At 39.3% G+C, this 72,089-nt stretch overlaps 2 protein-coding genes across 2 annotated transcripts; one reads left to right on the plus strand and one right to left on the minus strand.

Moving 5' to 3' along the window:
* The first annotated feature begins 737 nt into the window (after positions 1 to 737).
* Positions 738 to 19,107, plus strand: naxe (NAD(P)HX epimerase). Its single transcript, XM_028794130.2, has 7 exons — positions 738 to 824; positions 4,335 to 4,544; positions 10,640 to 10,748; positions 16,161 to 16,271; positions 17,687 to 17,800; positions 18,336 to 18,483; positions 18,800 to 19,107. Exons 2-7 carry the CDS (start codon positions 4,360 to 4,362, stop codon positions 19,000 to 19,002), a joined length of 870 nt encoding a protein of 289 aa, XP_028649963.2. The 5' UTR covers positions 738 to 824; positions 4,335 to 4,359; the 3' UTR covers positions 19,003 to 19,107.
* Positions 19,108 to 26,993: 7,886 nt separating this feature from the next.
* gpatch4 (G patch domain containing 4) lies at positions 26,994 to 52,601 on the minus strand. The gene is made up of 8 exons (XM_028794131.2): positions 52,506 to 52,601; positions 46,528 to 46,618; positions 46,156 to 46,229; positions 41,374 to 41,466; positions 35,989 to 36,096; positions 32,814 to 32,932; positions 31,263 to 31,313; positions 26,994 to 28,249 (listed from the first exon to the last, which is right to left on the minus strand). The coding sequence occupies exons 2-8, from the start codon at positions 46,604 to 46,606 to the stop codon at positions 27,478 to 27,480; spliced, it is 1,296 nt and encodes a 431-aa protein (XP_028649964.2). The 5' UTR covers positions 46,607 to 46,618; positions 52,506 to 52,601; the 3' UTR covers positions 26,994 to 27,477.
* Positions 52,602 to 72,089: the final 19,488 nt, after the last annotated feature.

Here is a 72,089-nt window from a genome sequence, read left to right on the forward strand (position 1 = left end):
ATGTGTGTGGAACTTTCTCCTGCTATTTTTGTGTCTACCAACGTACTAATGACGTGCAAGTTAGGTTGACAGATGGCCTCCACTTGAACTACTAGCAACAAGTTTTGGTAGGTGTGGCTGGTATCCACCTTCTGTCTGCTCCACACCACCCTGAACCTGGTAATATGGGCACAAAATGACAAAACATTCTTAACCGCGATATCCGATTGTTTTAATGGAGTTGGAGGACAGGACACTGGATTAGGCAGCGTTAGCCAGGAGGCCATCACTGCGCTCACTACCGTACGCTTGCGGATATTAACCTGACGTTCACGTCTTCGAGAATGTGGGAGGAAAACCCCGACGAGAAATGGAAAATCAATGCGGACCCTGTGAGAACGCTCAGACTTTCCCTGGTCAGCGACCACGGGTATGACTTGAGCCAAAGGTGACGCATCTTTAGAAAACGTACGGAGGTAATTTATTTAATGATGGTACGTAGCACAAAAACGAGGTAAAGCTCAGTCTGATGAGATCCAAATTCCGTGCTCAACTCTGCTACTAGCACATTAAACTAAGCACCCAGAGCCAGAGTCTTCTTCCCCAATGACTGATAAGCCCAAAACAGACAGCGGGGGTCACTACCGATCCATGAGCGCATAGCTCGCGAGATGATGTTTGGCCCGTTTCCGCTTCTCTGCTGGCTCCACCCCTTTGTTAGGGACGGCCGGAGGCGCACATATTATACGTCACATTATTTGACAGATACGTCCACCAATAGTAATCGCGAACTGACGGCAAGGGAGGCGTTGTGTTGGTGTGGAAGTGACTATAAGATACTTGAGGTAAGTTAAGAAAATTGACAGTTTGTGAAGGAATTTTGTTTGAACGTCGCAGCGCTTGCACATTATTAGGTTTAATATCGCCTTTGCATACTCTATGCCTGTAACACATTCACAGAGCCAACGCCAAGGGTAGAGGAGACCTGTAGTCGCCCCCCCCCCCCATTGCACTGTTTTGACTGGTACAAAAGATCGAATTGAACAAGAATACAGGCGGCTCTATGCAGAAGCGACGCAATAAGCAGGTTACATAAAAACTTGGCATAATGGGACTGGGACAAGTAGGTCACGGCAGTAGCGTACACGAATGTCCTGAATATGTTATGCATACACAAGATTTCCACGCCTTCATTACAGTTGTGCGAAGGTGGGCATCGTAATAATTGAAAGTAAAGTAACTTAAGAAACCAGTCTCGTCTTGCCCAGTCGCTCGCGGCAGCTTGCTAACAGTCCGACCTAGGACTGCAGACAGTCCGGAGTTAAATTTCTTTTTTTTTTTAAATATGTTAAACGACCTGGCAGTCCGTCTCATCAAGTCCCTCCTTTTATTTTCATGATATTGTTCGAATGCCATCTTTCGCTGATACTGTGTCTGCCGAGTCGCCAAGTCTCCAATAACACTGCACACATGCGGTCCATGCAGGTAAGTAGGAAGTGCAGCTTGGGACAGACATCGTAAACGCGGTTAAAGCGCATATTCTGTCCTGTGCACTTTATTGAAATGCACACACTACGCAGTGATCGTCAGTTTGTTTGTATATCGCTTTTCAGAGTGCAGCCCCAGAGCGCTGTAACAAGTTCACAGGTAAAATACAATTTCACACTAAACAGCAAACGCACATAACAATAGTGTTTAAACAAAGTAGCCTCGAACGGATTACAAAAGGACAGTTTATGTCCATTAATGTTGTTATCATATGTCCAGTTGACAGCTGATAGGAGGAAAACAAAGCTCCAGAGAAAATCAACTTGAGAGAGATCAGAGTTGGTTATAACACAAAGTCGGACACAGTCACAGGCCTGGGGTCCTCAGGCAAATGGCCACCCACTCCCTCCTGAGCATCTTTGCAAGGCTGTCTAATAAGATGACAGAATCTTTTCTTTCTTGGATTGCAAGGAGCCCGGTGTCTTTAGGTTGGGCAGGAATACAACTTGGAAGTGGAGCAGTGACACCAAGATAATAAGAAACAAAGTAGAGGATGGGCAGTAATGGCTCATAATTATTGTATTATATTTAGTAAAAGTTGGTAACAAACAGATGCAATAAAGTGAGTGTTCAGCCTGGATTTAAAAGCTGAAACTGAAGGAGCGTCTCTTATAAAAGTAGGCCACTTTTTAGGTGAACTATAGCTTACAAGATCAATCTCCATTATTTTAATAATCCTTAGAATTAGAGTGTCTCAATACCAGAGTTGTTGTTGTCACTGTCAATACCAGTGAAATTTCATGATACAGTGGAACCTCGGGTCACGACCGTAATTCGTTCCAAAACTCTGGTCGCAACACGATTTGGTCGTGACCCAAAGCAATTTCCCCCCATAGGATTGTATGTAAATAAGTACAATTAATCCGTGCCAGACCGTACAAGCTGTAAATATATATATATTTTTAAAGATTTTTAAGCACAAACATAGTTAATTATACCATAGAATGCACTGTGTAATAGTAAACTAAATGTAAAAACATTGAATATCACTGAGAAAACCTTGAACAGAGAAAACTAACATTGTAAGAGTTCACGCTAATAGCCTTACGAACCGCTCACTGTAAATACTCTTTTTTTTAATGAGTTTTAAGCACAGGGAAAAAAAAATGAACATTCGAAAAATCCTTAATTTATACAAAAACTAACCTTGCATGAGTCGAGTTCTGGCATGAAGGAAGTGAGGAGGAACTGGGTGGAGAGGAGATTACAGTTTTGAGGTAAAGTCCCTCTGCGCGATGCACGTCTGACCGAGAACAATGTACTGTACAGGAAGAGACTGAATACGTGTGTAAAACATCGGTGAGTACGAACCGGAAGGGAAACTGGCTTGTTCGGCACCCGAGTGTGTGGTCGTGAACAGATGCAAAAGTTTGGCAAACTTTTTGGTCGTAACCGAGACGTTTGTGACCCGAGGTTCCACTGTACTCAACACCTGTTCAGTACCACATTGTCACTGTACAAGAAGGGTCAGAGCAGACTGTACTTCCAAAGGAGACTCTGGCCTTTTGATGTGTGCAGCAAGCTACTGGAAATGTTCTACCAGCCCATAGTGTCCATTGTGGTGTTCTACCCTGCAGTCTCCTATGGACGTAACTTGAGCTCAAAAGAAGCGGAATGCCTGAACAAACTTATCAGGCCGAACCCTGGACACACTGGAAGCTGTTGTGGAGAAGAGGATGGTGGCTAACATGGATGCCATCATGCTGTCTTAGATCACGTTTAGCCACAGGTATTAGGCAATTCAGTGCTATTTCCCAACATACTCTAATTTCATTTTGAAATTTCTGCACAATATGCATTTATTTATTTATTCATCGATTGATTAATTGGCTGTATTATGTGTCCTGTGAGTCTGTATCCTTGTTTTTTATGTTTCTGCTTCTGTTTGCATCTGAAGATTCCCCGAGATTAGTAATCTTTATCAAATCTAAAAATAAAAATACCGTTCAACAGCCTTTTATTAAAAGTACCTCCGTTGTTCAAGTCAACAATATTGTGCCTTTATCTGTGATAAAATTTAAAATACTAGCAGTGCTACTTATCTTAAGATGGGTTGAAATCTATGTAATTAACATAGACCTCAGTGTTAACATATGCAGTGCACTGTACAATGCAAGTGTCTCTGTTATATGCCCATTGGTATGGGACTCAAAAAAGCAGTGGTAATGTTTATGATGCACCATCTGTTGGAATGACAAATGCAATGCATTTTATTACTAAATATGTTTGTGATGCACCACCTTTTGGAACTGGACGGACATACAGAAAGACACTTGTCCTTTAATTAAGGTGGCTAAATACAAGTAGTAACAGCAGCTTTAAAGTGGTGGTATATGCAGTAAGTAGTTACTCCACTAACATGAAAATGCAGTGCAGGGCTTAATATGCGATAGTGATGGGGATTCCTCCAGTGTGACATATGCTGGGAGAATTCAGTGCAGGCTTTATAAAGAGTGATGTTATCATGGGCTACCAGGTTTATCAGGTCATGTACACATTCTACATTTTATTCTGTGACATTTTCTCTTATTTGAATTTTGTCCTACCAAATATGATTATGAAAATTTTAGTAGCCCATTACTGAATAGTGCGGTGGACTGGCACCCTGCTCGGGATTTGTTCCTGCCTTGTGCCCTGTGTTGGCTGGGATTGGCTCCAGCAGACCCCCGTGACCCTGTGTTGGGACATAGCGAGTTGGACAATGACTGACTGACATTACTGAATAGTTTGCTTGTTTTACTTTGCTTTTATTTTTCTCTATTTTGGGTTTCTCATGTGTGTTTTCCTTTTTTCCCCCCGTCTTTTAGGGTGGTGTCCACAGGAAAGTACTTGATGTTCAAGTTGCGGGTTTTGCTGGGTCTGGGAGCTATAGTAACAACTCATTGCTCACGAGGATTGTGGGCTCACAGCAGTCGATCTGTGTGTCCATTAGTCGGAGAGACAGGGTGGCTTACGTGGGCACGGCCTCAGTCGAACATTCACAGAATGGAAGGTGGGAAGCCCATGAAGTTCCTCAGGTACGACATGAATTCCTGTCGACTGTCCGCACCAACCTGTGCGTTGTAATGCTAAGGAACAAGGAGAAGAAAAACAAATTCAGAGTTGTGGGGAACAAAATGATGAATATTTATTGTTAGCTAATGATTGTCAGTGTTGGTGAATGAGGGGGTGGGTGAGAGGCCTCAGTAAAATAAATTTGCCTTTCCCTTTTTATTCCCCCTTTGTTTGTAGTTTACCTTGGAGGGTGGAATATTGTAGGCTGTTCCTGGGTGGGTTGTGCGAATGCGTGTATGTCTTTCAGATTTGAGAATGAATGAAGTATATTTTTACGTACAGTTGTCATTGTGTGCTGTCACATGGCCCTCGTGTAATTTGCTGTGCGCTCTTAGACAGCCACATGTTTAGGGAGAAGCTAAGTGTGCCCCCTGTGTAAATTTAACACAAATGGAGAGGAGCCTGTCCCCTGGTACTGTACTGATGTCTCGTGGGCACACGGCCTCTGGCTGCGTATGTAGTGCTGATTTGCCAGTTTATTTACATGGGCACCGTGTGACTGTCTGAGGGTGGGAAGCAGTTGATGCTAATGTAAGTAATGCCGTTATGTGCAAACATCACTAGTATGAGTGCATTAAAAGTAATAAACGCATACAGCACACCTCCCTACGTTACGTTCAACTTTTGTAAAATTTCTTCCGAAGTGTCAAGTTGCAGTCTACGTGCTGCGTAATGCAAAGCACTGGATCAAAACGACCAATTCAGCGGGTCGCGTTTGGTTCAGGTGTTGAACATGCCACCACCGGCTTGTATGAGATCTCGGATAGATGTACCAGAAGCTCTCTAAATTCTTCTGTTGGCGTCTTGTGAATTTAATAGATTTCCCTCCATTGCTGCACATTGCCGTCAGTGCAATTCAATTCCAATTTTATCTTAACATTTAAAAAAGGAAGATATAAAAATAATGAAAGTTTGAATGATTACATGTAGCTTATAATTCTGGTTTTATTATAAATTTAGTTTACACCTTAATCCCTTATAATGAGTGGCAACTTCTCTCTATTTTAATAAAAAAATCTTGGGATGAGACGGGACTTTTTGAGGAGACTTTTTGGAAGGAAGTCCCGTGAGACAGAGACTTTTACCTTGAAATTCTTTTAAGTCACGCCATACTTACAACAATTTTCATACAAGACCACAAGACCACGGTCATCAGGTGCATTCATGCACTTCACCTGGATAGCCAGCAATCCATTAAAGGGCTTACTTATGAACACACACACACTTATGAAGATCCAGTTTAGAGTCACCCATTCATCTAAAGATGGCAGCGAGAAATTAAGTCAAACAAATTAAGGTGAAAATTGTGGATCGCTTACACGGCAAATTTGTTAAATGCGTATAAATAGACTATGCTGAAACAGTTGGTGGTGATCGTGCGGAAGATGAAAACATCAACTTACAATATCCCATAGAATATCTACAAGTGTTAACACTGTCCAGTCTTCCACCGGCTGTATTACTATAGAAAGAAGGATGTATTATAATGTTATTGCGTAAAATATGAATGAGTGATGGGCTATGCAATGGAACAAAATTAGTTGTATTAAAAACTGGTTGAACAATTCTGACATGTAAAATTTTAACAGGCGACAAGAAAGGTAATGTAGTACATCTTCCACAGATGACATTAAACAACAAAGGAGATCTTGATATGCCATTCATATTAAAACGTTTACAGTTTCCAATTAGAAAAGCTTTTTCTATGACAATTAATAAATCACAGAGACAAACATTCGAAAAAGTCGTTTTATTTATTCGAGAGAAAGAAACAAAATTCACTCACAGGCAATTATACGTGGCGTTGTCACGATATAAGTCCAAACACAGAATCAAAATTCAATGCGATATTGACGAAAAGTTAATTCCAAATATTATTTTTACTGCAGTTTTAAAGTGAAAATGAAAATAATGCATATGTAACAATTCCCATGAAAATAGCAATCTCTTTAAATTGTATATCTGGTTAACCAAACCCGGGGGTTGGTGAATGAAGCGAGCAGGGGGCGGATCCCCCTGTTTGTTTTACATTATTGTTAAAGGAAAGTTTAAATAAATTGGCATATGTATGCAGTGCTGTCAAAATGAAAATGTTAAGAATACTACAAAAAATTTTACCATTGCTACGTGTATCTGATTTACGGAGTGTTGTGTATCTGATGTTGTTTTTTTGGAAACTCAAAGCAAAATCAAACTACAACAGTCATTTATAGTAGTAAGAAGAATCATGGGAGTTGAAGAGACATTTTGAAAATGGCTGTCACTACTAGTCCTGTTGAACCTCTGTTCTGTAAATTCCACTTGAGTAGTTTGATGTATGTGCAACACGTAATTAAAAGAATGTTCCATAGGTAAGTACGGTTTTGTGGATGTCTGCTAATTATTTGATTGTATGGATATTTACAGCCCAGTAATAGACCCACAAGTTTGGTTGAGCCATGCCAGACGTTCAGCTTCAAATCTCTGTACATTTACAGGACCTCCACCAACCATGTATTTCTTGTATAGTCCATAGTGCTAGGGTGTTGTAGCATGTTAGCAATTATGAACGTAGTGAGAAGTCAAGCAAAATAACACCTTATCCATATTACTAACCGAGAATGGTAAACCGGAAGGCACGGACCCAGGTACACGGCGATGGACGCAGGAGACATAGTGCGCAGGCGCCTACAGCACACTGAAAAGAGGATTCTGCACTGCACCCCAGAGTCAAACGGAAGACACTACGGGGTCCGCAAAGGTCCACAAAGATAGTACGGAAGGCGCGCCTACAACGCGCTTCTGAACTAAACGTCCACACTACACAGCATGGTCCGGGTAATAAGAATAAACGAACTCTCCTTATTAAACGTTCGGCATCCTCACATGTCCAAACCATATGGCATATGTGAATCACATTACAGTGATGCATTATTAACAGTACAACCACAGAAAACGCTCCGTATTAACAGTAAGTGCAATTATCCATATTACTAACGGTAGATAACGGATAACTAATGGAGTCACGGTCACGGCTCCAAAACGATCCAGCTCAACTAATGGAGCTACAAAAACGAGCCCGCATAGATAAAATCATTAAACGTGGGCGCCTACAACGCGCGTCTGAAACCTTCGAAGCAAAACTGTCTCGGCTCCAAAACCAAACAGCTCGACTAATGGAGCTACAAACACGAGCCCGCATGGACAAATACAATGAACATAGACGCCTACAACGCGCATCTGAAACTGCGGAAGCAAAGCAGGCACGGGTTCAAAACGAAACACCACAACTGACGGAGATACACACACGAGCCCGCCTGGATAAAATCAATGAACGCAGGCGCCTACAACACGCTTCTCAAACAACGCAACCAAAGAAGTCACGGCTCCAAAACGAAACATCTCAACTGACAGACATACAGAAACGAGCCCGCCTGAATACAATTAATGAACGCAGGCGCCTACAACGCAACTCTCAAACAGCAGAGGCAATACATAAACAGCAAAGAAAGGAACGACAAACAGCCACTAAACAATTCCGCCAATTAGCTGACAACGCATTCTGTAATGAGTCCACTATTAATGAACATTCATTAGGATTAATGAATATCATTTGCTGTCATTGTCATTCACTTAACTTCCCTGAAGAAACAACTGGCACTACAACTAATGAGTTTACACGTTGTTGTCAAAAGGGTCAGGTTAGACTGCCTCCTTTAGATGACTTTCCTGAATATCTACGGAAGCTTCTAACTAACAATGTACCCAAAAGTAAAATCTTTATGGACTGCATTGGATCCTACAATAGTTCATTTCCTTTTGCATCTACCGGGGTAAATATCAGGCCCGGGGTAAATATCAGGCCACCAGCTGGCAATGGCAGACCCTTCCCGAAAACAAGCAATACACAGAGCTGATAATGAGAAACGTCGCTGAAGTCATAAACGGTCACCCATTAGCTAAGTCTACAAAAGTACTTACAGGATCACATTCTAACAATACTGTTTTGATTCCTACAGTTGACGTTCCAAGTTCTTACCCGGAATTACCTTTTACACTTAAACGACGCCAATATCCCATTAAACCGGCATTTGCTATGACGATCAACAAATCCCAAGGACAAACCATGGACAGAGTTGGCATATACCTCTCTGAGCCTGTACTTGGACATGGACAACTTTATGTAGCCTTCTCAAGAGTTCGGCGTTCATCTGACATTAAAGTTAAAGTTGTAGATACTCCATACCAAGCAAAACTCATTCAAGGACAACACACCATCTTTACTACAAATGTTGTGTATAAAGAAATATTCCAATATATCTTTCTAATGTGCCATGCTATGGGTTCTTTACTTCCTTTGTTCGTCATCTACACCTTTACACTCCAATATATCTCATACATACATCAATGTATTTCAGGTTACCCAACACCAGGGGTTGGCGAGCGAAGCGAGCAGGGGGTGAAGCCCCCTAGTAGTGGCTAACTAAAAAGATTACAGTGTGCAAGCTTTTGAGGCAACTCGGGCCCCTTCTTCAGGCAAAATGTAAGGAATGTCTCAATGGACTTTAACAGGCCCTGTTTTTTGGTCGGTAAGCTTTGACTCCTTAAGAAGATTTTATTTAATGTACATTTGGTTAAAATTCCATGTAAATTAGGTTACAATTGAGTTTAATAACCTTAAACTAGGAGTTCCTCTGAAAGAGATATAGGAATTTTGGGAGGATATTCATTTTGACAGTAATGATTTTCTAGGCCAAGGTAAGATGGGGGAAGGCCCATCTGTTAACATTTTGTTTGGTTTTAATCACAATACTAATACTATGTTTTTAATCATATACAAAAATTATGTTTTTTAACAAGATCTTTATTTTCTCCAAGTAATAAACTGTTCTGATAAAATCAGTAAAAAGTGATCTAGGTTGGCCTGGCATGTGAGAAAGTTCACTGGAAAAAGCACCTTTTATTCAGGTTAATTTCCAATTTGAAGATCATAATAAATTTTAGCAAATTCAATAGAGTGTAAAGGGACATTTCCGTTTCCATCCCTTGAATATTTGTGTTAGTCTAGGTGCCATTTTTGTACATTTCATGGCTTTTGGTGTTTATGATGTTGGGAAGGCCTGCCTTTATATTTGACTGTTTTTATTTTTTAATAGTTCAGTTTTAATGTGCAGGTCCAGTTGAATGTGCCATTCAGGGACAGTTAAGTTCCTGTGTAACCGTCAGTATAGCAGTGTGCAGGTTTTTTTGTTTTTAGGGTTTAGGTGAGCAGTATCAAGACCCGATAGATGGGTCTGGCTTCTCTTAAACACATTTTAGTTATGCAGTGTTCTTTTTATCAGCTTTTTATGCTAAAGATAAGCATTTTAATTTAGCAAAGATAAACATACAGAGAACAATTAGAGTATAGTGATAGAAGCTTGTAAGGAAAACCATCAGCACTTGACTTTGGAACCCATTTTGTCAGCTGTTGTGATGTTTGAACTCTGGGCTTAGTCGTCTTCCTCAAAGTTCTGCGCAGAACTCCAGGAGCAAAACCATCCGTCAGTGTGAAATGGCAGTGTGCGGTTTTTGCTCAAAGAACTGCAGTAAATATAAGTTTGCCAGTTCAGTTCCTGCTGACAATCTTGCAACACTCCGTAGGTAACATGAGCAGTTAAAATTGGTAAGCAGTTGTACTGAACCTGCAAGTCATTTTGTGTACATGCATGAACAACAGAATGCAAAATGTATTGTCAGCAACCAAACATTACATAGTTCAGTTAAAATCTTACCTGTATTTCTGACCAGCAGGCATCTTATTGCCACTCTTGTGAGTTGTGGTTAACGCAGAGAAGGATGAAACTGAAACTGTGCCTATCCTGGGTTGGGGTTTTTTTGGCCAAGGTCCTGTATCATCAATAGGACATTTCAACGTTTAGAATGTCTGGTTTTAAAGAAAGTACTTCCCAGTGTCTGAGAATGATGGGTCAGAAATTGTAAGAAACAGCCATGTGTTTCTTGCAGACCCCTAAAATGGGTTTTATAATGCTGCCCCAGGACCTTGGTGTAGCTTTCTTTATTTACTGTGTTTCTCCAGTCAGGAGGAGGCCCAGAAGATCGATGAGGAGCTCTTCACAGAGTACCGCTTCAGTGTTGACCAGCTGATGGAGTTGGCAGGACTTAGCTGTGCCACTGCCATTGCCAAGGTGAGACTTGTGACCTCATCATTATGATCACCGAGTGTTTTTAATTTATTACATCAAGAAATTAGTCAGGCAGGTTGAGTGTTGCTGCAGCTACTGAGATTGCAGGAAAATCAGAAAAATAATACTATTATCATTAGGTATGTTATTCATATCACTAGAAATGTAACTTTATTCAGAATCCTAAGTAACCCATTCCGTGGGTAGAGGAAAGTTGTTTTTTTTAGCATGATTGTTTTTCTCACTAATACATTTTGGACAAAGAATTTTGAATATGCTGTATAGATGATAGATTGGATAAGGAGAGTAGTAGTCACCTTTTTAAATATTGATTTTACATTGTTATCTCTCTTCCTGACACAAAGAAGTGAATGACTATTTGACATTCTATATTTCTCTTTATATAGAAATATAGATATGTTTTATATTTAATTATACAAATGAAAGATATTCCTAAGCCAATCATACCAGATATAGTGAGTACAGTTACAGTCATGTGAAGATGAAAGTACACCCTCTTTCAATTCTAAGGTTTTATGTATCAGAACATAACAAGAAATCATCTGGTCCTTAGCAGGTTCCAACATTAGGTAAGTAAACCCTCAGATGAACAACAACACATGACATATTACACTTTGGCATTATTTCTCTCTATTATAATAGAAAAGTCTTGGGAAGCGAGACGAGACGTGACTTTCTCAGAGAGACACTTTCACATCCCGCGAGGCGAGACTTTGTGCCAAGAGATTTAACCACGCCCGGGGCCAGAAATAAAAGACAAAAGAGTACATGACAAAGTAGAACGTCATAAAGAATTCAAAAACGTTGGCGCGGTACACATGCAGAACAGGGTATACTGTAGATAGTGGAAGTACGAAAATGTCTCAGAAAGATGATAGTAAAGATTACATTAGCACAGACAAACGGAAATTATTACTCTGTGAAATAACGGAACAGCGAAAAGAGATCAAATATACAGTGCATCCGGAAAGTATTCACAGCGCATCACTTTTTCCACATTTTGTTATGTTACAGCCTTATTCCAAAATGGATTAAATTCATTTTTTTCCTCAGAATTCTACACACAACACCCCATAATGACAACGTGAAAAAAGTTTACTTGAGGTTTTTGCAAATTTATTAAAAATAAAAAAACTGAGAAATCACATGTACATAAGTATTCACAGCCTTTGCTCAATACTTTGTCGATGCACCTTTGGCAGCCTCAATTCTTTTTGAATATGATGCCACAAACTTGGCACACCTATCCTTGGCCAGTTTCGCCCATTCCTCTTTGCAGCACCTCTCAAGCTCCATCAGGTTGGATAGGAAGCGTCAGTGCACAGCCATTATAAGATCTCTCCCGGGATGTTCAATCGGATTCAAGTCTGGGCTCTGGCTGGGCCACTCAAGGACATTCACAGAGTTGTCCTGAAGCCACTCCTTTGATATCTTGGCTGTGTGCTTAGGGTCGTTGTCCTGCTGAAAGATGAACCGTCACCCCAGTCTGAGGTGAAGAGCACTCTGGAGCAGGTTTTTCATCCAGGATGTCTCTGTACATAGCTGCAGTCATCTTTCCATTTATCCCGACTAGTCTCCCAGTTCCTGCCACTGAAAAACATCCCCACAGCATGATGCTGCCACCACCATGCTTCACTATAGGGATGGTGTTGGCCTGGTGATGAGCGGTGCCTGGTTTCCTCCAAACGTGACGCCTGGCATTCACACCAAAGAGTTCAATCTTTGTCTCATCAGACCAGAGAATTTTCTTTCTCATGGCCTGAGAGTCCTTCAGGTGCCTTTTGGCAAACTCCAGGCGGGCTGCCATGTGCCTTTTACTAAGGAGTGGCTTCCATCTGGCCACACTACCAAACCTCAAGTAAACGTTTTTCACATTGTCATTATGGGGTGTTTTGTGTAGAATTCTGAGGAAAAAACTGAATTTAATCCATTTTGGAATAAGGTTGTATGTAACATAACAAAATGTGGAAAAAGTGATGCGCTGTGAATACTTTCCGGATGCACTGTATTGCTTAGATTTAAACTTTAAGTCAGAGATTTGTAGATTGTCTAATTCGTGTTGCCATCGTGGAAAAGTAGTGTTTCTTCCCAAAGAAGAGGTGTATCCGCGAGAATGAAAAGATTTGTTGTTTGTTGAAAGTGAAATCCCGTGAGAGAAAATTTCAAACCCCGCGAGACAAGACTTTATGCAAAGAAATTTGGAAAAGTCCTGCCCACATCTAAAACATTTACAGCCATGCACACGGTTCAATCATTTCTCATTTGTGTGAATGCTATTGTCAGACACAGTTCGTGTTGAGAGAAAGAAACGATATTCACTCACGGGCAGTTATACGTTGCGCTGTCACAATGTAATTCCAAACATGGAATCAAAATTCAATGAGATATTGACGTAAAAGTAAACGTGAAAAGAGATTGAATATAGTCATAGGTGATATGACAGAAGTATGTAGATATTGTTTGTCTTTAAACTTTAAGTTGGAGACTTGTAGATCATTTAATTCGTGTTGCCATCAGGGAAAAGTAGTGTTTCTTTCCAATGAAGAGGGGTATCCGCAAGAATTAAAAGTTTTGTTGTTTGCTAAAAGTGAAATCCACATACGCGAGTGGCAGAGACATGAAGTTGCTGGCGTGTCACGCAGTCGGGGGTTAGTGAGTGAAGTGAGCAGGGGGCAAAGCCCTCTAGTATTTAATAAAAACAAAGCCAGCATGCTGAAGTGGTGTGAATGTATGTATGCATGTAAGTACACTCTTACTGTTTCCATAGGAATTATGAGGGTAAGCAAGTGTGACCACCTCTATAAATGCAGAGGATTTGGCAGTTTGCTGCTGTGGAGCATTCTGGTTTGCTAACACAGTGCCAAGGAGGACAGACATCAGCAGTGATCTTGGACAGAAACAATAGCTTCTCTATCTGTCAGGGAAGGTCGTTTACAAACAATTTAAAGTCCATCATTCTACAGTGAGAAAGACTACTGGTGCATGGTGCTGGAGGGCTGATGATTTGGGCTGGTTCTGCAGCCACAGGACCTGAGCACCTTGCAGTCCTTGAGTCGACCAAGAACTCCTCTGTATGCCAAAGTATTCGAGAGTCAAATGAGAGGCTATCTGTCCGACAGCTAAAGCGTGGCCGAAATTGGGTTGTGCAGCAGGGCAATGATCCAAAGCATACCTGCAAATCTACAACATAATGGCTGAAAAAGAAAAGAATCGAGCTATTGCAATGGCCCAGTCAAAGTCCAGACTGCAATCCGATTGAAATGCTGTGGCAGGACCTTAAGAGAGCGGTGCATAAATGAATGCCAGCAAACCTCAGTGAATTGAAGCAGCGTTGTAAAGAACTGTGGGCCAAAACGAGACAGTGAGAGGCTGATAAAATCATACAGGGACAAGTTGACAGGCTGCTGAAGAAGGTTCAACGAGACATTGAGTCATGGGGTGTTCTTAGTTTTTCACACATGGCGTCTCCATTTTAGCTTCAGTTTTGTTAAATAAATAATGACACGGTAGAATATGTTGTGTGTTATTTTACACCTGAGATTAGATTTAAATAATTTTAGAACCTGGAGAGGAGCGTTTTTTATTTTTTTATGTCCTGATATGTAAAACCATAGAACTGTACGATGGTGTACAGTAATCCCTCCTCCATCGCGGGGGTTGCGTTCCAGAGCCACCCGCGAAATAAGAAAATCCGTGAAGTAGAAACCATATGTTTATATGGTTATTTTTATATTGTCATGCTTGGGTCACAGATTTGCACAGAAACACAGGAGGTTGTAGAGAGACAGGAACGTTATTCAAACACTGCAAACAAACATTTGTCTCTTTTTCAGAAGTTTAAACTGTGCTCCATGACAAGACAGAGATGACAGTTCTGTCTCACAATTAAAAGAATGCAAACATATCTTCCTCTTCCAAGGAAACAGAGAGGAAAGCAAACAAATCAATAGGGCTGTTTGGCTTTTAAGTATGCGAAGCACCGCCGGTACAAAGCTGTTGAAGGCGCAGCTCACACCCCCTCTGTCAGGAGCAGGAAGAGACAGAGAGAGAAACAAAGTCAAAAATCAATACGTGCCCTTTGAGCTTTTAAATATGCGAAGCACCGTGCAGCATGTCGCTTCACGAAGCGGCTGTACACAGAAGGTAGCACCGTGAAGATAATCTTTCAGCATTTTTAGACGAGCGTCCGTATCGTCTAGGTGTGCGAACAGCCCCCCTGCTCACACCCCCCTACGTCAGCGCAAGAGACAGAGAGAGAAAAGTAAGCTGGGTAGCTTCTCAGCCATCTGCCAATAGCGTCCCTTGTATGAAATCAACTGGGCAAACCAACTGAGGAAGCATGTACCAGAAATTAAAAGACCCATTGTCCGCAGAAATCCGCGAACCAGCAAAAAATCCGCGATATATATTTAAATATGCTTACATATAAAATCCACGATAGAGTGAAGCCGCGAAAGGCGAAGTGCAATATAGCGAGGGATCACTGTACTTTCTTTTTCACATGACTGGATGTCAAAAGAGTTGCTATCAACCTCAACTTTAAAAAGGTAACTTTAAAGAAGACAATTTAATTTATGCTCTTCAGGATCTGTGCCTGATAAAATGCTACCATATTATATATAAGGGGAGTCAAAATTATGTTAACATTTGAATGGTAGAAACGATTTATTCACAAAACACACTTCATATGTGCCAGATGATTTACAGGAATATCTCAACCCGTTTGCCATCATGTTCAACACATGTACCATATGTGGCACATAAATCGTATAGAAGTATATACATAGCGGTATCATTAGTGTTAACTTAATTTTGACTCACCCTGAACTATCAGTTTAGAAATATTGTGCTCCCCTAGTGACAAACGTTGTTGCACATTCACTGCAGTTCGGTATTCTTTGGCAGAGCTACAGAACGGAGCACTAAGTAGGTTTGATTTCTTGCTAGAACTGTTAAAGACGAAGGTTCTGTCCGCTTCCTTAGAACAACCAAAAAAAAAATCTTTAGTCCACAGAGCTAAAGGAAGTCTTTTTAAAAAGCTCTGATATCTGATTCGGCTTTTGACTCCTGGTGCTGACTTTCCTTTAGCCCGAGTTTACATGGTGGTGTAACGGGAAACATTTTGGTTTATGGATTCATGTATATTTCTTGAGGAGGGACAAACATAAGGCTCTAGATTATCATAAAGCATGCTGGGCCATGATTTGGTGAAGCATTTTGGCAGAAATGGACCGAATAACATTGTCTATTTTTAACTCCATGCCCCCAGTATCTGGATCTTATTTTTAGAGTGTTAAAATATTCTAAAGTCTGGAAAATACTGTATATAAGGTAAGTTCAGAAGCAGTTGTTAACATTTTTCTCCACTAACATGGTCTATCACCTGTCTTCCAGGCTTATCCAGTCGCTTCCTTCACAAGAAAGAGTCCAGCCATTTTGGTGGTGTGTGGACCAGGAAATAATGGAGGGGATGGATTAGTCTGTGCCAGACATCTCAAATTATTTGTAAGAGCTCCCAATATATCTCAGTCACCACTCTAAAAAACTGTTTTCAGATTTAGTTATTAAACATCAATAAATGTTGTCTTGGTAATTACATTGTGAAGTATACTGGGCTACATGATACTCCACTGAGTTTGATTTTCTAATCTTTACGAATTATCCAATCAAGGTAAAGATGGTCTCCTAAATGGCTGTGATTTTATTGTGCATGAGGACTGGGGTGATGTGCTGAGCTCCCTTTGTGACAATGCGGTCATCAACTACAAAACTGCCCACAGCTTCATTCTGTTTGTTCCTTTTCTGCTCTGTCCGGGTCTATGCCTTCTTGTGAAGGAATTCTCTCATGAATGCACCTATAGTGGTAACATCTATAAACATTTTCTTATCTAGATGTCCTATTCTTCTGATCTACTTATCAGCATTTATTTCCTTTTCTAGGCCGGGTACATTTAATTTAAATCCCTGCTTTGACTTCCTGGATTTAAAGCAAATTGATTTCTTCCTTGTCATTGTGTTAAATGTTTTCAGATTTGCACCATTTGTAGTGTTTGTTATTAACTAGTGCTCTTAAAATTTATTCTCACTATGGAAATGGTTTACAGAGTATTAACCAACATAAGTACAGATTAGGCGAGAGGGATTGACTGGGGGTTTGGGGGATTTTGTGAAAGTTGCCCTGGTTACGTATCCAACAAAAAGAAAGCATAGTGGGGATGAATAGGATTAGCAGTCTAAAATGTATCACAGCCTCTGTCAACACAAATAGGGAAAATACACCGCAAAAGTAAGACTGGACAGATGTGCGTCTCCATTCTGATGATTGGCTGGTGGTGCCTGCCTTCATTGTAAAAATGATTGACAGCGGCCACACCCCTTTCCAGGGCTTCTGGTTATTTTCATGTTTTATGTTGAAGTGAGGAGAGCGATTTTCACAAAGGACAGTACTCTGAACACCTTTGGGCTCCATCGCTGCTCGATTGTCTCTTTAATAACCCTTTGACATTCGTGGATATGTGATATCAGGCTACAGAGTGAGTGCAGGAAAACAGCGAACCCTTTCTGTAGTTGATTCTGCTTCCTGCTTTATGTTCTTTGGATGTGTCTGACAGAGCACCTTCTAAAAATGTGTCGTTTACGATAGTTGGTATGTGGAGTATGGCCTTGGTATGGTTATGTACTTACGTTTAATTTTTAAAGCAAATATTCTTTTCTGTAATGGCTGTACTTGTAAATAATTGTGTTGTAATGATTTGTAACTACATGGGTTTTTAATTTATAGTTAATCCACTTCAGGGTTAGGCTGTGAGACTGAAGTACAGCACTAACTGCAGTGTCCCCTTCATGTCTTTCTAATTTGTGAATTAATGGATTCCATTTGTAGAATATACAATGCATTTCTATCTCATTACTTTTGCCAGGGCTTTGAGCCGACGATTGTGTATCCAAAAAGGCCGAGCAAACCTCTTTTTGAGAACCTGACTACCCAGTGTGAGAAAATGGACATTCGCTTTCTCTCCGAGTTTCCAGCCGAGGTAAGTAATTGCTTATTGTGCTTTTCTATTTTACTTTTCTTAACTATTACTGTTGAACTCTCAAAACCAAAGTGCTAAGATGTGCCAAAGGCCGATGAATTACTTTACAATGCAGTGACCTGCAGGCTGTGTTGTAATTTGTGTCTCTTTGCAATTATTGGTCTCATTGATGTGATTTGCTAAGCGGTAGAGTGTTTAGTTTTTCAGATTTTGGCTTATTTTATACCACTAGAGAATTTTAGCATATTAATGATGATGTTTGGGCGCACCTTGTCCTGTCATTTTAGATACACAATAACAAGAATCACGAAATTGAATGAGAGCTAAATGTGCTTGAAAAGCTGAACTAAATAACAATGGACAGCCATTTTATACCGATTAGCAAGGCAATGCAGCCAAATGCATGACATGATGATTCCAAATGAAGTATTTCAGTGTTTTTAAGCAGGAATGGTGTAGCTACACAAGATATGCCTGAAGGAAACTCCGCACAGACCTCTATTGAGAAAAGTAAATGAAAACACTTCTCTTTCAGCCAGAGGTGATTGATGAGGCGTATAATCTAGTCGTTGACGCCATCTTCGGGTTTAGTTTCAAAGGGGCAATTCGAGAACCCTTCAACAGCATCATCGGTACACTGAAGAAGGTGACGATACCCATTGCCAGCGTTGATATCCCATCAGGTGAGTCCAGCACAGTCTTGTTTTACAGTGGCCATTGGGTAAACAGATCTACAGCTATGTTACTCTGTGTTGTAGCACTTGTGCACAAAGCAGTGGTCCCCTTTCACTTTATTTAAAATTGCAACCATCTTTCTTATGAAATCAATGTGGATTTACAAACTCTCTTATTAAGTTGACAATTGAAAAAAACCTGATATAATCTTTTTTATTTTTAAGTGTGTACTTAGAAACAGGAAGGCGCTTCATAATGCCTGATTATTTTATTATCTTTTTCAAATTTAAAATAAAAGAATATGTTTTCCCCTCTTTCTTCCAGGCTGGGATGTGGAAGTGGGGAGTCCCGATGGTATTCAGCCAGATATGCTAATTTCACTCACAGCACCCAAGAAATCTGCGTTACAGTTTCAAGGACGTTATCACTTTCTTGGGGGGAGATTTGTACCCACCGCACTTGAAAGCAAGTACAAGTTGAACCTCCCAGAATACCCTGGGACAGACTGTGTGATCCAGATAATGTAGGGCCAGATCTCAGGCAACGTCCATTACAGCACACACCTGCTGGTACTACTGGTTTATAAACTTCAGTCTCACATTCACTGAGAATAAAGACATTTGAAAAGGTAACTGCTCTTTGCCAATTCAGATTTTTTTTTTCTTATTCTCCACTAAGGGGTATTCTTGCCCTAAAACATTTGCTTCATCTTGTCTGTATGGTGGCTATCTATGAGAAAAATAACCTAAAACAAAAGAGTTACTCCTAAGAATATCAGTGCACACTGAAAATGCACTTCTCAACTCAAAATGTTTTTTTTAATAAATTGTGAGTAGTATTCAGCCTGTAGTATGCACCTGTCACCATAACATTACGTTACACCGATTATGTCACTGCAGTGTCACCTGGCAAGGTGCAACTTATGATAGGCAGCAAGTGAACAGTCAGTTCTTGAACACAATGTGCTGGAAACAGGAAAACTGAGCCAATGTAAGGAGCTGAGTGACAAGGGCCAAATCTCGATGGCTAGTCAACTGGGACAAAGCATTTCATATCAAACAAGTTTTTGTTCTTTTCTTGGACACTAAAGAGCTTCTACAATGTTGATCATGAGAGAGAAGGTCAGCACACAGTGCATCGCTGCTTGCCACGTGGCCACAGACTGGTGAGAGTGCCCATGGTGACCTCTGTCCATTGCCTTAAACACCTACAATAGGCATGTGATTGTCAGAACTGGACTGTGGAGCAATGGAAGAAGGTGGTCTGGGGCCTCATTTCTAAAGCTTGCTTACATACAAAAAGGAGCTCGCACCGTGTGTATGCAACTTCCCACACAAACAACTGGATTAATAAAAGAAAGCTCGACAGGGGAATGTATATATTTATGGCAGCATTGACCCCTCTGCAACATTTTGGAGAAAGTAGGAAATGAGGACACCCTTGCTGAAGTAGGGAAATGTGGACAAAGCAGCTCAATGACGACTCACACCCATAATTCCTGCCACTTAGTCCAGTGTTCTCAATTTAGTTGAGCAGCCGGCTGTCATCTCGCATGACATTGTAGAACTACAGGCACAGGCGGATCTAATGATCTGCAGAGATGGCAAGGGACGAGCGGGCGGGTGGGCAAATACTTTAGAAGCAGGATTGCAAGTGGCGAGGGGAAAGGTGTGGGGTGGGATATCGCCGATCACTCGCTGCGGAGCGGAGTTCACAAGCAAAGAGTGTGGGGAGGGGAGCTTGCGAGAGGGGGCTGTACATGGTAACAACAGGGGCGTAGCAGCTTAATAAGGCAGCAAGGAGTATGGGGAGGTGGACGGGCGAGAGGGGGACTGATTATAAAAAAAAAAAAGACTTGTGGAACCAGCCTGCCAGATATCAGAAAAAGGGTGTCAGGAAGTGACGTCTCTGTTCTCAGTGTCAGTGCAGTCTGAGTAGCGTACAGCTGCTCTCTTCTTGTTCAGTACATAGCAAACCAATATTATATATATATATATATATATATATCTATATATATATATATATACACACACACACACACACAGTTGTTTAAGCATTAGGTGTGTTCTGTGTGCAAAAATCCTTGCAGCACTCACTGTGGTTCCTGTTAAAGTGATTCCCTCTGCCGTTCTTATATTTGCTCATATTTGGACCTGCGTCCATATTGCAAAAAGTTTGCAGAAACCCTTGCAGCACACACTGTGTCCTAAGCAAAAGTTTTGTCACTGAATTGCTGAGGGTTTTGTTAAAGTGACCCATCTGCCATTCCTTTTATTGTTCATATCTTGCCCTGTGTGTGCATTGAATATCCAACAGGCTCCCACTTTCCCACTCAAAAGTCTTATTCATAGGTAATTTTAATTTTTTCCAAACATTTTACCAACATGAGTAATAAAAGTGTTCACAAAACAACACTGCTCAGTTATTTCAGAAAGAGACGCCACAAACTAATGAGGGTGTGGAGTCAACTCCTGATGTGGCAATTTCAGACAAAGACATTATAGAAGCTGGTCCATCAGGGGAAATCTCTTCAGCACACACTCTGCCAATTGATAAATCTAAGCACCGCTTATCCAGCAAAAACAAACAATGGTTTAAAGATTTTGATTGGCTAATTGTCAAAGAAAATGGTATGTGGTGCTCATTGTGCATGAAATATTCAAACAAACACCCCCCAAGGAGGGAGTTACCTTGGGTAAACGTGCCATGCACAAGAATTCGAAAAGAAAACTTGTTGGACCATGAAAAAAGTAAAACACACATTGAGTCTTCTGGTGACCTTTTAGGAAAGTGTGTACTAGAGCAAACTGGAATCAGTCAAACCCTAACCCTGTCTGTGTTAAATAACTTACAGAGAGATGCCTTTGTGGGAGCTTTAAGATCCAGGTGTTGGCTGGCAAAAAATGAGTTGCCACATACAACGTTGTTTGAAAAGCTGTTGGAACACTGTAAAGAAATGGGTTGTTCCTTTTTAAAACATCTCAATGTTGGTAAAAATGCACATTACACCTCTGAAAGAAGGCTTGAAAAGTGCTAATCTGGTTGGACTAGGGTCAGATGGATCAGCTGTTATGATTGGGATAACAGAAAGGTGTGGTAAAACTGCTTAAAGATAAAACATCTGGACTCTTGGTCAACTGCCACTGTATAAACCGCCGATTGGCCATTGCAAGTGACCAAGCAGCAGCTGCTGTACCTTATTTACCAAAACTGAACGACATCTTAAGGCAGCTGTTCTATTTCTTCCAAAATTTTTCAGTTAGGATGGCTGGTTTAACGGAAATTCAAAATATTCTGAACATTCTCCAGATTGAGCTGAAAATGACCAGTGACACTAGATGGCTGTCTCATGACTTTACAGTACAGTCACTATGACAGTGTATGAGGAGTGTCAAAGCTGAGGCCACTGAACGAAATGACATCACAGCTGAAGGATTAAGCAGATGTATTAAAACGTACAATTTTGTTTCCTCTCTGATGCTGCTTTCAGACGTATTACCTTTGTTGTCCAACTTATCTAAGGCTTGGAAAAGGCAAGATGTCAATGTTACTGAAATTAAGAATTTTTCTCGCCACGCAATTGTCCATCATGTAGTTGAAAGACACTCCTGGGAGACATTTTCAAAGCCTTCATCACTGTCTGGCAGAAGAATGGTCAGCATGAGATCCTGGGGACTTTGATTATGGGAAAGCTGCAGACAACTGGGCTTCTTGGAAGAAAAGAAGAATAAATTGCATATGCAAGTTGGCTTTGAAGAATATTTAATTTTTCATCTCTATGTTTCCCATACTTTTTTTTTCCATTGTTTTCACTTTTCTTCCCGACAGTGACAATACTTGTGCCTCTTGGTTTATGTCATAACAATTGTTATTTAAAATGTTTGTTAGGGTTGCAGGATCCTGAATTGGATACTTCTTAAATTTAATAAAAATATTCTATAATAAAAAAAGTGTCAAACTTTTAAAAAGGAAGTCATATTGAGCATTGGAAAATAATACTAATTAACTAATAAAAAGAGTGCACATTTAAAAATTTTCCACACACCACCCGGCTGGAAAAAATTTCTGGGGAGAACACTGTAGTCATAATGTGCATTGACATGACGAACGTATTACATCACAAATATGAGATGAATATGATGCACAGGCTTTTGAAGAGGGCCAGTGCTGTGTTCACACTGAACTTGTGTTTTTTCTTAAAATTTATATCAGCTACTTGTCACTTCTCAGGAAACTAGCCAACAGGTCAACAGTATCTCATCAAGTCAACGTTGTTGAAAGTAGTCCTTTGCAGGTCAATTAATTATGTCCAGTTTTCATAAGGTAGAGTTGTACATTTCAAAAAAAATAAGTTTTTGCCAAAATAAAATGTCAATTTGCAGCAGTGTCTGGTTCTCCTAACTTAATCTGAGCAACTGATTGCACACATATTGCAATAAGGCATTTAGCAAGAATGAAGCAGCTTTTGGTAACCATAACCTGATACTTCACATTAATGCACAATTCATCTATGATGCCATAATGAGGTGGGGAAATGTGGCTCAGTGGCCTTAGTCAACTCCCCAAGTTATTTAGAAGGAAAGGAACTTTGGAAGATGTGACAGTAGTGTAAGTGGTGACTGGCTGAACCCTCTGTGTTTCTTATGGGCCGTACTAGTCATTATAACGACAAGTACATCAGTACATGTGCCAGGTCATGATAGCTACCTGCTCAGATGACGCTGCCTTACAAACTGCTTGGACCCCCACAGCACAGAGGATAGGTGCTACAGTACTGTGCATGATCTTCGCTTCTCATTTGTGGAGAACTGGCAGATACTCTTGAATGGAGGTAAGGGGGTCTCGCATCATGTGGGAGGCTGCTCTGTCACTCAATGAGGTTCTGCAGCAGCAGGATGACATGAGTATGAGGTTGATGGGCATGATCCATACATATGGATACATCACAGTATTCAAAGCATGCTCAAATGCATATTTACAAAGTGATTGAGACTCAAAAGGTAAAAATTGTGAGGTTTTATAAATTTGATTTTTTTTTTGGTATACACATTGTCCTGTTTTTTGCCGTGCACATATTTTCACACTCAGATCCATGCTAAGTTTTATAAATGTGGCCCCTGGTCAGAGGAATCGTTTCTTTTAGATTATGTGGGTAGTGGGGTACATGAGTGTCATTTACCTAGGGAACAGATGACAGCAGGCTGCACTATGGGAAGAAAGAAAACCTGCAGTTATGGGGTGATGTTCTGTGAGATTTTCTGATGGGAAACCTTCGGTTCTGGATTTCATGGGGATGTTACTTTGAAACATACCTCCTACATAAAGATTGCTGCAGACCACGTACACCCCGTTCATAGCAAAAGTACTCCCTGATTGCAGTTGCCTCTTTGGTAAGATAATGCACCGCACCGCACTGCAAAAATTGTTTTGGAATGGTTTGAGGAAAATGACAAGAGTTCAAAGTGTTAACTTGGCCTCCCAGTTCCTCAGACATTAATCCAATTGTGGGAAATGCTGGGAAAAAAACATCCAATCCATGGAGGCCTCACCTTACAACAGGACTTAAATGATCTTGATGCCAGATACCACAAGACACCTTCAGAGGTCTTATGACTGCCTGCCTTGATCAGCAGAGCTGTTTAGGTGGTACAAGAGGGACCTACACGAAATTAAGGTTTAGTGTTGTGGCTAATTGGTATCATTTTCTACAGCTCCTATATAAAGCCAAATCAATTCAATTCTTAGTTTTTAGGGGTGTAGCATGAAAAGAACCTACTGAGGTCCTCATGCTTGTCTGCGTGCAACAACTTCTCTCCCCGTAGACAGGCTGTGTTGAAATGCAACACACTTACTCTTCAAGGGAATTTAGTTGAGAACAAAAATGGAACAGTTCTGATAGTGTGCGCTGTAAACAGTTCTGAAATTTCAAAATATCCCTTTTGAAAAGCATTATTAAAATTTGCAAACAATCTTTAAATTGAGAAGCATTCTGTGCAATTCAATTATGGATTTGAATCTCAAATTTAAATTTGAGAGAGGTTACCTCATCTTGTATATTTTACTCTTTCACAAAAGAGAAATATATACTTAAAAACACCGAGGCTCTGCAGTGGGGTAGCGAGCTTGCTGAAGGAGCCTGTGCAGCGCCCTGAGGTGGGCCCTCCTGTCTAGCATAACTGTTAGCACTTTATTCGCAGTTAGATCCTAAAGGGGCCGGCTGGGCAATGACGTCCACGTCACTATCAGATCATTCGCTGGTGACAAACAAACCAGCTCTTTAAATGGAGTTTGTAATAATTTTTTTAATTGTTTTATTACAGCCGCTGTAAGTTAGCAAAAATACAATAAATTGTGGGACTGAAATGTGGGTTGTAATAGTACAAAAATATATGTAAAATGTAGACCTGCTTACTTATCCAAGACAACTTTGTGAAGGAAGATGATTAAAATGTAACTTAAGCTAGAAAGTTAAAAACTGTTCCGTGCTATAAAATAAAACAAACTATTTCAGTTTGTACCAAATTAAAACACCACACCAGATGACAGGATACTACTACACAATCGACCTGTTTTACACAAGTTCTGAGAAAATAGACATCATAAAGTGGCGACGCTCACAAATCCTCACAGTAATGCACAGTAAGCCATACTAAGGTACATAATAAAACAGATTACTGATATGTTAAACTGTTAAAGCCTACAAAAATGGAACTTACTGAAAAGTCACAAATCATATTACTTATAATATCACTAGCACCTTAAAATACTTGCTTGCTTGCCTTCTGTTGCGTAAAAGTCTCCACAATGTTTGACACGTCAAGTTGTCTGGCATGCTTGTTTACAACTGAGTACAGCCAAGCAACAGTTAAAACTTGTTGTCATTTCACGTATGTTTTCAGTCCATCCTCTCAACCAATTCAGCAGAAAACACCGGTGAAATGTCGGTGCTATAGCGTTCAACGAGAAGATCAGCAGCAGCGTACAATTCGTCGTCAGCCATCGAGATCAGAGTTGATGGTAACAAGACATTGAACACTGAAGCCACTGCATCAAGACTATGAAATCGCTGTTTTAGTTAAGTTATTAAAAATTAAAATAAAAATCTATACAGCCCCAAGCTCAAACAGATTATGAAACTCATTTTCTTAACGTAAAACCTGAACATTTCAAAATGTAGAACTTCAAATCATGCGTCTAGTCATAAAATCAGACTGCTTACAATAATTTAAAATGTACATAGTGTGATGGGGTAAATAATTAATTGCATTGAGAAATGACACAGTTATCTTTCTAAGAGTGCCTTGACTGTGTTTTAGATATGTACTGTAAATCATTTCTAAAAACAAAAGCTGCCAGCTCAGAGTGCAGTTTAGTCTTTGGGAGATGCTTTAAAGACACCTGAATAATCGCTAGATTTGTAGGCATTCTACACAAGTTGTGTTTTCTCATATACAGAATTGTCAGAAACTTAGCTATCAATTTACTAGTCTTATGAAGGAATTAAAGGAAACACAAGTGAAACCCTGCCATCTGTCCACTCTTCAGAGCGGCCCTGGTCAAGCGATACCAGAGTGTAACAATAAAAGGGAAAACTTGGGAGGCCTGTAAGTGAGGCTTGGCAACCCAGGCAGCAGATGGGACAGACTCCAAGTTCTAAAGAGTGAAAGAAAACCTCCCCTCAGGAGTAGGTGATGGTTAAAAGTGGCCTTCCTCTCAGCATTTCTATTTGGGTGTTTTATCAGATAATCCAACAAAAACACAAAACAGGAGGTGGGATTCCACAAGTTTTTGGTTTGCTGGTTCGGCCCATTCACACAAAACATAATATGAAGGTGATCTAATCCTTGCAGAAGAAAGTTAATTTTATTGCCCTGCTTTACGACATTTTTTCAACAGATATAAAAAAAAAAAAAGGGCCAAAAATCCAATGATCAAAAGAAAAGGTAATATATACAGTAATTAATATGGGAACTTACCTAAACCAAAAAAATCTCCCAGTGTAGGTCTGTTATTCAGTTCTTAATGCTATAACCGTGTCCTGGAATTCAGAATTTAGTAGGAGCCATGATGTGGTAAAGTCAAGCCGTTCAAACCTGTACTTGCAAGACATCAAGGCCTGCAAAATTAACTTACAATTAAAATTAAAACACAAGTATATCATACAAATGGCTCAACTCTGATTTCGTGTGCTTTGCTTTTACAGGCAGCTTAATGTCAGGAATGCTGGCACATAGTATTCCAAAATTTCCTGCATAAACAGCTCTATGAAAGCAAGGAAGACAATGATGGGATAGCATTAGCCCACAGAGTGTAAACTGTTAATAGTCCAAAAAAGAGAGAAAACAAATCAGCATAGAAACACAAGTGACTTTCAACGAGAACTGTATTATCATTTTGTCATAGCAAGGTTGATTTTTTTTTGTAGGTCTAAACTCAAATATACAGTACAAGGTTTTAAAATATGCCATTTAATATGCTGTACTCCTAAAAGATGCAATTCATAGTTGCCTTAAAAATATTGTGCACATCATAGAAGCAGTGCTTGTCCAGAGAAAACAGCTTCACAGGGTCTTTGATGCAGGTCATACTTTCTATGTAATATTTAAAAACATCAACCCTCTTTTCCCTGCTGATTAAGAGCTCTGCAGAATAATTTAGGAGAGATTTCCTCTCAAACTCATTTCTCATGCATTGTGCTTAAATGACAAGGACAACAATAAATAAGTAACTTCTCTTCATATAGAACTCTGGGTGCAGGCCAAGCAGTCTTTCTAGTAATCACTGGCCTTGTCAACCAATGAAGAGATAAGAAAAGGCATCTTGTTTACAAAGACCATCCAATGGCCACGTCTTCTCCATGTTACAAGTGCTCACTGGGCAGGCACCTTGGAGTTTTACGTGGCAGAGGAACACCTTTTAAAGATCAGTCCTTGGGTCTATGAAAACAATTTATGCCATAACATCATTATTCTTCATGTTCAAAAAATAAAAACTTTTGCTTTTTAAAAAGGGTTTTCTTTCAACTTGTATTTCTTATTTTTCTTTTTTTTTGCCTTTTTTGTTTCACTGGCAATATCAGGAATGACTTTTACTAGAAGAACATCACCTAGTTGCTGCTTCTTCTTTTTGGATTTTTTAGAAGCCCAACATTCTTGATTTTCCTGCGCCTCCATCTCAGGGTAGGGAGCACTTTCTGGTTCTTCAAGTGTTACAATGTCATTTCCATTATGGTGCTGCTTTTTCCTTCGCTTTTTTCTATCTGGGTCCTTGGCGGTCAATTGCACAGCTCCTTCAATACTCTGTTCATTGCCTTCAATAACTCCATTTAATCCAACTTCAAAATTTTTGATTTTCTTGGCTTCTTCAAGGTAGTTGGCACTTTCAGACTCTTCCAAAGTTAACATGTCTGTGTCATTTTTCCTTTTCTTATTTCGCTTTCTCTTCTTTTCAAAAAGCTGATCCTGTAGCACCATGTCCGACTGCATGGCTTCCAATTCATGATCTCTGTCTGCACGAGTCTTTACTGGATTAATTTCTTCAAGAGGGCTGACAATGTTTTGTGACTCCTCAAAACTTTCCATATCCCTGTTGAGATTTCTCTTTTTCTTACTTTTCTTTTTTGTTTTCAGTTCTGTTTCTTCTGGAGTACTTTCTCCATTAGTTGCTGATGCAACAAAACTGGGGTTGTTCTTTCCATACTTTGCCAAAAACTCTTTCTCTTGTTCATCTAATCTTGCCAGCTTGGCACCCATATTTAGGCCATGACGTGCTCCCCTTAAAAAAAAAAAAAAAAAAAAAAAAAAAAGTTAGAAGACATGTATCATAAAAAACAAAACAGGAAATGTTCATGCAGCTTAGCTCATTAAAAAAATATTATATATCACCCCCCACACAAAAATGTTCACGTGTTACAAGGAACAGTATAACCTATAATCAGACGAACACTCGGGTCATCAAATACATTTGACCCAAGGCCAGATTCTCACGCTTTGGGCACCCCAAACATACTTAACAGACACACTTCAGTCATTCATTCCTGGACACTCTTACCCAATCCCCCCTGTCACACTCGAGTCAATTTAAACTTTCCAAATTTATATCTACAACATAAAGAATCATCAAGAACATGTTGCAATGAATTTATTCTGCTGTTGGTATCAATCCAAATGACTAAGCTTAATCTTTTGAATTCTTATTTTTATAATGAAAAAAGTTCATTAACTTGTAACTGTTTAAAATGAAAGTAACATTCAGAGATTTGGTTGCAGGTTAAGGGAGTTAGCAGAAGTGTCTGTGAAAATGTCTTAGGATGAAAACGGATACCAAGAGTCATCATTATGACAAAGACTGAACCAAAAAGAATGGCTTTATAATTCTACCATTTTTAAATGATCAGCTGCTCTGCAGTAAAACAGCGACTGGGGACCTTCAGAGAGGAGACAACTTTAATAAATCTAAGATCATAGTATGTAAAAACCTCACCAGCTCATAGCTCAACAACAATGACAAACAAGTGCATCCCTTCAAGCTACACGCATACTGGCTAAGCACAATCAAACCTACAGAGGTATTAAGAGAGTGTGTTAAAGACTTTACTTCAGAGTCCGATAGTGATAAATCAATAGATAATGTCACTAGGTACCACGTCAACTACTGAATGCTGCATTCATATCTTTACAGAGACTGTCCAAAGCCTGGTGACAGATGGCATCTGCCGGGCTGATCCTATATCCTTAGCCATTTAAGAACTGAGAGACAACACAGAAGTTTTTTTGTCAGCTATGCAGATGAAATAAAATGCAGAAGAATGGTAGGCATGTGTGTGTGGGTGGCAGGCTGAGGTACCTGAGCACCTGTCCTTTTTTTCTGCAGTTGTCACTGTCAGACGGTTTATATCCCTTCTGAAGTGAAGCCCAGGTGCTTACTTAACTTAATTTAGCTCACAATGAGAACTCTGAAATTAAAGCAGCATATGTGAATCATTCCATCTTGTTATGACTTCTCTTGTGTCCTGCATACCTGGTTAACATGAATTCATCATGTGGCCCTTTCAAAACCTCTGCACCTAGAGAATGGAGAGTTATACTTTCTAAAAATATATATATTTTTCCCTCTTTTTGTTATATTAAAAAAGGATGGAGGATGGCGTGGGGGCCATAGAACACTTACAGGACAGACAGGCCCGACCTAACCTGTATGCGAGTAGCTAATTGAGAATTCCAGGATGTTTTTCTGTAGGACAACTTATCTCAGTGAGCTCAAGTGTTAGTTTTATTTTGCAAAGTTTCAATAATGCCAAACAGACTGAATTAATGGTAAAATGAACAAATGCAGGTAATCAAAAGACTAACATTGCAAAAAATTTATTACAGTACTGCAAAGAGCTGCAACACAAGTTTAAATTGCTATATCATATATGTTTTTTTACTGATTATTTGTACTTGGTGTTTGGTTATTGCTTCCAGCATCAGCACAATAGTCATGTGTACAGTGTAGTGAAGGGCTGCTGCAGGACAGGTGTGGGAGACAGAGGCACACACCCGCTGAAAGAATCTAAGCCATAAGTGCTGAGGACAGATGTATTCTTTCCATTTCCATGCTGTAAAACAGTATGTCTAAAAATCATCATCAAATTTGCTTTTCAAGTAAGCACGTGTTTAGGAGAAGACCAGTGATAGGGTATGGGTGTATTTTTTCTGGGCCAAATCACAGCCTAATACATATTCTGTACATTTGACTTATGTGAAGGTTTCAAGTAGTAGCAGGGCCTATTAAGGAAAAGTAGAAAATAACGTGTTTCAAGAGATCAAATATAAAGCTTTTGAATATATATCTCATTCATTTTTAGGCATTCTAGAGAATAGCAGCACTGGGCCAGATAGATGGGATTTAAGGAAGGTACTGTAAAAGCTCTCTATCCAAGTACCTGATCTTACAAACATTTCACATTTTTTAAAAGCACATTTCACTTTGTCCAGGAGAAGTGGGCTGCACATATTGAGTACAATACATTCACGGTAAATTACTGTATCACATATGGTTTTATACTGATTATTTGCGCTTAGTGTTCTATTATTGCTTCTATTTTAATTATACCTCTGTTCAGATTTGAATTGTTCCAACTATTTAAAATTTTTATCTGGCCACTTTTAACGTTTACTACTTTATCTGAAGAATTTTGGTACTGGCATGAAAGTTGAGGAGATGTGGTGACACGGTTTAATCTTGTTGCCTCAAAACTCTAGGAACTTGGATTCAATCACAAGGTCAGGCATTGTCCATGTAAATCATCCATGTTCTCCCCACGTCTTTGCAGGTTTTCATCCGACTGCACCAGATTCCTCCAACATCCCAAAGAACACATGTTATTTTAAATGAGAATTAAAGCTTGGACTTTTGGGAGTCTGGTGATCGGAGTGAGAAAGCACACAGTTAGATCGAACCTTGATTCTTATGCTGCTCAGAGAGGCTCAGGCCTCCATAGTCATTTAATAGAAAATGCATATTCAGAAAACAAATTAATAACTATATTGTATCACCAAGAAAATAAAATGCATGACAGGCTTTTTTTTTTTTATATTAAAATATTTACATTTACTATTTAAATTCATTGTGCCAGTTTATCAAGCCTGCAGGTTTTACTCATTCTTCACAACAGGAATTTGTACAAGTTTAAAGAAGGAAACTTAATATCTACACTAACAATACAAGAAGAAAACAAACAATTATACAGTATGACTTGCGTTATTGTAAAAATAGGAAAATCAATGGGAGGTTACAATCTTACTTGTGTGCTGTTCGACCACCACACGCCTTCATGAGCTCGTTATCTGTTAATCTGGAAAATTCAATACAGAAAAATTAAATGTCACATCCAAAAGAAGAATCAAAATAAAATGGCAGGAGTTCTGGTAACACTAAACATTCTTGAGAAAACATGAAACCATCAATAAACTACGGTTGAAGGACGCCACCAAACGTATCAAAATTACAGAGTAGTAGACTTCAAGAAATTTACCAAAAGGAAAAAACACAGCTTCACATTGTTGGCATGTTAGAGCACATTGTAGGGAGTTTTCCAAATTCACTTTATATATTGTAAGCACAGTGATCCTCTTCACCCCATTTGTAAGTTCATCCAGAAGCCAACAGGACAAACTAATGTCCAATATCTCACTCATTACATCACTGATTCAAGCGTTACAAATTTCTCTAAAGGTACGCTTTGAGGCTTGAAAGTAAAACAATTGAACTTTAACTACATTCATTTTTGGAAACTCATTTTCACACGATGCATGTTCAGTGCTTGATTTCTAACTCCTTAGAAAGTCTATACTTCTCCATGTAGTTTGTGGTGAAATGGGCTCAAAACCAAAATGGAATCAATAGTGTGAAAATAACTGAATAGGTCTGAAAAGTCAAGCTGGGCATGGTGTTACTTCAGACAAGTTTAGGAGTTGCAAGTCGTATTAATTGGCGAATCTTTAGAGAGAATTCCGAAATCTCCCTTATCCCATATAAAGCCATTTGGGTTCTGTACTCCAGGCTGTATGTTGTCTCAAAGAGTAGAAATCAGAGTCTGTAGCTACAGGATCCCCAAACTCAGAGGAGCGCCATTTGCCTCAAAATTTAAATTAAGGCTGAAAACTTGTTATTTTAGCTTATTATGCTATTTTTAAAGCTGCTGATGCTTGCTCATAATGTTCTGAAATTGATTTTAAATTACTGAAGTAGTAACAGTAGTAGCTGAATAAAACCAATTAAAATTAACCCCCCCAATCTTTCTCCTATCCATCTGTGGTGGTGCTTGACCTGCCTTAGAATGAATGCACCTTGAAATGCATGATGGGTGCATTTTCAAACATCTACTTAAATAAAAATGTCACTGGTCTATGGAATAATCCTCTTCAGAATGAGAGTGACCTTAAAGAGTTGGAATTCAGACATTTAACCCCTGTGTATACTGTATGTATATACTAGCAGTAATTAAGGCATGTACTGTATACTGCAGGTCATTTTATTTTTGTCATGGAATGGATAACACAGTTAATGATAGTATTCTAGAAACTTCTCAGTTCCTATATGTACTAACAATATACATATGAACTGGGGTGAGACTTTTAACCTCCCAGCTAAACAATTCTGTAGCAGCAAGCCAGACAAGTGAACAAATAAAGAGCAATACAGAATCTGTATATATTACATGACATGGAAGATGACAACAGTAGACACGAGGAAATCAAGGGATGTTGTTACGCTTCCAGACAATAAAGTATAAAATAAATGAACATTTTATACATAGGAAACAGACAGAAATAAATACTAAAAATTGACTGACTTTGTGGTGGAGGACAGGATCAAGTTGTTGTCATCATCGTCACCGCTGCTGCTGCTGTCATCAGATTCAGATCCTTTCTTCTCTTCTGGCTGTTCTGCACCTGACAAGAGTGTTGCGGACTAAAAATGAATAATTGTGTTATTAAAAAGTCTGAAGCCATATCGACAAAGTAATGAAAAAGCTGGACAAAGCGATGGGATTATCAATGAATTTTTATCATGTAAATGAGGTAGAATTTTTATAAATATAATGGTTTTTGTACATATTTAAAGTATCATTTTTTACATAACATTCATTGCACACTATCATACACTCATCATCCTACATTTCTCAGTGCGGACTGTCAATTCTTTGTTCCATGCCACACAACTTATGTTAAGTCACATGGCATTTCAGTACCAATGCACACATTAAATGCACATTTTTATTCACTGGGGCACCTTTATGAAGTGTACAGTGAATATAAAGTCTACACACCCCTGCCAAAAATCTGATTTTGTGTAATAAAAAAATTAAACCAAGATGAAGCCTGTCAGAATTCATTCCACTTTTACTGCAAAATTGCCATCTATACAAAGGTGAAAAAAATAAATAAATAAAAAAAATCAGAAACTTGTTATGTGGGGGGGGTGGGGGTGGGGACCCAAAAACCTGGTTGAAGTAGCAAAGACCCTTTAATAATCAAGGATGTGGCTGCACTTAGAATGAACCACTCATAGTAAGTCTCATCTCAAATAGTAGTATCCATCAGAACATCAATTAAAGTGGCTGATTGAGCTCAGGTAAAGTTTGGCTGTGTATGTAGGATTATTCGGATATCCCCTAGGTTGGAACATACTCCAAAAGCCATGGTCCACAAAGCTTTTAAAGCATGAATGGGATCTCATCCTTGAAAGGTATCAATCAGGACAGGGGTAAATAAAAAGTATCCAAAGCATTAAACATCCCATGAAGCACATTGAAGACAGTCATCAACAAGTGGACAAAATATGGCTCAACAGTGACTCTACCAAGATCATGATGTCCCTCCAAGATTGATGAGAAGACAAGGAGAAAAATGGTCTGGGAGAGGCCTACAGCAACATTAAAGGAGCATCAGGATTCCATGCCAAGTACTGGTTGTTTCTTACATGTGACAACAATCAGTTAGTTTGAGAGAGAGACAGAGATAGAGATAGATAGATACTTTATTAATCCCAAGGGGAAATTCACATTCTCCAGTAGCAGCATACCGATACAAAAAACAATCTACTATATAAAAGTGGTCGGGATTGTCCTTCCGTCCCGTGAGTGCAAAGCGTAGCGGTATTTTGCTTATCACAGAATTACTACTTTCGGCTTACGGTATGAAGCGACGCGATGTGACCAGAGTTCTGGTGCTCCCATCGTTCCCTTGCTTTTGTGCACGAAGCGCTGGAAAAATAGACAAAATTATGTCTCTGGAAATAACTAAATGTTGATGGAGTACAAATGCCTCACCGCGTAGTAAATATCAGGGGAGATGGTGCTTGCTTATTCTCATCTATAGCTTATTTAGTACATGAAACTCCGTCTTTAGCGGTACAGATTCGGGCTGACATTGTACGACTTTGGACAGACACTCGAGGGGATAAAAACTTAGGTTTTCGGGAGATGTTATGAATGGGCACTTTGATGTTCTCATTCCCTACACTTACATGCCTGATGTACACATGGAGCGCACACAAATTGAGGATAAAAGTCAGACGCCTTAAAAGGCGGGTGAGCCTAGTATTAAATTAAAGATTGATAAAAATGCAGGTAAAAACAGACAATATCTTTGTATAATGTTAACGTTTACCCCCCCGGGTGGAACTGAAGAGTCACACAGTTTGGGGGAGGAACGATCTTCTCAGTCTGTCAGTGGAGCAGGACAGTGACAGCAGTCTGGCACTGAAGCTGCTCTTCTGTCTGGAGATGACACTGTTTAGTGGATGCAGTGGATTCTCCATAATTGATAGGAGACTGCTTAAATTTGGGTAGTGGGGTAGGGTAGCAAGCCCAGTTAAACTTTGCAAAAAGGTATACCCAGTCTCCCACAGCTATGTGGGAAAAATGTATTATGGTCTGATGAGTTCAAGGTTGAACTATTTGGCCATAATTCCAAAAGGTATGTTTGGAGCAAAAATAGCAGCACATTATCAAAAGAACACCATGGTGGAGGCAGTATCATGCTTTGGGGTTGCTTTTCTGCAGCTGGAACTAGGGCTTTAGTCAAGGTGAATGGAATCATGAATAGCTCTAAGTATCACTCTGTTTTGGCACAAAACCTTCAAGCATCTGCTAGGAAGCTGAAGATGAAAAGGAACTCCACCTTTAAGCAAGACAACGACCCAAAGCATACATCAAAATCAACAAAGCAATATCTTCAAAAGAAAATCAATGTTCTGAAATAGCCCAGCCAGAGCCCAGACCTTAATCTAACTGAAAATCTGTAGGGTGACCTGAAGAGAGCTGTGCACAGGTGATGTCCTAGTAATTTGACAGATCTTGAAATTTTTTGCAAGGCAGAATGGGCAAAAATCGCCAAGTCCTGATGTGCCAAACTGGTAGACTCTTACCCAAAAAGACAAGTGCCATAATAAATCAAAAGGTGCTTCAAACCAACCTGGTTTTTGTAGGATATTTTTTTCCTGTATTTACTAAACAGTTTGATTTGTTTTCACCTTCTTTGTATAAAACGGCAATTTTGCATTAAGGGTGGAATAAGTTCAGACAGGATTTCTCTTTTTTTTTTTTTTTTTTATTATTATTAATTATTTTGTGAAAAATAACCTGCCATTTTGGCAGGGGTGTGTAGACTTTTTATATCCACTATATAGACTATGAGAGGAGGGTGAATGTTTTATAGAATTGTTTTACATTATTAACCACCACCCAATCATTAAAGACAAGTATTGCCTACTATAAAAGCTATATAATCTTGGCATATACTCCAGTTTGATTTGGAAGGCAGACGAGTTGGAGTCCGACTTTAAGCTTTCTGGAATCAATGGGTTTTTTTCAGTGTCTCCACAACCATACTCACAAAGAGGACTTTTGGCTCAAAAGTCTCACTTTGTACATTCTACATCATCTGTGGAATGCTAGGAAAAAAAAAAAAAAAAAAAAAAAAAATCAGGAAAATACAAGTTCAAAACTATGTACAGATATGTACCTTGAGGAACTTTCCATATAGCTTAGTTCTGCTCTGCTCTGCCTTTTGTGGTTTCTTGTTAGAGATCAGTTGCGCTTCTTCTCCTACCTTTTTCAGTGCCACTCCATCCTGTTACAGATTACAAATTCATTATATATTAGTGAAATCATCATTTTCATTTAACGATTAAGAGGAATTACACATACAGAACACTCTCAGAAGATGAATACATGGCTTTTAGTAAACTGGTGAGCTTTGCTGGGCTTAATAGTTTGTTCTAATAATTCAAGGTAGGCTGCTACAGGATTAATTAAAAATGTGCAGCACTCTGAAGAAAGTCATTTAGTATTTTAACAGATTAACAATACTACCAACCTCGCATAAAAGAAAAGTTTAATATATATGTGAACTATAAGCTTACCAAGACTTTTTACAAGCAACTTCCTGATTCAAATAAATTTTACAAATATTTCTGAGGGGGGTTTGTCTCAAACTTCTATCCATTGCTCCCAATTTTTTTATTACAATAAACCCTACATTTACATGCCCATTTTCATTTTAAATATTGTCTATACTTTTGAAAAACCTCAAAGAAAGTCTTTCCAAGTGTTAAAATGTTGTCTAAGCTGGACTTCATTCAGCAGCTGTATTTCTATGGATAGTCACTTTATTCAGTTCTCTTCTGAAAGATTACCTCAAATTTCTGGCATTAGTTCTACTCTCTCTATTGTATCTGTAGATCAAGTCAAAAACACTTCCCCTTTTGTATATTATTTGCGCATTCCCTACTGATTAAAGGCAGACGTTCAGTTACATTAAGAAACTACATGCAAAATATCCCATAGTTCTTTTCTTAACCATCATAGAGTTTAGAAAATTCTAAATTAATCTAAATTAAATTTAATAACACCACAATTAAAATTAAGGTGTTTAATATGACAAATTATACCCATCTATTGTTAGCTTAACACTTGGCATGGAGACTGGAACTATACTTCTTTGATCAAAGGTTATTTTTCTTCCTCTTTGGACATCTGAACTATTGTGGTGCTGAGGTGTCACCCATCGCATGGCTGCACTTGGGTCCTAATCTGGGGATCCGGAGTTGATTTTTTCATTTGGTGGGTGCAGCAATGCGCTGTATCAGTGTGTGCTCCTAACCTCTCTCTCTCTCCCTCCAGGCAAGTGTGTGAATAGACAAATTTCAGGCTAGGTGTCATGCACCTGGAGTTGTACTAGTAAATGATATGGTGCCTCCCACTCGCTCTATGGTTCTCACATGTGGAACAATGAAGATGCCAGCAGTAAAGAGACTGGCATGGTCCATTTTAAATCTCTTGAAATATTATTGGATTTCTAACCTTGCTACTGACGGTGTTCAAAAACAAATCTGTTTACAGGAATATCAATAATAACAATAATAATAATAATAATAAAAAAAGAAACCTGTGTTAAAGGTTACTGATAATCTTTATTGTGATAGTTAATGCTGTGTGTCCTGGACACTGGTAAAAAGACTGACTAAGAGGTTTTTGTTTAGATAGTGGAAAGCTGCCAAAATTTCATTTGAACAAACCTGGCAGAGTTCCCCCCTGCATCTTGGGGATACCCTATGGAGGAACACAACCTGAAAATTGCCCTGTTTAAAGACTCGGCAGCAGAAAGAAGAATTAGTAGTCACAGTCAATAATGACAAAAATCCTGGGAACTGCTGGTAAATGCCGGTGGTCAGGATAGTCACTGGATTAAAGCAGGATGTGTCACAGCAAGGTCTCTGGATTTGACATAGAGGCAATCACAGCCAAGTAAGAGAATGCAGCGGTATGGAGGGAGATCGACGAGATGAAAAATTACTTCTGACATTTTTACATACAATCTGACAATTTTGAAAAATGCAGAACATAATATCTCTCAATCTGCAGTAGGCCTTAGTTTTGTGTCTGCATAGATATTTGCTGGGCTAGAAGAGTTTCACCAATACTTGTTATGCATGTTTTGTTGTACTCTTGGTACCTTGCAGAAAGTGATTCACAAGTACAAGATTCTGTAGGCTCTGCTGTGTTCCAAGCAAGCCTTGTTTTTGCAGGGTGAAAATTATGTCCTACTACTCCCATAAATTAAACTGCAAGAATTTAGACATCTTGTCTTCCCTCCTTTTGGGAATTTCCTTTTTTTAAATTTTTACAGACGGAATATTACCCTAGATGCAGCCGTGATGAAGACGGTCCAATTTGAGAATCCGAGGACTGAATATCCTGTTCATGAAGAAAAAGAATGACTTGCTATCTGGAGGAGATGGGGAAACAGTATCTTGGTGTCTCCTTCCCAAATAAGGCTAGAGGACTGCAATACCAACAGATTAATGTAGTGGTGGTAGTACTGAGAGTTTACTAAGCCAGGGTAAAAATATTGATTTCCCGAAGGTTATTTTTCATTTAAAATGATTTGATTGATTTTTAAAATCTCAAGACCGATCTTGTGAATCTCTATCCTGCTAAGTTACTATATGTAGATTTTTGCTCATCTTCTTTTGTGGCATCCAATCCAGTAGATGTCACGAATGTACCTGTTAAGACTTTCTACAGAAAATGCACTTTACTACTTCACATAAAATGATGTGTCCATCTCAACTGAAATCAGATGTGTGGACTTACCACAGATTCAAACAGTCTGTCGGTAAAGAACAACTGGATAAAAGAAAACCCACTTGTAAGCTGTACAACCCAGAAGTATTGTGGTAAGATAACGAATTTGAGAAATCATTTATACGGACGTCATCCATAAACAACTTCAGTCGACATCCAAAAGAGTAGAGCTTAAATCTACACTGAAGATGGCGTTTAGCTCCAAACTTCCATTTAATTTACCTTGTGTCCCAAAAAAAAAAAATTGAATAATAACAGAATCTATTGAACTTTCTATCTGTAAAGGTAAGAGAACCTATACAGTTGTTGAAAATGATTTCAACAAATGATATGGGTCTTGGAACTGCAGTATGCAATATCAACCAGAAAGCAATTGAAGTTATTGCACCTAGGCTTTATTGAGTTATTAAGCAAAGCATCACTTTGTGACACTTGGACATCCAGGGCAGTAGATGTTTACATGACAGTCACTTACCACCACAATAAAAATGACTGGGAATCCGTGGCGAATGTGCTGCAGATAACAGTGCTGCATGCCAGTCACACAGAGAGCAACCTCCCTGCCTATATGCAGAGCCGCAGGGATGGCTGGCTGTTGTTCTAAAAACCTTTCTAGCATCTTCAATATACTGTTCCATAACATGACAGCATCAATTACAAGTTTGTGTGTTAGCAAGTCCAATAAATTTTGCTTTTTATTTAAGCATGTGGCTAGCTGTACTGCTACAGTGGAAAAAAATTTCAAAATGCCTCACCAGGCTGAGCAAGCAGGCAGTTGTTGGAATTTTCAGAGCAGTCTGCGATACCAAAGCAAGTGTGTCTACAAAGCAGCCATCGTTAAGTAGTTCCATAAGCTGTACTGCATTGTTATCAGTCACAATGGCTGGTTCTTTGTCTTATGTTCCATTTATCCAACAATGCTGTCAACAAGCATCAGCTTTATAGAGATCCTCATTTTAAAACGCTTCCCACTATATCTTTAATTTTGACTAATTCAAGATTTTAAATGTTCAACAGGGGGAAAAAAAATCTGACAGAGTTTAGTAAAAGTTTAGTTGAAGGGTGTCTACATGGAGATTCAAAACACAAATAGGTTACTGAATAACATGCTTATTATTTAAGAAGCAATATTTGATTATTTAATGATATTATTCGCAAGACGATATAGATGTTTTATAAAGTAAATGCCATTGCATTTTATTAAAACAAGGAGTCAAGGGAATATTTGTGGAACCGGATGTGGCAGTACATACAGTTAGTAAAATTATGGTGAATTTTGAATGAGTGCAGCGATGTGAAAAAGTTATTAAAAAAAAAAAAAAACCAAAGCAATGATATTTTTCTCCACATCTTGCAAATATTGATGTTAACTGTTCATTACTAAACATGTATTTCTTCTTAAATGTCATTCCATGCTTATATTTTATATAAAATATGTTACGATTATGTAAACACCCGTAAAACAGTGTTACTGAAATTTGTCACATTACTTAACTATGTATAGAGAACATTAATGTTATCTCTAAAAAAAGCCAGCACTTCAAAATATCAGTGCACATTAAATCAAGATAAAATCAGGATATCGTGAATCAAAATTAAATCAAATCAGGACATCAGTGCTAATATCCAGCCCTAGAGTTTAGCATTTCATTAAGGTAGGAAAGTGGGATTCAAAACCTTGGACAAACCTCTTGATCAAAAGGATAAAACTATTTTTCCATCTTCGCCTATTTTTACAAGCTTTGGGTAGTGACTGAAACAAAAAGGTCATGGTCCTAGAGAATAAAATATGGTTTCCCCAGTGTTGCTAAACTCAGCATGGTGAAGTGCATTACAGTCTTGTTGGAAATGAAAGATGAACTCCTGGAGTTAGAAAACACAGAATGTTAAAAACACAACCCAGTGATAGATAAGTGGACAGGAAATAAATAAGTTTACATACGATACATGTCAGGATTTCTTACTTTAACTTTTTAATTCACTGAAAGATTGATTAAGTGGGCACTACAACAAAAGTTGACAAACAAACAAATCTATTTCTTAAAGTGATGTAAATGTGGCCCCATCAGTAATGAAGGCAGAGATTTTCAGTGTTGGTTGTGGCAAGACTCTCCTTGCCCCCTAAAATTTCCTTAAAAGTTACTTAATTGAGGACTTTCAGGGAGAGGTGAGAGAGTAAGCATACTCTGAAATTAATGTCCTAGGCAGATTATTTATTTATTTATTTTAAAAATATATGCATATTTAAAGCATCTGGTACAACAGAGACTGATGATGCTTTTTGGGATATATCAGAGCTGTGTAGGGCCAAGAAACCTAAATTCACAATAAGGTCAACTTATACAAGTTATATGAAGCACAGCTCATGTTTAAATATTTCATGCATGTCTTTTGCTATCTATATGTCAATGTTTTACACTCTAAAGGCAGTGACCTTGTTTTTTTTTATTTATTTTTTTTTTTTTAAGGTTTTTATTTCATTCAACACTGCATACCATTCACTTTATAGAACCTTTGACATATGTAACATCACCCACCGTACATTATGTTTTGCACACAGAAAGCACAGAAAAACTTATTTTAAAACTGTCAGAGAAAACCACCAAAACCAGTCTTGTGCAGTGACAACAGAACCCGGTGGTTAATTTAAAAAGGATGTAAGAACCTCTATTTTATATCTCACGCAGTTCCTAATATGGCCATATCAACTTAAAACTGTGGTATACAATAAAATAAAAATTTAAAAGAAATACTATCTCACCTTGCTGGATTCAACAGAGAGATTGGAGGAAGCCTTATTGAATACATGATCCCACCAGTGGAAAGTAAACTGCTCTTCTTGTCGATGTCCAACCTATAACAAAAATCCAAAATAAACAAGCAATACCAAATCAATTTTAAGCTGCAGTACTGGTAGCTTGTGCTGTAAATTTCAATTTTTTTTTTTTTTAAAAAAGGATTTATCATTTACACTTTCTCCCTCTATCCTGTCAAATTAATGTCTAATAACAGAACACTACGATTGCTAACCATTAAAATTGTGGTAGGTCATTGGAATGCCTACTTAATAATAACAACATCATATTATAATAAAGCACTGAAAATTTATGGTCAAACTAAATAACACTCAAGGCTATTTGTTGCTCAATCAAATACTTTGCTAAATAACATCTTTAGCGCCAAACTCTGTGGGATTTTCTCTTTTGTAAACTTTAATTTTCTCTTATTCGGCCCAGTTTCACTTAACTCCTTTTTTTTTTTTTCTTTTCTCCCAGGGCTGAATATTTTTCCAAAAAAAAAAAAAAAAAAACACAAAGCAATGGTTTAACATATCAAAACAACAAAAAATATTTATTTTTGACAAATGTTACTGTCTTGCATATTGTATAAGCCTGCACACTATATGATTTTACATACATGTTACACAGCAAAGCCCTGCAAAGTATGATAATCGCTCAAAGCAGCCAATTGCATGCATTGCCACGTTGCACTGCTTACAGTGTGTGTTGCACTGGTGCCTCCTTTTCAATTATCTGTTGCTGCACACAACACAGTCAGGTTTGTATTTTCTAACATATATTGTTAGTGTGTACTGTAGAGAGACAAGTCACCCATTTGACATCGTGCCATGCCACTGTCACCAAGTTTTCCACCCACATGAAAACTGGATTGTCACCTCTTTTCATCTTCAGCTTGTCTGGCTTCAACTGTGAAGGCTCGTCTCTCCTGTTCACCCTCACTGTGCCTCAAGCTCCAATTCTCCTGCTCTGTAGCTCCATGAACAATTCTGGTGATGTATAAAAATTGTCCACATACACATGACCCAAATGTTCACAGCCCTGAAGCAGCTCCAGCACAACCTGACTTGTCAAGGGACAGTTCTTTCTTTGAAAGGAATACTTTCCTGTATATGCAATTACTTTCAGGCAGAAACCAGTGTTTGCTACTGCCAGTACAAAATCCTTTATGCCATATTTTGTGGGCTTGTCTGGCATATACTGGCGGAAAAAGAAGTCCCTTGCATTTTTATCATAGATTCATTCACAGACAAATCACAGCCAGGCTGATAAAATTGTTTATATGTTGGTTCCACAATGTCAAGCAGGGGCTGTACTTTATACATGGGGTTATAGCCTGGCTCACCCCTTGGGATTTGCTTCTGGTTATCACAGAAGTGAACATAAATTGGCAGGAGCACGTACCTATTACGCGGCATAACCTGTCCAAAGCCACCAGGGGACAAAGTACGTTTGGACCAATGCTCCCTGAAGTTATATCGCCAGTCTAATCCCATCTTTATTTGTAATGCCACAAAGCTCTTCATCTCGTCTTCTGTTGTGGGTTTCCACTTTGAAAAATGAGAATGCAGTGCAAGCATAGCCTGTGATTCAAAAAATTGCTCTGCATACTTGTTTGTCTTGTCTGACAGTAGCTGAAAGGCAGCCTCAGTCCAGCGGCTGGTAATCTGTCGTGTCCAACAGCAAGCCATGCTGTCTTGTGAAGTCTGGTAGCCAGTTTGGCTGAAGTTTGGCAGCCAGCAATAACCCCAGTTCTGAAAAAACTGGTGCCAATCCAACTAATATCAGTAATTTTCGTCTCATTTCTAATCTACCCTTCATTTCCAAAATTCTTGAAAAAAATAGTGGCTATTCAACTTCATTCTCATTTATCTCAAAATAATCTGTATGAACAGTTCCAGTCTGGTTTTCGTCCCCTCCACAGTACAGAAACAGCACTTATAAAAATTACTAATGACCTCCTTAGGACAGCCGATTCTGGTTTAATTACTATTCTCATCCTCCTTGATCGGAGTACAGCCTTTGACACTATTTGTCAAACTACTCTTCTCAATAGATTATCTTCGATTGGTTCAGATCCTACCTCTCAGGCCACACTCAGTTTGTTCAGCTTAAAACTTTCACATCCCAACCCATTGCTGTCACTTCAGGTGTGCCCCAGGGCTCTGTCCTGGGGCCCCTCCTTTTCATTATTTACCTCCTTCCCCTTGGCAATATCTTTCGGAAATATAACATTAGCTTCCACTGTTATGCTGATGACACCCAGCTCTATCTCACTAGCAAACCTACTGCTTCCTTTCCACCCTCCTCACTTACTGATTGCATAGCAAAAATCAAATCCTGGTTTTCTTCACATTTTCTTAAATTAAATAGTGACAAAACTGAGGTTCTCCTCATTGGCACAAAAACAACATTATCTAAAACTTATCATTTTTCATTTGTTATTGATAATACTCTGTCTCCCATTCTTTCTGTCCCACATCACGAACATCTCCCGGTCTGCATATTTCCACTTGCGTAACATTAATCGTATTCACCCCTCCCTCACTCCCCACACCACTGCTATCCTTGTTCATAGCCTTGTCATTTCTCGCCTGGATTATTGCAATTCTCTTTTCTTTGGTCTTTCTTGCAAATCTGTTTATAAGCTTCAACTAGTCCAGAATTCAGCTGCCCACATCATTACTAGAACCCCCTCTATTCACCATATCACTCCCGTTTTGCAGCAGCTTCATTGGATTCTAGTTCAGTTCTGAATTCAATTCAAAATTCTCCTAGTAACTTAAGGCTATCCACGACCTTGCCCCTCCATATCTGTCTGACCTCCTCCATGTTGCCATTCCCTCCCGTACCCTTAGATCCTCTTCCTCCATCCACTTGACTGTCCCCTTCGTCTGTCTTACCACTATGGGGAGCAGAGCATGCAGTTGCTCTGCTCCCCCAGCTTTGGAACTCACTACCATCTGAGCTTAGAAATACTGAATCATTTTCACTTTTCAAATCTAAACTTAAAACTCATTTGTTTAAGACTGCTTTTTCTCTTTGATTACAATTGCTCTGTCTGATTTTAACTTTTGTACATAATCCGTGTTTTGTCTATTGTTCGGTGTCCTTGAGTGTTTAGAAAGGCGCCTACAAATAAATAAAATGTATTGTTACTATTACAATAGGAGTAGCACTTCTGTTAGCCAATATTGCTTTAGTAAATGATGGAATAAAATTCTATTTCACCAATGAAAAAAATATGGAAAGGTGGTAACATAAAAGAAAGCCAAATATCAAAAAGTGACAGCAATGGGTAAAACTGTGTCTCTTGTAATCAAATTCTTTACCAAAGTGAAGTTATTCAAGGATAAGGACCATTTGACCACAGCTAATAATAATAATAATAATAATAATAATAAATTTTATTTATATTGCGCTTCATATTTAACAATCTCAAAGTGCTACAAAATAAGAATAAATTAACAAACAAGATAATCTATAAAAACAAAATGTCTTTCTAAAAAGATACGTTTTTAGGTTTCATTTAAAAGCATCAGTCGACTGTGGGGCTCTCAAGATTCAGGGAGAGAATTCCACAGCCTTGGCGCCACCGAAGAAAAGGCCCTATAGTTCTGGGAACTTGGAGTGTTAGTATGCACAGAATGGAGGGTGCGTGAGGAAGTATGAGAGATAAGGAGTTCCTGTAAATACAGGGGAGCAGATGCATAGATGCACTGATGGGTAAGGAGGGAAACCTTGTACTCTATTCTAACTGGTACAAGGAGCCAGTGAAGGATTTTCAAGATAGGAGTGATGTGGCTATGCTTTTGCACCCTCATCAGGATCCTGGCAGCGCTGTTCTGAATGTACTGGAGTCTCTGAATACTCTTGCCAGGAATCCCAATGAGGAGCGCATTACAGTAATCCAGCCTGGACGAGACAAAGGCATGGACAAGCCTCTCTGCATTTGCCAGCTCATCAAAACAGAAGAAGTTGGAAAAGATGTTATCATTCTTATCAAATAATATGGAGTGCAGTTCAACAAGGACTACAAACTCCTCGAGAAGACTTCTTGATGGGGCAATTATGTATTGTATAACTAAAGATTTTTTTTTTCTGAAGAAATGGAGACAGAAAAAAAGAAAAATTTATACAGGACAACGCTAATGAATTAACCAGAGAATCTGACCGACTAACTTGATACTAAACAAAATGCAATGAAGAAAGAGAAACAGCAGCATTGATGTGAGCTACATCAACTGTAAGACTAGACTTTGACCACCCCATCCCTTAGCTGATGCATTTATTTGTTTCTTCCAGCTCAACATGGTAACGGGCAACCAAAATTTCACTTTATTTTTTATTATTTACTATATTTAGCTGAGTAAAACATTTGGTGATAAAAATATTGCATATATTTTTGACAGAAATTCTTATCTTCTGATCATTTGAGCCTTGTAGGTTATGGATATTTTTAAAATTATGTACAGTGTTGCACAAATGAGTTGTAGAAATGGGACAGGCCACCTCTGGACTCCAAATAAAATATTTTGTGCATGGTGAAATTAGTCTGTTACTCCAGTCTCATTTTAACATAAGAAAAATAAGAAGAGTTAAGTCTGTCATTTACAGCACGGTTTGATTTAATGAGCACAGTAATAGCTTATATAGATGTATTGGCTTAATTGAAATGCATTTAAACAATTATGTAAAATACTAAGTCATGAAAGAAAACAAAACTTTAGTGTTGAAAACCATACCCCAAATTTGTCACATTTTACTTTCACTTTGATTGCTTCTGACATTCCATCTTCCTTTTTGCCCAGGCCTTTGCCTGAAATGCACAAAAATAACCATAACAATACAGAAGGTAAATGGGAGAAAATGCATTAAGTATACAATATTAGGCTTCTACAATGACAACCACAACAAATGTTTCAGTGAAACAAAATGTTGATGAGAAATATACTGAAATTACCTTTTGGAAGGCAACATGGTATTTACATCTAAACAGTTGAAAATTCATTTTACTTAAGCATCACCTCTAAAAAGACTACATACATACATACTATAATATCCTAACAAATACAACAAGTAAAGCCAATAGATAGCACAACAAAAACACCACTTACCATGTACCCAGCCATGCTTTAGTAATTGCTCCTCAGCAAACTTCAGTCCTTTGCTTTTGACGTGTTCTGGGCCAGCCATGCCTGGTTATCACTAGACAAAATGCACATAAAAGGCAAGTCAGTGTAAATGTTTCAATAACCAAAGCAAAAAACATAATATTGTACTATATCCTATAGTGCATGTTATCTCAAAAATAAGAAAGAACAAAACTGCAAAATTCACAGTGTTAAAGAAAACACTGGTAGCATTTTTAGCCTTGTAATAGTACCTCCATCAATCACAAAAAATATATTTTGTGGCATGACCTTCTGTGCTATTATGGATGATCTATCTCCATACAAAATTGAAGAAAAACTTATTCTCAAGGTAGAACTTGTGAAACTGGATTTCAAGCTGGTTAATAGTGCAGAAAATCTCAGGGTTATTTGTGCAGTGACACTTATGTTTCGAACTCCATTATTAACGACATGAAAACAGAGAACACTTCTTTACACAAAGAGTAGAACCCAGAAACAGCCATCAATTAGCGGAAACAAAAAACCCTGACAGCATTTATAAAAAAAAAAATAAAAAAAAATCTGGAGGAGACATAAGGACATGAATAAACATAACAGAGTTAACATTTTCTCCTCATTCGTCAAATCTCTTAAAGCCTTATATTCCATTGATTAGTGCTATGATGCTAACCCATACTTATTATGCAATAAATAATACAGGTATCAATTCTAACTGTAATAGTAACTGATTAAAATATGTCTCACATGGCAGTGCTTATGGTCAGCTGAATTATGGCTTAAGATGTCCTACAACTTCTCAGATCTTATATACAGTATATTTATTTAATGAGAAAGAATAGTTAATTTTATATGGATACAGTGTGACAAAAACTTGCAACGATATGAACACAGGATGATGAATTTGCAAAGAGAATTATATTTTTCTAAAATGAATAGATAAGATATTTTTATATGAATAATGTACTTGTATCCATGCCTGTCACCACTTGTATTATACAGGTTTTCTTTTTAGGTTGTTTTTACTGTGAACCTGAAACAATTAAGTGGACACTGATATCGTAACTCTAAAAAGATGCCATGTGGGTTGCAACATGTGTATTCTTTGAGACAAACTCTGTATATAAATATAAAAAAAACACGTGTGCGTATGTGTGTGTGTGTGTATATATATATATATATATATATATATATATATATATATATATATACTAAGAGTAAGACAAATATAGTCCTGAATTTTTTTTTTCCCCCTCTTTAAATTAATACTTAAACTGAATCAATGTTCTGCAATCTTTTTTTAATCCAATAATAAATTTTATGCAGGTCAGTCTGATTTGATTTCCTGTGACCCCACTGTTTCTATAGAAGCAAGGTACAGAATTACATTAAACAGTTCCATCATGAATAAGCCAAAACATCAGAGAAGCTGAAGATCAGATAATAGCACAGAAATGTTTAATGTTGTTGCACTGGACCTGGACACCACATGGTCTGAACTTTCTACATATCAAGAATACATTTTAAAAGAACTAAACATACAAAGAGATTTAGAAATGCATTTTAACAAGAAACAGAAACCACGTTTGAGGGGAGGGGACTGACCAATTGGCAGAGGGAACTAGACTTTAAACGACATACACTGCTTCACTCTCCACTTCTAACATTGCAAATGAACGTGACCAAGTTGCCTAACCTGCCTGTGCTACAACTATGAACAACGCATGTAAACAACTGCAATTAATCCTGATGCCTTACCGTTCTCTAGGCCTGCTAAATCCTGAGTAGGGTCACAGAGATATGAAGCCTATCCCAGCAAGCATAGGACACAAGGTAGGAACAATCTCCTGGACAGGGTGCCAAGTGATATGGTTAAAGCTATCATATAAACGACGATACAGGAAATATGAAACTCTGATTTTTGTACCATACTATCCACAAAACAGGAGATTGATTAAACATAAAAAAAAGGGCATACGGATTATGAAATTGGTAGTAATAAAAACCTACAGCCATGGCAGTCCCCCCCAAGACTAAACATGAAAACCAACTTAACGGATGGCAAATAGTGATGAAAGGTGGAGGAAAACTTCCCATGGGCTCACCACCTATGGGATGGGCCAAAGAGGTCGAGTGCAGTGTGAGTTGGGTGGTGGCCGAAGGCTGGGACCTTGGCGGTCCGATCCTTGGCTACAGAAGTTGCCTCTTGGGACGTGGAATGTCACCTCTCTGAAGGGGAAGGAGCCTGAGCTAGTGCGCGATGTCGAGAGGTTCCGGCCAGATATAGTCGGGCTCACCTCGACGCACAGCTTGGACTCCGGAACCAATCTCCTTGAGAGGGACTGGACTCTCTACCACTCTGGAGTTGCCCCCAGTGAGAGGCGCCGAGCAGGTGTGGGCATACTTATTGCCCTTCGACTTGGAGCCTGTTCATTGGGGTTTACCCCGGTGGATGAGAAGGTAGCCTCCCTCCGCCTTCGGGTGGGGGGACGGGTCCACCGAACCGAACAGCAGTTTGGAATACCCACCCTTTTTGGAGTCCCTGGAGGGGGTGCTAGAGGGCATACCTTCTGGGGACTCCCTCGTTCTGCTGGGAGACTTCAATGCTCACGTGGGCAATGACAGTGAGACCTGGAAGGGCGTGATTGGGAGGAATGGCCCCCCCGATCTGAACCCGAGCGGTGTTTTGTTATTGGGCTTCTGTGCTCGTCACGGATTGTCCATAACGAACACCATGTTCAAGCATAGGAGTGTTCATATGTGCACTTGGCACCAGGACACCCTAGGCCTCAGTTCGATGATCGACTTTGTGGTCGTGTCGTCGGACTTGCGGCTACATGTCTTGGACACTCGGGTGAAGAGAGGGGCGGAGCTGTCAACTGATCACCACCTGGTGGTGAGTGGGCTTCGATGGTGGGGGAGGATGCCAGTCAGGCGTGGTAGGCCCAAACGTGTTGTGAGGGTCTGCTGGGAACATCTGGCAGAGCCCCCCCGTCAGAAGTCGCTTCAACTCCCACCTCCGGCAGAACTTCGACCATGTCCCGAGGGAGGTGGGGGACATTGAGTCCGAATGGGCCATGTTCCGTGCCTCTATTGTTGAGGAGGCTGACCAGAGCTGTGGCCGTAAGGTGGTCGGTGCCTGTCGTGGCGGCAATCCCCGATCCCGTTGGTGGACACCGGCGATGAAGGATGCCTTCAAGCTGAAGGAGGAGTCTTACAGGACCTTTTTGTCCTGTGGAACTCTGGAGGCAGCTAATAGGTACCGGCAGGCCAAGCGGAATGTGGCTTCGGTGGTTGATGAGGCAAAAACTCGGGCATGGGAGGAGTTTGGGGAGGCCATGGAGAACGACTTTCGGACGGCTTTGAGGAGATTCTGGTCCATCGTCCGGTGTCTCAGGAGGGGGAAGCAGTGCAGTGTCAACACTGTATATGATGGGGATGGTGCGCTGCTGACCTCGACTCGGGACATTGTGGGGAGTACTTCGAAGACCTCCTCGATCCCACTAACATGCCTTCCATTGAGGAAGCAGAGCCTGGGGACTCAGAGGTGGGCTCCCCCATCTCTGGGACTGAGGTCACCGAGGTGGCCAAAAAACTCCTTGGTGGCAGGGCCCCGGGGGTGGATGAAATACGCCCGGAGTTCCTCAAGGCTTTGGATATTGTAGGGCTCTCTTGGTTGACACGTCTCTGCAACATTGCATGGACATCAGGGACAGTGCCTCTGGATTGGCAGACCGGGGTGGTGGTCCCCCTCTTTAAGAAGGGGGACCGGAGGGTGTGTTCCAACTACAGAGGGATCATACTCCTCAGCCTCCCTGGAAAAGTCTATTCGGGGGTTCTGGAGAGGAGGGTCCGTCGGATAGTCAAACCTCAGATTCAGGACGAAAAAAAGTGTGGTTATCATCCTGGTCGCGGAACAGCTCTGCACCCTTAGCAGAGTCCTGGAGGGTGCATGGGAGTTCGCCCAACCAGTCTACATGTGTTTTGTGGACTTGGAAAAGGCATTCGACGGTGTCGCTCAGGGAATCCTGTGGGGGGGTGCTCCGGGAGTATGGAGTACCGGACCCCCTGATAAGGGCTGTTTGGTCCCTGTACAACCGGTGTCAGAGCTTGGTCTGCATTGCCGGCAGTAAGTCGAACCCGTTTCCAGTGAGAGTTGGACTCTGCCAGGGCTGCCCTTTTTCACCGATTCGGTTCATAACTTTTATGGACAGAATTTCCAGGCGCAGCCAGGGTGTTGAGGGGGTCCGGTTTGGTGGACTCAGGATTGGGTCACTGCTTTTTGCAGATGATGTTGTCCTCTTTGCTTCATCAGGCCGTGAACTTCAGCTCTCTCTGGATTGGTTCACAGCGGAGTGTGAAGCGGCTGGGATGGGAATCAGCACCTCCAAATCCGAGACCATGGTCCTCAGCCGAAAAAGGGTGTAATGCCCTCTCAGGGTTGGGAGCGAGATCCTGCCCCAAGTGGAGGAGTTCAAGTATCTCAGGGTCTTATTCACGAGTGAGTGAAGAATGGAGCGTGAGATCAACAGGCAGATCGGTGCGGCGTCCGCAGTGATGTGGGCTCTGCATCGGTCTGTCGTGGTGAAAAAGGAGCCGAGTCATAAGGCAAAGCTCTCAATTTACCAGTCGATCTATGTTCCTACCCTCACCTATGGTCATGAGCTATGGGTAGTGACCGAAAGAACGAGATCGCGAATACAAGCGGCTGAAATGAGTTTCCTCCGCAGGGTGTCTGGGCTTTCCCTTAAAGATAGGGTTAGAAGCTCAGTCATCCAGGAGAGGCTCTGAGTAGAGCCGCTGCTCCTCCGCATCCAGAGGAGTCAGATGAGGTGGCTCGGGCATCTGATCAGGATGCCTCCTGGACACCTCCCTGGTGAGGTGTTCTGGGCACATCCAACGGGGAGGAGGCCCCGGGGAAGACCCAGGACACGCTGGAGGGACTATGTATCCCGGCTGGCCTGGGAACGCCTCGGGATTCTCCCGGAAGAGCTAGAAGAAGTGGCCGGGGAGAGGGAAGTCTGAGCATCTCTGCTCAAGCTGCTGCCCCCGCGACCCGACCTCGGATAAGCGGAACAGGATGGATGGAGGTGGTGGAAAACAGACAAAAACAACTTTGATAAGGCTAAAATGTTTCTATCGATGACGTGGTTAACTCCTTGGCTGGTGAAATAATGACACATTGCGAGAAACCTACAAATTTACTAGGAGGTGTGTGTGTTAAATTAATTCTGTACTTTCAAAAACACCGCTCTTAGTCCAGAAATGAATCCATCAGGGTTAAACAGGGAGTCAGTTGTGCACATAATTCACACTTATAGACTGAAGGCATCCGTCAGACGCACTTGAAGCTTTCTTTCATTTTTCTATAAACTTGAACTTTACTAACGGTAAGCACCTATTCAAAGAACGTCCTTTTTAAAATTAAAAAAAACAAACTAGAATTTGACATTTAGATAAAATGTTAACAGAATACAATTTCACTTATATAAGTAACTAAACCTTTAAAGAAATACTCGATGCAATTCACACAATAAAACGCAAACCGGTTACAATGCGTGTGTTGCTTTTAAAGGACGGAAGGAGAAGGACACGGTCGAATGGAAAGTTTTTACCCAACTAATCAGATAGCCGAGACTGGACATACTTCGTGAAACAAATTAGTAGAATGCCTCCACCACCCAAATTCACTCACCACAAACACGCCTACAAGCGAATCTCCTCAGCAGCAAACTTGTAAAATTCAGTCGTCAATTGTCCGCGAAGCCGGAATTATTTATAAACAATCAACATTAAAGAAGTAGAGGACAAAATACCATGACATGAAAACATTGTACTTCATAATATATTTGGAAAAATGTTTACAGGCGTTACCCGTAGCCTCTCAATTCAAGGCAAAATAAGAAAAACATTCAGTATTTACATCAATATTCCCAAAGCATAGGTAACGGCGAAAGTGATACCTGTCAAAGTCGCCGGTCCCAAAACAAAGTTTAATCATCCGCCATATCTCGCCAGTCAGCAATGAAGCACGTGTTCACGAGCCGGCTCCCCGTCGCCTAATTATGACGTTCTAGAGAGCGCACATTTATCTGTAACAACTCTGGCACAGCACCAGCCACAGCAACCAATCCGCATTTGTTTCGATTATACAGGGGCACATCAGAAGGATCCTTCTTAGATTTCGTGATATTTACAGAACAGAATATCAGAGTCGGAGTTAAGAACAGAATATTAGATCAGATATTAATGTGACAAGTTCAGACTCCAGCAGGAGCTGCTTTAATCCACTACACTATTTTATGAAAAAAAACAAAAACTTAACAACGTATGTTTTTCCGCTAACTTTAAAAAGTTTAACCGGTCCCAGTTAGTGGTGCTTCAGTTTTATTGAGCAGTTTTTGGAGGAACATCACTTTCTCCATAAGAGTCTGGCATGGTAAAGGCATGGTAATGTATCTGCTCACTCGAAACATAAACTGTTGCGTGTTATTCGGACTGCAGGGGGGGTCGTGGTCCTGAAACCGTGGCGGAAATACAACACTTACTGGGACAACCAACTCTTTTAATTAATCAATATCAAGAAAACAAACTGTTACTAAAGGCAAGAACTACTAGACAATTTCTTTCCGACTCTGGTTAACGATGTTCGATTCATGGCTGTTTCTTCCTGATCTGAAAATTCCATTTACTGGATAAAGGTTTACATTGGTTGTAGGCGCAATTTTGCATCGTAAAATTGTTTTACATGTATTTGTGTTTTTGTGCCATATCTCTTAGCGGCTGTTTAAAATGTCATCCATCCATCCATCCATCCATTTTCCAACCCGCTGAATCCAAACACAGGGTCACGGGGGTCTGCTGGAGCCAATCCCAGCCAACACAGGGCACAAGGCAGGGAACCAATCCTGGGCAGGGTGCCAACCCACCGCAGGACACACACAAACACACCCACACACCAAGCACACACTAGGGCCAATTTAGAATCGCCAATCCACCTAACCTGCATGTCTTTGGACTGTGGGAGGAAACTGGAGCGCCCGGAGGAAACCCACGCAGACACAGGGAGAACATGCAAACTCCACGCAGGGAGGACCCGGGAAGCGAACCCGGGTCCCCAGGTCTCCCAACTGCGAGGCAGCAGCGCTACCCACTGCGCCACCGTGCCGCCCTTAAAATGTCATGTATTGTGCTATTCTGTACCTTATGTGTATGATGTAACGTCAAGAAAAATTCGTAGTAACTATGTTACCTGGCAATAAAGTTTAGTTCAATTCAGTTCAGTAACGGGGGTTGGGTTCTACTGAATGAAAGTACAAATTGTTCAGCCTTGCTTAGTTTTTTTAAGTGTTATTTTGATACATTTTAAAAAAAATTTTTTTTCTTTTTAACATTATCTGTTAAACGTTTTCATTTTCAGGGTTCATAGTTAATCAATAGAACACTCTAGACGAGAACAGGCCATTCAGCACAACAAAGCTCGCCAGTACTATCCACTTATTTCTTCCAAGAAAACATCAAGTCGAGTTTTGAAAGACTCTAACGTCTTACTGTCTACCACACTACTTGGTAGCTTATTCCAAGTTTCTATCATTCTTTGTGTAAAGAAAAACTACCTAATGTTTGTGCGAAATTTACCCTTAACAAGTTTCCAACTGTGTCCCCGTGTTCTTGATGAACTCATTTTAAAATAACAGTCTCGATCCACTGTACTAATTCTCTTCATAATTTTAAACACTTCAATCATGTCACCTCTTAAACTTCTTTTGCTTAAACTGTATAGGCTCAGCTCTTTTAATCTTTCCTCATAATTCAACCCCTGTAGCCCTGGAATCAGCCTAGTCGCTCTTCTCTGGACCTTTTCTAGCGCTGCTATGTCCTTTTTGTAGCCTGGAGACCGAAACTGCACACAGTACTCAAGATGAGGCCTCACCAGTGCATTGTAAAGGTTGAGCAGAACCTCCTTGGACTTGTACTCCACACATCGTGCTATATATCCTAACATTCTGTTAGCCTTCTTAATGGCTTCTGAACACTGTCGGGAGGTCGATAGCTTAGAGTCCACTATGACTCCTAAATCCTTCTCATAAGGTGTACTCTCGATTTTCCGACCGCCCATTGTGTATTCAAACCTAACATTTTTACTTCCAATGTGTAATACTTTACATTTACTGACATTAAATTTCATCTGCCACAAATCTGCCCAAGCCTGTATGCTATACAAGTTCTTCTGTAATGATATAACGTATTCCAAATTATCTGCTAATCCACCTATCTTGGTATCATCTGCAAACTTAACCAGCTTGTTGCTTATATTCCTATCTAAATCATTTATATATATTAAAAATAGCAGCGGCCCTAGCACTGACCCCTGTGGAACACCACTCTTAACATCGGCCAGTTCTGATGAGGTTCCTCGCACCATCACCCTCTGTTTCCTTTGTCTGAGCCAATTCTGCACCCATCATATCAACTAGATGTGTCCTGGCTGCATTGGGTTAAAGACAAGAACCAACCCAGTACAATACAGAGCACATTTACATACAGGCAGTAACACACTAATATGTCTCACTCATTTGTGGCCAGTTTAGTGTCACCAGTTAACTCCTTGTATCAAAACACCAGGACGGTGCAAAAAGCACAGAAAAACATAATGACTAAGACCATAAAAATAAAAAATTAAATCAGTTCATAACACTCTGAATTTAGTTGTGTTTGTCTGAGAATGTTATGTTGCAAAATAATTCCTGCTGTTTGGAGCACCTTTGAATTTATTTGTAAAGGGTTTTTATGCTCAGTAAAGCCTTATTTTTGATAATAAATAGTATTTTTGTTTTTCTTTTGTTGACACCATTGTATGGTCATTTTGTCCATGTGTTTTTATGGGCTCTGCCATTTTGTGTATTTAATCACTGTGATGATGTACAGTTGCTAGGCACGTGATGCATGTGTCATGTGACTTATGACATCATGCCAACTATGATATACAGTATAAGATGGCCACCTGCATTAAACTGAGCAATTAAAAGGAAGACTTTGAAAGAACATTTTTCTTGAGGTAGAAAACTACACTGGCCTGCACCAAAATTCCCCTGTGGAAAAAAAAGCATACTTTATAGATTTAGGTGAGCTGAATCAAATTCTGAAATTGGAATTTCTCTATACCACAAACCATTCTCGTGAGAGTTCAAATTCAGTGATGAACACCATTTTGAAAAAAAAAAAACGATTTTTTTTTAAAATAAGTTATGTTTGTTTTATGGCTTAAGTATCTTTTGTGTATCTTTCAGAATTTTTCCTGAAGTATATTTTGAGCTGAAAAATGGCTCCCTTATACTTAGGATTAGTTTATGTGGAAACAGCACAAAATCAAGAATTTATTACACATTGTTTGAGCTTCTTCTTATTCCATCAAAACACCCAGGAATTTGTATTTAGAAGGATAAAAAGATGCCTTTTAACTGTCCCAAAGAGAAAAAAATTGTTAATTTTTTTTTTACAAAAATATACAAAGGATGGGTTGACCAAGTAACAGGTAAGCAAACAGTAAAAGAATACACACCCTTCCTTTGTTGAGAAAAAAGGCAAGTGCCACAGTTTACAAAGACAAAAAACTTTGAGGACCTAGCTGAGGGGCTTCTCACTTCCTACGTACCACTTGGGTGCAACATGTCTTTAATAAGCCATTTCCTATACACTCTTATTGCGATTTTTTTTTTCCCTGAGAACATGTGAGTGGTCTCTGATAAACCTGGAGAGAGGCTCCAGGGCATCGCTGAAATGGAAAGAGTGGAAAGTGAAGTGAGTCTGTGTTAACAGACATCTGATGGTCACTCCATCGTGAAACAACTTTAGAGGAGTATAATAGAAAAAAAAAAACTACCAAGTGACTAGTTTTCGTAAGTAATATATTTAAAGTAATTATATATGTAATTCATAACTCTTTTCAAGTATAAATAATTAATTTTAGTGTTTTCTTTAACCTTCATCTCTCAAAAACTGGATCTGATAGAGCAAGTCTGTTGCCAGATTTGGATTCACCATGGGAGTATTTTTTTTTTGCAGACTAGTGCTATCAATTAAACTAACCCTAACCCTAACTCTAACCCTGATTTCAATTTTATTTTTTTTTTGGTTTTGTCCACTAACTTTGATCACAACTGCTCTTTGGTTTTGTCCTTTGCCTCTTTGATCTCTGCCACTTGCTGTTCATTCAGTCCATTTGTACTCTCAAACATATCCAACATGAATGTGATATCTGCATGGGGATGGTTGAGGATCAGTTGGGAGCTAGTGATCACGGTAGAAGTGGTTCTTTTATTTAAACATAGATCACTATGGACTTGTGTTGTGGTGTGAAATTTTACATATAAGTTGATAAATATTTTGTATGCCTTTATTTGTAACTTAGACAAAGCAATGTAATATTAGAGTTACATTATTGATAATAACAACAATGGTTTGATGTTTAAAAACCCCTTCTCCCCTTTTAGGACTAAGTCTCTTTGTAATTTTATGACAAGGTTGGGGGAAGTGCCTGAAACCAGTTTGGCAAGTGATTCTCTGCAGGGCTCTTTCAATCAACCCCCACAGGAAAGCCAATCTACTCAGCTGGTAAGCTTCACCTTAACACATGGTTTTGGGGGCAGGTGTGAAGGTATTCTTTGTCCCACTGTCTGAAGTATGGCTGTTTGGAACTGGCTTGTATCAGAAGCCTTTAACTACCATGACACCCTATTGGCTGTAGAGTTTGGACAGAGAATGAGCTGCATTATTTGTATGAAAACGTGCTATATAAATAAATGTTGTTGTTGTTATCCCTCTCGTTCTCTTACCAAATGATGAAGGAGCATGTCACACACTATGAACTGAAAAGGACAACACAATGAAGAGCACAGCTTGGCAGCCATATTGAGACAGGCAAAAGAAAGCTGACCAAAATTGAGGACTTAACTAGAGACATTTTAAGTAACTAACAAGTCTGTGTGCCACCTGAAACTACACATCACCATTTATCAGGTTGTATGGTTGGCAATATTCAAATGTACTTTGCAAAATGTTATTATTTATGTATATTATCAATAATACATTATTTAAATTGTAACTTAACTCCTGATTGTCTTTTACTACACCTAAGTGCCTGAGGTTATAAATGTAGAAGGGAAGGTGGGGAGAGGTTATATGGTACAATACCTTATAAACAGTGGTAAGTCTGTGAGATGTGAGGCATTCTGACCAAGGCTACATATTAATAACAGAAAAGGGGAAAGTAGAGTAATATATTACTCTACCGAGACAAAACAACTTGAAATTACTGAGCACCTTTCAATGGCATATCTTTGTAATTACCTCCATTAATTAGGTGGTGAACATGGTACATTTAGTCTCCTTATTCCTGAAGAAGTGACAGTTAAATATGCCCATCAGTCACTCCCAAGTTGCTTTCAGCCACACCGTACATGTTTGGTCCTTGCAAATAACTGACATTCTGACTGTTACTAAGTGGAGACCAGTTGATAGTTCTGCTCCTCTCTTTATCTGTGTATCAAGAATATGTGGTCTCAGATCAGATGGCACAACTACAGACCATTTCCCTAAGGTCTTCTAATCCTTATCCTGAAGAGCAGCCTTGTGTTTGAACATCATGTTTGAGAAGAACAATTCATGATTTGATGATCAGAGTTCTAATAACAATTTACTATTTTCCCCATTTATCTTCTCCAGTTATCTCCTTCATTCCCCACATGGGCACTGAAGTCGCTGAGTGGGAATGCAGTAGATATCCTATTGAGCATTTTTCTTAGAAGGGGAGAATATTCTGTATGGCTGATAGGTGCTTTGGAACAAGAAAAAACTACATTGAGGTGACCTTATCATCCTTCATGAACTCGCTGAAATGATGTCGTATAAGTGGATTTGGCATTCCTCTGATCATCACTCGAAGCTGCTAAACAAGCTGCCAAAAACTGAGAACAATGGCAGCATTTTATCATGTTGGCAGTAATTGTGGTAACGCACACAGCCCGATGATGATGATGATGACATCACCCATCTGTACAGCTTCCAGCTTTGGGCCTATGAACTTCACACACCACCTTGGACCCTCCATGTTAGTAGTTTGTTAATTTTTGGTTCCAGAGCTAATATATAGGTAAATCCAATTATATTTATATTATACTTCTCAACCTCTTGTTCAAATTTCAGTTCTTTCCCTCTCAGTAAAGCAACAGTCTGCAATTCAAGAGCCATTTTCCATTTTCAAGGTCTTGCATTCTCAGATCTTTCTTATACGTAACTCTTCTGGCCTCCACTCTTTGCTTTATGGTTAGTTAGCTCACATGGTAGCGGAATGCTGCTTCAGCAGGACAAGACTATCCGCGTTACATGGGCTATTTGGTATGATTGTCAATTTTTACCCACTGGCTTGGTTTCATTTCTGAGTCTCTATTCCTGCTGCTTAGCTTTAGTTAGAATCATCATATTCTCAAATTTGACAATCTATCTATCTATCTATCTATCTATCTATCTATCTATCTATCTATCTATCTATCTATCTATCTATCTATCTATCTATCTATCTATCTATCTATCTATCTATCTATCTATCTATCTATCTATCTATCTATCTATCTATCTATCTATCTATCAAAAATTTAACCCTGGGGGTTCCTGTGTTTTTTTTGTTTTTTTGTTATTTCCTGTGTACACTTTGCACACCAGTGCCACTTGCTGGCTCAGAGCAAATTTAACATTTGAACAAACTGAATTCAGACTGGCAGACAAAATGACCAGAGCTTAGCTTACATACTGCTTCTCTCTACTGTAATGCAAAAAAAGAGTATTGGGCAATTTTGGGTGAGGCTTGATCAAGAATGGAAGCATAGTGCAACACAAATGATAATCAAAGGGTTGTTGCTTGACTTCTGCTTTGCCGGTTTTTATCCATAATTTAAGCACTACGAACTGCCCACCATGAATTAAGAGGATGAGTCTGGCATGACAACATTCATGGTTACAAACCAGCAAAGAGTTACTGCTATTCTGGAAACAAATCACACCCAAAAAGAACAAATTTTTGAGAGTAAAGACATTACTAGAGAGGCAGTGTGGATGACTGCCACAGTACCTGTCAAAGACAGGTGATAGAATAATTAAAATAAAATTGCTATCTTTTGCCCTATGTGTACATTCAGCACCTTTCCTTTTTCCTTTCTGAGACTGCTTTCATTATTTTCAAGGTGCCTGGTTTATATGTTCCATCTTTGAAGATGACTCTTTCATCATGTGCCTTGGGTGTCTCACACTTTCTCGTTTGTCATGCCAAACCTGATGGGAACTTGAGAGACTGGACACACAGATCTTAGTGTTTTATTACATTGTCACACATGCGTGAATGGGAAACAGCCTCAGAAGTTATTAAATGGTAATTCACCATACTGTCACTGGCACTGTCATTTACTACCTATCTTTTCCTTTGACTCACAGACCAGAAGATCGATGGCATGAAGACCACTGTCATCACTTGTGGTGACCTTGAACCTGCCTCTTTCTGCTGGCATTTCTCAAATAGGGCATCACCAATATAAATCGTCAATCACAAATCCAATCCCATGTTTTTTCATCAATCTTGCCAATTACACAGGGTTCACCATTTGGTGTCCCAACCTTTCATCTTGTCTGCCTCTTTTTGTCATGCCATTTTCTAACCCGCTTAATCCAGATCAGGGTCACAGAATTTGCTGAAGCCCACCATAGCTGCCAGGCAGGACCAAACCCTGCATAGCGCACCAGTCCATCACACATGATTCGTACATGATTCACCATTGATTGAAACAATTCTACTAAATCTACTTTATCAATGTCTTTGAGTTGTTTAAATACCTGGATCAGGTCCCCATGCAGTCTCCTCTGCTCAGGACTAAACAAGTTTAATTCTCTGAGTCTGTCAGAGTAGGACACGTCCTTAAGTCCTGGGATGCACTTGGTTGCTCTCCTCTGCACAGCTTCAAGTGCTGCTATATTTATCTTGTACTGTAGTGACCAGAACTGCACACAGTACTCCAGATCTAGTCTTATTAGTGGATTATATAGTTTGAGCATAACATCCCTTGACTTAAATTCAACAGTCTTCATGATATAACCTAACATTTTATTTGCCTTTTTAAGTGATTCTGTGCATTGTTTAGACAAGGAAAATGTGTTAACATACACCTTCAAATCTGTTTCAGAGGTTGCTTCTTGCATGACAGTGTCTCCCATCTTGTATTTATAAATTACTTTCCTGTTGCCCACATGTAACAGTTTGCACTTTTCTACATTAAATTGCATTTTCCAAGTGTTCACCCTGTTCTGGAGCTTGTCTAGGTCTTCTTGAAATCTTTTTGAATCTCTTCAGTGTCTGTCATTCCTCCAACTTTAGTACTTTCTATGTGTTTCACATGATTACTAACTATACCGAAACCTTTGTCATTAATCAGAGAAATTAATGGTTCATGGACAGTCCCCTGAGGGATTCCACTGATGATCTTGCTCCATGTGGAGCGTTCTCTTCTTATCTGTACTGTTTGTCTCCTGTCGGTTAACCAACTTGAAATTCAGTTTGGTATGTTACCTTCGATGCTTACAGCTTTTAGTTTTAGAGAATCTTTGTTGTGAGACTGTATCAAAGACTTTTTAAAGTCTAAGTAAATGACATCATATGCTTTGTTTCTAATGTTTATTTTAGTGTCCATAATTTTGCATGATACAGAAGTAAAACTTATTTATCTTCTTGAAGATTGGAGTCACATTTGTAACTTTCCAGTCCTCTGCAACTGCCCCTTTATGGGAACAAAAATAAAGACTCTATTGAATGAGTTGCTTATATTTTAAAAAAATGAACCTTCTTCACTAAAATTAAATCTGCACCCTATAGTTTGATTGTTTAGTTTTGTCTACAAAGCCCATAAAATGAAACGGCAAAATCTACAATGATCAGTAAAAGTGAACTACAATAAGGTTTAGACAGTGTGGTGGATGGCCGGCTTCATATTCCGGCCCTCACCCCCAGGCCGCCAGGAGGAGCTCTCCCGACAGCATGGACGGGCCCCGAATTCCAGCAGGGCCTCATGGACTATGTAGTTTTTATACACAGCCCTGCTGGGTACCTTGGGGACCACCGGGAGTCGCTGTAGGGGGGCTCTTGGACTCTTATATGCCCTATAACCCGGAAGTGCGTCATAATCCCACGACAGGAAGTAACGACGTGCTCCCGGGTTGAAGATAAGGACTGTTTACCCTGACCCGGAAGGAATAAGGACTTGTGGGTAATGGAACAGAAACACCTCCGGGTCAGGGGGTATAAAGGACTCTGGGAAAGCCCAGACATTGAGCTGAGCTGGGAGGTAGGGTGGCGAAGTGTCTGGGAGAGGAGGATTTGTGATTAGTATAGTATTGATTAGTATATGAGTAGTGTGGAGTGGAGGGTGCTTTGTGCATGTGATTGTTTAAAAATAAAAGAGTCTTGGACTTTTACCTGGTGTTTGGAGTGGTACCTGAGGGTTTAAGAGGTGGATCGGAACCTCAACTGCTACAACAGATATCAGTTTTTCTTTCGCTTTACATCGGGTGATGTAAAGTTTATTGGCTTCATCCATTTCATTCTGCTTTTCCAGGTGTTCTGGTTATTTAATTCATTATTTACTAGTTAGTCTGACTTTGAAGTACTTGCAGCTTTCATCATCCTGAGTGTCTGCTCTGCTAGTTGCTAATTGTCACTATTAGGGTTAAATGGACAGAGCAAACTACACAGAAAAGGGAAATAATAGGAAAATGACACAAGAGAGATAAGCATTTAAAGCTTTACAAATAAAATATTTGTAAACATCTTATAAATGTAAAAAACATACTGCAGTGCTTTTCGGAATGCACAATAAGAGAAGAAAACAAAAAGTACAGCAAATTAAATAAAATCAGTTGTTATCGATTATTGTCATTGATTGTGAAACTGGTTGGAACAAACACCTGAAGCCACGGAGGGTCCCCCAGACTGAGTTTGGGAACCACTGCTTTATACAATTCTATGTTATTTGTCTGTTGGCAGTTTGCAGTTCCACTACACACCCATAGATGGTGCTGTATATCTACTCTATATATATAAAATCCTAAACCTAAAAGTGCAATGATTTTGCGTAACGATTATACAGTAATCCCTCCTCCATCGCGGGGGTTGCATTCCAGAGCCACCCGCGAAATAAGAAAATCCGCGAAGTAGAAACCATATGTTTATATGGTTATTTTTATATTGTCATGCTTGGGTCACAGATTTGCGCAGAAACACAGGAGGTTGTAGTGAGACAGGAACGTTATTCAAACACTGCAAACAAACATTTGTCTCTTTTTCAAAAGTTTAAACTGTGCTCCATGACAAGACAGAGATGACAGTTCCGTCTCACAATTAAAAGAATGCAAACATATTTTCCTCTTCAAAGGAGTGCACGTCAGGAGCAGTGACTGTCAGAAAGACAGAGTAAAGCAAACAAATCAATAGGGCTGTTTGCTTTTAAGTATGTGAAGCACCGCAGCACAAAGCTGTTGAAGGTGGCAGCTCACACCCCCTCCGTCTTGAGTAGGGAGAGAGAGAGAGAGAGACAGAGTTTGTTTTTCAAACAAAAATCAATACGTGCCCTTTGAGCTTTTAAGTATGCGAAGCACCGTGCAGCATGTTCTTCAGGAAGCTAGCTGCACACAGAAGGTAGCAACATCCGTATCGTCTAGGTGTGTGAACAGCCCCCCTGCTCACACCCCCCTACATCAGCGCAAGAGAGAGAGAGAGAGAAAGTAAGTTGGGTAGCTTCTCAGCCATCTGCCAATAGCGTCCCTTGTATGAAATCAACTGGGCAAACCAACTGAGGAAGCATGTACCAGAAATGAAAAGACCCATTGTCCGCAGAAACCCGCGAAGCAGCGAAAAATCTGCGATATATATTTAAATATGCTTACATATAAAATCCGCGATGGAGTGAAGCCGCGAAAGGCGAAGCGCGATATAGTGAGGGATCACTGTATGTGATGTTTTTGTGTCAAGTTTTTTGTCATGCTTTAAATCGGGCTTATTTAAAAACCTACATATATACATTTGGTATCATTCTTTTCAGAATTTATCAAACTTTAATGAGATGTTGTTAGATTTTCAGATTCTTATCCCCTTTTTAAATTATAAACTAAAAAAATATCAAGACCTCATGTCCTGCGAGACAAGACTTTGTGCCAAGAGATTTAACCACGCCCGGGCCCGGAAATAAAAGACAAAGATTAGGGCAGCTGCTGTACAGGCTTTTAAATGTTCGAAGCACCGTGTGAGATGCAGATCACGTGGCCCAGCAGCAGCAGCAAGCCAGCAGTTGATCAAGCAAAGAAGAGGTAAAAAAAAACAAACTGTATTTGTTTCCCATTGTATCACCGTTTAAGAGGGAGTTTCGGAGGAGTGACCACATCTCCTTGGGGTGCGTTCAGCCCCCCTCTTCAGAATGTGAGCAGTAAAGACGCGAAGTGGCTGGCGCATAGAACAGGCCAGGGGAGATGGCGAGCGAAGCGAGCAGGGGTCGAACCCCCTAGTATATATATAAAAAAATTCAATAAGTACATCCTACCTGTAGTGTACTTTGCAGCCAATTCAAAACAAAGCATACAGTTTTCAGCAGACAAAGAGTTTCACGTTACAGCACCCAGATGATTTCTTACAAAGCCTGTTATTGGCTGAAAGAGGAGACTCAACCAATCAGAGCAGATTTTATTCTCTTGGGCTCTGATTAGCTGCTGCTAATGTGGTGTGATCTCGCAAGAACAGCGAGCGTGGGTCCCCGACGAATTGCGTATCGCATACCTTGCTTGTGGTCCGACTATAGAGGACTCTGGGAAATCCCAGACAAACAAGCTGAGCTGGGTGGAAGGGTGGCAATGCATCTGGGAGTGTGGAGGATTGATTATTGATTGGATTATTGTGTGTTTATGAATATTGTGGAGAGGAGGGTGCTTTGTGCTCATTTATTATTATTAATAAAGTCATTTTGGACTTTTTATCTGGTGTCTGGTGTGGTGTCCGAGGGTTCAAGGGAGTGACAGCGCTTCTATCTGTCACAATATATATATATATAGTCATTCTGTCACAATATATATATATATAGTCACACACGTGTGTATGGGAGGCAACTAAAAGGCTCAAAAGATGGTAATTCCTCACCAAACCAGGGGACGGCAGAGTGCACTAATCCTCGTTCTTTTCCATTGACAGACCGATCATGGGAAATTCTGCGTGGGCCCAATGACGTCACTTCCGGTTCTGGGCTAAAGATGTTACTACCGGTTCCGGCCCCTGAGGACATCACTTCTGGTTCCTGTCTAATGACATAATTTCCCGTTTTCCACTATACAACCACCATGTTTGCCTGTTTGCTTTGTTATTTGTTATGGACTGACCTGTACAATTTGAACCACTATTTTTCTTCAACTTTGGCAGCCACTTTCAAGTATACGGGCGGCTGCCCCCAAACCTCTTTTCCAGTGTTGTGTGGATCATTTTACAACATATACACAGGGGTGAGCAAAAATAGGTTTGCAGTTATGATTGCTACAGTCAAGCACACTTTAATAATAATAATAAGAAGAAGACAAATAATACACAAAAAATAATACAATAATAAATAAATAATAATACCTGTACAAGAATTATCTCTGTGTTTCGCATACTCACAACTGTAAACCTACTTTTGCCCACTCTTGTATATCCCTGTAGTGCTGAATTCATGATTTTTGTTGATTGATGCATTGAGATGTGTACAGGTGTTTCAAGCCCCATTTAACAATGCCAGAAACCTTAAATGCAACTACTTTAAAACCTGTTTATGATGTTACATAAGGAATAAATACGTTTTCGAAACAGACATATTTTCATTCCATGGATATTGTCGCTTCTCTGTCCTCCAGGAAACATTCTAAAGGATCAAAAGGGAGTGTGGTGTGCAGGACTTGATAGCACCTCTCCTCAGCTGAGTATGGCAAGTGTTGCAATTAGCTTTTATACAAGGTAAAGTGCAAATGATTTTTGAGATCAGATGCCTAAAAGATTGTGGTGACACTTGTGAAACAATACCAATCAGAGAGATTTAAACTAATCAGGTGCTGATTGAACTGTGGTTGAGATTGCAGTCTGTGAGTATCTCTGGAGCTGTGTCACCATGATCTATGCTTTATGGTGAACAAAATGGAACAGATTCACCGGAAGGGATGGAATTTGTTATTTTCTGTATTTTCCAGTTTTTTGTACATTGAAGTTGTTACTCGTTTCGAGTTAAAGTTCAACTTTGAATTCAAGGTTTTTGTCATGAGTGCAGAGTACAGGGAAATATTTGTTTGCAAACCTTACAAACATGTAACATAGTACGTTGTGTGATCTTAAACAGTTTTGACTCCTCGCTAGTGAAGGAAAAGAAGTCAAAGAACATTCAGTATCAGGACGCTGTTAGACAACACTGTTGCACATGGAAATTTCTGTGCTGCTTGGCTTTGGATGATGTCTTTCAGGGTTGAATTGAGTGTTCTTTTCCCCCCATTTATTTGTATGTGAAAGAAAGTTGCATGGATATCCTTTGTACTCTTTCTCTAAAGAAAACCTTACAAAGAATCCAATAAACCTTTGTGGGCTGTCATGTTTTAGATGAAGAACTATAAGAAAACCCATGGAACTCTTCCTCCATCCATTCATTAAGATAAAATGGGTTTTCCAGGAAGGAAACTACAAGATCTAGTAATTGAAGTTATCGATCTCTTTTGTAAATTCTGGGTTTACATAAAAGAATACAGCGTTATCTTCCTCTAAACCATACCATTACTCAAAATTGATTTACACCCTACATTTTAAAGCACATAGTGGCTTAGCAACAGCAGCAATGCCCACACTAACAAACTTCTACTTCTGGCAATCAAATGCCATGTGAAACTGTAGGAATGCATGATGGACTATCATAAATTGGATTTAGATCTCTCCTTTAGAGTATCTATCAGACTTCAATTTTTCCTGTGAATTACTTTACAGCAATCTCTACAAGGAAGTTTTTGCTTGCAGCTTCAGAGTGTTCTGTCAAAGTGATAAGAATGACAGATCCTTAGAGAAGAAAGGGGCCAGAAGATGACATATGACATGTAGTCAGGATGAAAAAAACATGTAACCAGAAAATCAAACAAATAAAGCCAGGATAAAACCCTAATTCATAGTTAAGAAGATTCATACTAGCACTGCTCTGGAAAAAAAAATATTTTGCTCCCATCAAACATTTTAGGTGTCTTTAAAGATTTCAGGACACTGAATCCAAACAGAATTGCTCTATCACATCCAGTTTTTGAGGGATGAAGGTTTAAAATGAAAAAACGCTATTTTAGAAAGACAAAATAGTACATTTTTCAAATGAATACTTTAAACTAAAAACTGCACAATATCCATATGTAATGTTTTAAATATAATTATTACTTACAAAACATGTTTACTTGGTAGTTTTTTCCTCTTATAATCCTCTGGATGTGTTTTATGGTTAAGTGACAATCAGATGCCTGCTAACGCAGACTCCATCCACTTCCACTATTATGCCTCTCCATTTGAGTGATGTCCTGGTGGAGCTTCTCCCCAAGTTCATCAGGGACCACTCCCATGTTCTCAGGGAAAAACCCAAATGAAAGTGAAGGAAATGGATTTTAAAGACATGTTGCATCCAAGTACTAGGTAGGAAGAGAGAAGATCCTCAGCTTGGTCCTTGTAGTTTTCCACCTTTTTATTCCCAAGAAAATGCCATTTATCTCAATAAAGGAAGGGTGTGTATTCCTTTACTATTTGCTTACCTGTTACCTGGTCAAGACAATGGATGGATTAACTTTACCTTGTAGATTTCTGTAAAAAAACAACAACTTTCTCTTTTTTTGGACAATAAGAAAAGTATTTTTCTAACTTTCTAAATATGAATTCCTGCTTATTTTGAAGAAATAAAAAGGGAGAAAAATACTGATTGAGAGCAAAAATAGCCAGAACTTGGTTCTGGGTTGTTTCCACCTTAACTCATGTTATTTTCATCTCAAAATACACATCAAATAATCACCTGAGCATGAAAAATACTTAAAAGAAACATAACACGAATAGAACTTTATTTTGTTCCCAGGGGGAAATTTGGCTTTTTACAGAAGCTCTTTCAATGAATAAATACATAAATAGATAGACAAATAAATATATATACTGTACACACACACTATGGTCTGAACTCACACCAGAATGACTAAAAAGGAAGCCAAATTTTAAAAGAATGCAAAAAAAACTTCTGATGTGGCAGTCACAGTCACTTATTTTGAAAAAAAATTATTGATATTATGGTCTGTGGTAGAGAAATTCCACTTTCAGAAGTGGATTCAGCACACCCAAATCTATAATTACACTGATTTTTTTGCATGGGATGATTTTGGCGCAGAGCACTATGATTAGCTTAAGGCCATGAAGTCAAACAACAAAGAGAGTGTGAGAGAACTGTTTTAGAAATCTACAAACTTGGACAACCAGGAAGTGCCCAATGCTTTATAACTTCGACCCAATAAAGTCACAATGGTAAGAAATCAAACAACTTCCGCTATTTCAAAATGAAAATGAAACTAATGAATAGTAGTAGAAACAGACTACACCTTACAATTTTGAAAAATCACCTATCATAACATACTTAGTGTAACAATATCAATAAATCATTAAATGCCTAATACAGTCTATGCTCCACATTGTTATGCAGAATTTGAAGCTCAGATGATAGTTGTAATGACTCTGGTTTTGAATACTCTCTTGTTTTCATTTTTGTACTTGAGTTCAATCATTTTCACTGTATGATTGTTTATTATCATGAATGTTTATTTTTTTTTGTCACCATTTTAATTTCATGAGCTCAGACATTTATTTGAAAGTTTCTGGTTGGGTGACTTTTCTTGTTATTGCCAACAGAGTTACAGAAGTTGCTACCATGTGATACCCGAGAGACAAAGTATTATTTAAGATGACAACACGATGCTCCCAGCAGTTTTTGGAATTCTGAACAAACAAATCCTTTATGGATTTTTTATTTAATGCTTTGGTGTTTCTATTTTGTTTAACTACCTTTGTTTAACCTTTTTAACCAATTTTGACTTCTGGTTTGTTAATTAATATCACTAATTTCCTGCTAAAGATTTCCAATTTACTGTTTCCTTCTTGAGAAGAACAATAGTGGCCCTTCTATTAGAGTACCGATCAGTTTTCTTGATGTTATATTTGGTACAAGAAGAAGAAGAAGAAGAACAATTTATTTCTTGTATAGCCCAAAATCACACAAGGAATGCCTCAATGGGCTTGAACAAGCCTTGTTTTTTGACAGTCCCATAGCCTTGACTCCCTAAGAAGACATTAAAAAAACTCCAAATAATAAACGTTGAAGAAATGGTGGAAGAAATCTTAGGAAAGGCAAATCAGAGGAGGATGCCATTCCAGGTACGTTTGGTGTGCAATGGGTGTCAAAAAATGGGGTAAACACAATACACAAACCAGAACATAAGTAATCCCCTTCACCAAACTAGATGGCCAAACTATTACTGTCACTTCAGAATTACAGTTGTACTAACAACTTTGTTCTTGCACAGTGTTCCTCATCAAGTGCAGGTGTAGAGCGCTGGGACAATTGTCCAGGCAAAATGCAAAATCACTAAATAAAGAGCTATCACATATAAGGATACAGCTTTGTTAAAATACATTAAAAGCAAAGTAAAAACTGATTAACATGAATAAAAAACAACAGTATCTATTCATCAGGCCATCCCTAATGATAACGTGGCTCCATTCTTCATTCTTCTTTCAGTATGTCTTTAATCAGACAAACCAGCAGTATATACCGGTGCGTGCAGATTTTCAGCTTCCAGTCACTCAGCCGCTTACACTGTAATTGATTCAGTTTGGCGTGGCTTACGAAAGTCCCCTTTTTGAGCACTGTGGTAAGTACCTTATATACTGTAGTCATTCATTTTCAGAGATATCTGGCAAGACATTTGCATGAAATGCAAAACATTGACAGAAGTCGAGAGTCATCCTCTTCATGACTGTGCTCATTTTTTTCATAAAGCAGATGTCTGTCGCCTTCTCCTGGGAATGAGACTGAACTATGAAATTTAAGGGGCAAGATGCTTTCTAAAAAAGAAGCATCATAAGTTTATCAACCAGGTGGCCTTCATAGTAAATGTCCACATGTAGATTCTAAGATAATTTAAAAAGAGTAGCTGGTCACCAATACTCACTGACACTTAAGAACACATTTTAAGCCATGGATTATTGTCTGTATTAGCTGTACAAAGGAGATTCCATAGTGCAACCAGAGAAGAATCAGCAGTCAATTAGGGTGGTCGTTTAGTGGTTAGAAGGCTATGGAGTGAAACATAGTCAAGAAGCAATCCAAAGTCAAAACCAATACCAGAATTTCCTTCATTTAGAACAAAGTGTGGAAGTTTTCTGAGAATGTCTCCCTCTTTTAAAGATGGCCATCATAATCACCTGACCGTACCTCCTGACATCATACACACCCTATCGCTTAGGCCACATCCTTTAATAATATGTGACATTATCCAAAATGGCGGTGCTTGATAATATCATAGATAAATATGTTAAAACATGGTGAAAAAATAAAATAAAGGATAAAAAAGGAAAAACAAAAGAACGAGACATTATTTTTATTGAATCATATTATTTTTAATTAAATTATCTTAAACTGCCATGTGAAAACTAAGGCTTTACAACGGATGAACAAGTCATTACGCATTTGCCATACCTAAGAAAATGCTTCCTGCTCCCCAGAAAAAAAAAGTCCTTTGAGACTCCATTAAAACATTCTTAGACAATGTTGTTCTCTTAGCCTTCTTTACATATATGTACTGTACATGTATGTGGGAGGGAACACCACATTAAACAAATGCTAAACGTTTCCTTCCTTCAGCGACGAATTTCCTTGTCTGAATATCTCCTCCAAGAGCAATGGGGAACGAATAATTGGTTTTTGCTTGGTTGCAGTTTGTAAAAAAACACGTACCAAGTGGGTGGTATCATAGTGCACTGCTTACCACTACTACTTCATGGATTTGCCATTCTAGGTTTGACTCTCAGAAGGTTGATGGTGTGAGGTTTTCATATTCTCCATGTGTTTTCATGAGTTTTCCTTTAGGTGTTCCCACATTCCCAAAAAATTCTGGTTAGGTTAACTGAGAATTCTAAATTGGCCACAGTATGAGTGAAAAATGAATAGGCCATGTGATGGATTGGCATCCTGTGCAATGCTGGCTCCTGCCTTGCACACAATGTGACCCTGGCTTGGACTGAGTAGATCTGAGAATGACATTTCCTGGGAGTGTGCATATCCTGCTGGATAAACAAACCATGACAGACCTCAGCTATAGTTAATTTGTGTGGCAAATATTCTCATTTCTATTTTAGGTATAAAATTTTGTTTTTACAGTCCATACATTGTTCACTTTACTAGATGAATGGTCTGATAATCTGTATGAGAATATAAGGTAATATAGACTTTACAGTTTTTCTCAATTGCTTAAATATTATGTCTTGAGCAGTCAGCTAGATAACCGTTTGCTTTAGTGCAGTCCTGGAAATGATCAAACTATTCCCATGGTGTACAAACTGGGTCACTGTCGTCAGTGTCATTTCACAGATTGGTTGCACCATTTGAGCAGATCTTCAAACACAAATCCCAATGCTGAAGCACACTTATCACCATACAACCAATCGGAAAACACACCTCTCTCTAATCAAACAGAAGGTGTCAAAACTTAAGCTCAATTAGCTCTCAGCTCTCCAGCTGAAAACATTGGGTGTCAAATTGCTTCACACTTGATGCTAAACTACTGACTGCTTATAAATGAAGCCATGTGTGTGTTTGCTGTGGTTGTTTTTGGATGAACCTACAAAGGATAACACCAAGACCAAGACCAAGACCAAGACCAAGACCAAGACCAAGACCAAGACCAAGACCAAGACCAAGACCAAGACCAAGGAACTGTAATATCAGATGATATTCATGCCACTGTGGTTGACCATGTGCTTGTCCACGGTTTGACAATGACAGAAGCTGGGCAACAAGTGCATTCAAATCCCAGTCACTACACAGTTGCTTCCATAATCTGTACCTTCAGATTTGACAACAGGTAAGGCAGTTTACCTTTATTGCATTTAACACTTATATTGCAAAATTACATTGACAGTCTCCCTGTAGCTATAGAAAAGTATTCATATTGCTAGTACTGGATAGATCCTACACCAAAACTACACTATACTTAGATCTTACACTGTGTTTTTCATACACTGTACAGCTCCCAAAGATATAGTATGTGTGTGTGTATTTTTTGTGCAAGTAAAACTGAAAGGTGTCCTCATAGTGTAACCAGACAACGACTCTTGTCAGATGCACAAGGACAAGAAGTAATGAATATAGTCATGGCCAACAACATTATTCACATGTGGG

Source organism: Erpetoichthys calabaricus, chromosome 2 (assembly GCF_900747795.2).
Source record: "Erpetoichthys calabaricus chromosome 2, fErpCal1.3, whole genome shotgun sequence".
In the NCBI taxonomy this organism is placed as follows: domain Eukaryota; kingdom Metazoa; phylum Chordata; class Cladistia; order Polypteriformes; family Polypteridae; genus Erpetoichthys; species Erpetoichthys calabaricus.

Coding starts and splice junctions, on each gene's coding strand:
- naxe (XM_028794130.2), top strand. CDS start 4,360: ATGTTCAAGTTGCGGGTTTTGCTGGGTCTGGGAGCTATAGTAACAACT. Junction 4,545..10,639: donor AAGCCCATGAAGTTCCTCAG/GTACGACATGAA, acceptor GTGTTTCTCCAG/TCAGGAGGAGGCCCAGAAGA. Junction 16,272..17,686: donor CCAGACATCTCAAATTATTT/GTAAGAGCTCCC, acceptor TACTTTTGCCAG/GGCTTTGAGCCGACGATTGT.
- gpatch4 (XM_028794131.2), bottom strand. CDS start 46,606: ATGGCTGGCCCAGAACACGTCAAAAGCAAAGGACTGAAGTTTGCTGAG. Junction 36,097..41,373: donor TCTCTGTTGAATCCAGCAAG/GTGAGATAGTAT, acceptor AATCTGTAACAG/GATGGAGTGGCACTGAAAAA. Junction 32,933..35,988: donor TATATGGAAAGTTCCTCAAG/GTACATATCTGT, acceptor ATTCATTTTTAG/TCCGCAACACTCTTGTCAGG.